This window comes from Cupressus sempervirens, chromosome 5, assembly GCF_028749045.1.
Source record: "Cupressus sempervirens isolate cs-2001-9-10 chromosome 5, ASM2874904v1, whole genome shotgun sequence".
Classification (NCBI taxonomy): domain Eukaryota; kingdom Viridiplantae; phylum Streptophyta; class Pinopsida; order Cupressales; family Cupressaceae; genus Cupressus; species Cupressus sempervirens.
Genome location: NC_143122.1, coordinates 1,003,196,789 through 1,003,268,877, shown reverse-complemented (window position 1 = coordinate 1,003,268,877; position 72,089 = coordinate 1,003,196,789). Strand labels below are relative to the sequence as shown.

At 35.3% G+C, this 72,089-nt stretch overlaps 1 protein-coding gene across 1 annotated transcript; it reads right to left on the bottom strand.

The window, feature by feature from the left end:
* Positions 1–37,214: 37,214 nt before the first annotated feature.
* LOC149559307 (uncharacterized) lies at positions 37,215–45,742 on the bottom strand. Its single transcript, XM_089833216.1, has 14 exons — positions 45,523–45,742; positions 44,534–45,161; positions 40,928–41,009; positions 40,743–40,799; positions 40,147–40,202; positions 39,609–39,840; positions 39,390–39,476; positions 39,232–39,306; positions 39,068–39,148; positions 38,885–38,949; positions 38,264–38,513; positions 38,017–38,105; positions 37,716–37,830; positions 37,215–37,618 (listed from the first exon to the last, which is right to left on the bottom strand). The coding sequence occupies exons 2-14, from the start codon at positions 45,112–45,114 to the stop codon at positions 37,577–37,579; spliced, it is 1,812 nt and encodes a 603-aa protein (XP_089689342.1). The 5' UTR covers positions 45,115–45,161; positions 45,523–45,742; the 3' UTR covers positions 37,215–37,576.
* Positions 45,743–72,089: the final 26,347 nt, after the last annotated feature.

The window sequence follows — 72,089 nt, the reverse complement described above, 5'->3', positions numbered from 1 at the left end:
TGGTAGAATAGAAGATGAAAATAAGGCAAAGGCTGATAACATCTTAAAATAGATGAGACAATAATGGGTTCCAAAGTCTACCATGAATACAAGTCCAAGCAATGGTGATCAAGTCACTCAAGAATTGGGTGACTCTACCATTTCTACTTAAGTTCTCAAGGGAGAACTAGAACTAGGCTATCAAAGAAGTCATCCAAATTAGTTCTAATTTAAAAAGTCAAAATGATCCATGTCTATATTCAAGATACAAAGGGATCACTGAGTAAAAAGGGGTACCAACTACTACTGAGTTACTTTCCTTATCGAGTGAGGTCAGGTTATAGATTTTACAATGCGAGGTTGAGAGTAATGAAGATGCATATGGTTACCGAGTCACAAAGACTTCGTCGAGTGTTCAATACAAAGAAGTGGATGATAGTCTATCAACATGATGTCAATCAATCTACCTTTTGTACTAAGCATTTATGGAAAAATCTGATAAAGGTAATAGAATCAAAGTCATTTTTTTTACCATAAAATTTTTGAGAGCTATTGCAAAGTGCGATCTTCAGAGCATCCAAGCGATTTGAGCAAATTGATAGAAAAAGTTTTAAAATTATCTCAAACCCCAATGAGTGAAGATGGCATCCAGTAGCAGCAAGGCAAAGTGAGGTTTAGAAATGCTAGTTAGTAGTGAATGGAAGGCACTGGACTTCAAGCTCACCCCTAAAATCACAAAAATCCTAGATCCAAGTGGAGCGTAGTCTCAAATCCCTCCAAAGGTACTATCAATCAATGATATCTAGAACTCACTTTAAATGTCTTATTCAAGAGATTGGCACTTTAGAAATGGATGATGCCCTAGACAAACTATGCATAAATGAAATTTTGAAACCCAAGCACCAATACTTGGAAACTAAAGTGTTAACTCACATCCCTCACATGCCCCATGAATTTCAAGTAAAATAGATTAAGTTTATCCTTAGTTGGATGCATAATGGGAAGTTGTGGTTGGAGAAACTAGTATTGATCACAAAGAAGATGATTCATCGAATTACTGGTCTCCCAATGTTGGCCAAAGCTAAGATGACCAAAATCGTAGGTCAAGCTGAATTTGAAAAGAAAACCCCAGCAGAATGGGATAGTAGAGGCATGAAAATAAGTAATATCACTGATTTGGAATTGAAGTTTGGCATCCATATCATTGCACACAAGATTTAGAGCTCGAGAAGGTTAAATAGCATGTCGTGTGAAGCAGTTGACCTTGCATACATGGTAGTGAAGAACAATCTATCTTTTGACCTTGCCAAGCTAATGTTGAAATAGTTCAACAAGAACATGGAAAGCATTAGGACATCAAAGAATAACCCATGTAAGTTTGGCTCCCTATTAACATGCTTATTCTTTTATGTTCATAAAATTTTTCCCTTCAAAAGGCTCTATTGTGTGGAGAAAAGATGTGCCACTGCTATATCGGATCAATGAGTTTATTGCTAAGATGGGTGAGAACTATAATAGTGTTATGGACAACTATTTTGATACATTTAAGGAGAAAATGAATAACAGATACCAAATTCCCAAGAACTTGATGAAGATTATAAGGATGTGTATTTCATGGTAGATAGTGATAGAGTATACATTTAGGCAGTCAGGCCTAGAATAGCATGAGTGAAACCTCTTGGATATGAGGTTAATATTGATGAAACTAAAGATAGCATTGAGGTACTTGTTAATGAACCAATTGATCCTAAGGCTTCATATTTTGGCACCTATGATGAAGCTAAAGCTAGGATAGAACTAGAGGTCAAGCTCCCTCAGGCAGTTAACAAAGGAAAGAAAAGAATTGCTAAACTGAAAGCAAGTTCTACTCTCTTGTTGATTGAGGAAAAAGGTGAAGATGAAGAGGTAGAGGATGAAGAAGAATTAGAAAAAGAGGAACCACTGAAGAAAAAGGGCAAAGTGATTATTACCAAGCCAGCCAAGCCATCCACTATTGTGTTTACTAGGAGATCAAGGAAGAAAGTTGATAAGGAAGGAGGAGATATAATATTTAGGAAACCTCCACCCTCCTTCCAATATAGACTGAAAGAACTGCAGGAAGGAGCAGTTATAACAAATTTTAAGGCATTAAAGTATGAAACTAGGACTGAGGAAGAAAAGTAGATTGAAGACCTGGTGATGGAAAAAATGGGTAAGTGGAAATACTCACCAGACCAGCTTACTTCTCAGCTCCCTAACATTTTATTGGATAAGATCAAGCCAAGATGGGAATTTTCCATATAAACTATGAAAAACATCTATGGGAAAACCCTAAGGTAGCTTTTATCGAGCTTAACAAACAAAGAGATTGTGGAATCTCTAAAGAAAAATGAGGAAAATTTAACTCTCAAATTCAACACTTGTCTAATTCTAATGAAAAACATTCAGCATGTTGTAAGGAATGCAACAAACACCTAGAAAATTGTATATCTTTTACATAAACCGAGTGATTTTTCTATTGATGTAAAAGATGATGATGATGATAAAGAAGAGAAAGATGAAGAAGAAAATGTTGAAGAAGCAACTCATTTTGATAACATTTATGATGAAGAGGAACAAGAGCAAGAGGCTACCGAGGAAGAAAAGCAAGAAGATGAGGAAACTAATCCAGTCAAGATTGCTACAGTAGTTATTGTCTCACTTTCTCACTCTCCAAGTAAGTTATTGACAACATAAAGCATGGAGAAAGCCTCAAAAAGATTGATTGTGACTACCAGTATGAATAAAAATGTCCAATCACTCCTTGCTCCAATTTAGCTCAGCACATCATTGACTGAAGTGACCTCCACTTCATCTACCAAGCTACAGACTCTTCCCTCTTCTACCGAGTTGGCTACATCAATTTTGAATACATCAATTTTGAGCACAACAATTTTGGACAAATTTTTGTTTTCCACATCAATTTTCAATTCTTCAAGTATTTCTATTATTATTCCTTCAATAAGTGTGGTATCATTTTTTACAGCTAGTCCTAGTATGTCTACAATTATTTCTATTCTGTGAACACAAGCAATAAGTGCAATGATAGTTGAGACCAAGCCTCAACTAAGCACAAATTTTTTTAGCAAAGGAAAAGAGATGAAGGAAGAAATAGACCTAGATGAGGAAATTGTAATCTATAATTGGGACATCTCCGAGCTTAATCCAAACCAAATGCAGACATTTGGTGAACTCCTCCAGAAGAAAATCAAACAATAGAGATTAAGAGAGGAAAGGGATAAAGAATTTAAAATAATTGAGGATGCAAAGAATATTTTGGTAGATGTTATAGGTGTAGACATTGATTCTTCATAGCCAATTTTGTATCAATTAGCATAGGCAGTTCTAAAGTTCAATGAAGATACTAATGGGTAGGATAGGTTATTATAGAAGGTAGAAAAGAAATTTGAAAATAAAGTGTTGGAGCACATTTCTCAACAAATAGCTATCTATCAAGTAGAAATTTCAACAATTTTGGGATCTCTGGAAACATCTTGTACAAATGTATCATCACTTTTTGGTAAGCTATGTGATGTTTCTAATTTTACCAAGAAAATAAAGGACAAATTGTCCAAGATAGATGAAGACCTTAAGACAAGCGCTCAGTAGTTGTAGCTTGACCCTAGTTCAAGTTCTACACTTCAAGAAGATAAGGTTTTTGACAAATATGCAAGAATAAATGCTTAGAGAAGAAGCAAGGATCAAATCTACATTATTAGATATACATAATATGATTCTTCCCAACATGGATGCACTGCAAAAATACATTGCACATTCTAAAAATCGCATCCATGACAACAACTTCTCCATAGCAAACCATATGATAGAGTTGTCTGCAAAAGTGCAAATTGCACTACACAAAAGTAAGGTCTTTCAAGAGGATTGGACAAGACCTTGGCAATCATACTCAAGGTACATTCAGAATTTTTATCTCATTTTGGCATTAACATGTAAATAAATAGAGTAAATCTTTGGCATTAATTTCAAAAAGGGGGAGAAAAGATATATGTAAAGGGGGGGGTATATACTATGAATAAGAAGATATGAGAAAGATGTATAGGAGGAGATAGATGGACAAAGATGTAAAAAGTTATGGGGAAGAAAATGTAATAAGTTGTAAAAAAAATGAGGGAGAAAGATATGTACAGTAAGTATATGTTGTATATAGCAAGAATATTTATAGTATACTATATGAAAGAACCTTAACATGTACAGATATATATCCTACAAAATTAGTTTTAAAAAAATCTTTAAAATGGTATACTCTATTGAGCTAGTATCACAAGGTGACAGTATTCAGGAAACTTTTTGGCTAGTAAGTGTTTTTGTCACTAATGCCAAAGGGGGAGATTGTTGACATATAAGTCAAAATTTTTATTAGTGACATACACTTATTCATATTGTAAATAGCTACTGAGCTTATTGTACAAATAACAGTGTTTGCCAAGTATTTTAGTTGTTGCCGAGTTCTACAGTTGCTACCAAGTCCTTTGGACAAATTCCAATGTTTATCGAGTAGTTATAGTCACTGTGAAGATCAGCAGTGTAAACCATGCATCTCAGTGTATGTTGAGTTTACCAGTGCAAACTAAGCTGTGCAGTGCTTACCGAGTTCACAGTTTATGTGATGCAAGTCTAGTGTTAACCAAGCTACTCAGTGTTAACCAAGTGACTCAATTTATACCAAGCTCGAGGTGATAGTGTTTACTAACTCATATAATGTAACCCAAGAGACTCAGTTTATATGACAAGTTTTGTAGTATTCATCAAGTCACCAATGCAAACCGAGTTCAAGACTACTTGGAAGTGATCAATATAGACCAAGCTTCTATGTCTACCAAGTGCATGATGATCTGAGCATTGATAGTGGATGTTGAGTATCAAAACCTCACCGAGTTAGTCTTTAAAACCTGAGTGTCTTCATTTGGGCCAACTTTTTAATATCTATGTAAACTTGTATAGTGGTCAATTTTGTAATTTGTATAATTGGATTGGTATATATACTGTATTGTATCACATCCAATGTGTGAGTAATGATAGATATGTAATCTTAAGAGAAGAGTAGAAAATGTGAATTACAAAGGCTATAGTAGTATAAGGAGCAGCAAAGATTCATCTATCATAGCAAGGTGATTTTTACACTTAAACGAATTTCATTTAGCAAACCAAGTTGCAGATTAGAGATTAGTTACTATTTCATCCTAATAGGTGGATCGGTCAAATCTTTTAACAAGGTAGACCTAACAGTCTTTTGTAAAACTCTTTACCAAGTGCATACTTCATTGTATGTTTGTAAATCCTTTCACAAGGTGGACCTATCAGTCCTTATTGCTCCTAATAGGGTAGATCATCAAAAGTGATCAATGTAAGCCTTAACAAGCCAACTTTATACTATAGTACTAAAGCTTGTGGGTATCATCCCCACCCCAGATTTACTTTCTATTTGGAAGATTTTTGGGTCACCAAATCTTTGTGTCAAAGTGTTATGAATGCTTTCATGTTTTCAGTTTCTTATGCATGTTATTAGATCATATTATATGTGAAGGATTAAATATTGGACTATTGGATTAAGAGTTAAAATTGTAGAAGTTTTAGAAGTTACTAATTCACCCCTCCCCTCTTAGTAACTTAGCCTAGTTAAGAATATTTCCAATAATACCCATCATAGTCAACCAAATCTTCATCATCATTGGTATAGGATGGAGTGGGAGAAAAGGTGGGATGACCAAACTCATAATAATAGGATTATGACATGTTGTTTTGGGGATGAAGGATGAATACAAAAAATGTAGATTAGGATTTAGATGTGGATTAAGCTCGTGATAGAAGGAAAGACTATCTCTAGAGGATATGGAAATGGGGTGGGGAATGACTAAGAAGATAGAGCTAGCTTAGGATAAGGAAGACTTGATGGAAGACTAGAATGATGTAAGAAAGGATGTGATTAGGATGACAATATTTTTGGAAGTTTGGATGAATCTCTGATGAGGCAGTGACTACGGTAAGTATGCCTTTCATTTGGGTTGAAAGCATAAAATAGTTGAGGAGTAACTAGCTTTTAAGAGAATAGTGTGTTTGTGTAAAAGGGGCAAAGTGGTTTGGGTATTTTCTTTAGGATTTAAAAAGCAAAGTGGGGCAAACTAGGCTTACAATTCTTGTGAATAAACTTGGGTATTTTCTTTAGGATGTAAATAGAAAAGAGTAGTAAAGTAGGCTTACAATTGTTGTGAATAAACTTGCTAACAATCCTTTTAAACAAAGGTAAGGAGGACCTTTTGGTGAAAATGAATGTTTTGTTTATAAGGAATTTTTTTGGTCAAATAAGATATGTAACAAGGGTATTTTGAAAAAGAGAACTTTGGACCAAGAAGAAAAAAAAAATTTATTTGCAACTGGACTTTGTTAATGACTGTTCTTGAGGTAACGAGGATAGTTTTGAAAAAGGTAAAGTTGAACCAACGAAGCTAAAGTTGTTGTGAATGAACTTGTTAACAATTATTTTTGGGATAACAAGGATAGGACTTTTTCTGATGCGATGGATTATGAGCAAATAGTTTCTCAAAGGATAAAGAAACTTTGAGAAAGGAAAAAAAATGATCTCTTTAGCAAAAAGATTTGATAGTAACCATAGAAATTGTGTGAGTCTTTTGCAAATGCTTTTCATAGATCTTTTGCATAATTAAGACAATTCAAACATACTCTTTATCTCTAAGGTCAAATTTTAGTTGCAATATGCCATTCAACATCCCACAACTTGATGTCTTCTGATTCTAGGGAAATATGTCCCTCTAATTGAAGAGGTGAGTTGATACAAGAGTCAATCAACAAATTATACACATCAAAGAATCTTCAAGGCATGGCAAATAGAAGTTCCCCTTCTATGAGAACAAGGACCCTTGAAGATGAAACCCAAGTAGCCTTATGCCTCTACCAAGGGAGCACAATGGTTAATAATCTTGGAGGATGTTGTTTCCCTTGCACCACAAATAACATACCAAGGATAAAAGGGTAGCTACTAAGTTGGCTCATAATTAGGTCTATAAAGTCTCGCCAAATGGTTGTTACGTATGTGATCCACTTAAGGATCTATTTTGGACATGTTGAAATCATGGAAAAAATTTCCCATCTCAAGCTACCCCCAAAAAAACACTACCCAAACTTGGGTGATAGAGCGAGAAAGTTTACCTTTCCCCTCATTTATATACCAACTAGATTATTTACTAGTTTGTGCTTCTCACCAAAGGGGACATGCTTCACAGAGGTGGATAAACTGGCTAGAAGCACTCCTAGGTTGTTGCAAATGATCTTGCTAACAAATTTCAATACATGTGTCATGTATTTAAATGGTTCTACTTTGCAAGAAACAGACAAGTCAAAGATGTGCTAAGAGGTACAATCTCAATACATGCAAGGCACTTGATTCATTTCTATTTTGGATGCTTTAGTGTATCCTAACAAACTACTTTTTGAAATGTCCACACATGATTTTTAGCATTCAATTGTTCATTTCCAACTTCACAATGATGGTCAACAAAATAAATCGCGTCAACAAAAGGAAATTGATCAAGAAAGATTTTAAAAGGAGAGAATAAGAATGAGTTTATCCTTAGAAATTCAAGATTTGATGGATTTATTTTAAGCCCTAAAATGGAAGTGTTTTCACATAATGTTTGTTTGCATTTTAAATGAAGTGTTCATCGCATTGGTTTAGTTTTTAATACTTGACATTCAAGAGTGGATTTTTATTTTATTTTATTTTAATTAAACTATCCAAACATTCTAATGAAAAACATTTTAAGATTTAGACATGAATTCCATGAAAGAGCAAAAATTGTTTATTTTTAAGCATTTAACATGGGTTTTCTAGCAATCACTGTAAGAAAACTTACAAAAACCTGTTAGCATACTGCTCCCACAAATACTTGCAACAGAAGAGTATTAAAATTTGGCACGGGTTGGCCAAACTAGCAAACTCGCAGGTTTTAACCCACAATCCCACAGCGCAGGATCGTAGTTAAAAAGCCACAAGATTGAGGTGCAGAGAACTGGTGAAACCACAGAAAAATGGGTCATGGGAATAAAGTAACAAAGCAATCCCACAAAATAGTGATCTCGCGAGTTTATGGGGATGTATTTTTAGCAACAGATGTATCTATGGGTTTAACAGAGGAGGGAAAAAGTGGGGTATAATGGTTCACTAATTAACTCAAGCATTTTCATCGATCTTTTACAACAATCCCGCTGGTAAAAACTAGCATTCTCATGGGAATAAGGTCAGCAAGAATGATGGGGGTGTTTTTAATGGCATATGCTGGTGGGGTTTGTAATAGATAGTGATCCCACCCTCACAGTTTTACATTCCCGCTTGTTTATGATCATGATCTCATGGCTGTGAGCTCACGATTTCATGGTTGCGAGATCATGAACAAATGTTGTTGCTTAGATTGGTATTTGATTTTATGGTTAGGAGTGTGATTCCTAATAAGAGACCTTGGTTCCTGCAAAAAATGTCAGAAGATGACCTACGTACACAAACGAACACAAAATATTAGTTTGGTTAGTCAAACAAAAACAAGAAAAAAATGTGATTATAGTGATCTGAATGTGGGATCCCACTGGGCATGCCAAAATGTATCACCTAATTTAGTAGTGCAATAAAGGAATGCTAATTATTAACAAAATATTCACAATACTAAAATGATTAACACTTATGATAGAACCAAGGTTATCACCAAGAAGGAAGGAAAACCAAGAATGGTAAGCTCCTTGGGTGTAGCCTATGATGACGTAGATATGTCCCTGATAGATACGGGATGTAGGCTCATGGTGTGCTCAAGCTTCCAATGGATGGGGTATCTTATCAAGCATGAAAATGGGTGAGGGTTTCAACAATGGAGGTATGGGTGAATTTTAACATGGTAATGATGTAAAAATGGTTTAGATGTAGTGGTCAATGGGGCATTATAATTTTGCATGAAAGTGGATGATGGATTGTGAGAGGGAGAGGCTTTATTTATAGGCCAACGGGTAGAGAGATGGAGGGTTGGGATTCAAGGATTGAAGAATGATGAGGGAGGGCTAGGATGCTTTGAAAGAGGAGCACATGGATTGTGCTTGTTTGGAGCCAATAGGGGAGCGACACTTGTCACAAGGAGGATGAGTTTGAGGGGATGGGATAATGGTTGTCAAAGGGAGTAATGAGGTAGGAAGAGTATGGAAGAGGATGTAAGAGGTATTTAATGGCATGTAAGAGGCATTAATGGCATGTAAGATCCAGAAATGCTCTTAGATAGGGTTGGAAGAGGATAAGAGAGACTTTTCTACTTTGGCTTGGGTTAGCAAGTCTTGACCCTTGCTTAAAGTTGTGCACATGTTTAGTAGGGGGATTAGACTTGGTTTAGGAAGGGGGTTGGGGGGAAAGTGGCTTAGCTTTGATGGGATGGGTTAGTTAGGTGGCTAAGTGAGGTTAGTATGGGTGAATGGGTTGGATTAGGGGTAAATATAGGGTTTAGGGATGTTTTAGGGGTTAGGAAATATTTATTAAATGATTTATTTAATAAATGGGATTGTGGGATTAAATTAAATAGATTTGGATATTTATTTAATTTAATAAAGGAATAGGGTTTTAATTGATAAATTAATTTTGGTTTATTATTTAATTCTATCAATTGGACTACATTTTAATTAAATAAGTTAATTAACTAGGGGATGAAAATTAATTAATTATTAATTAATATTTAATTAATAATGTCCTAGGAGATGACTAAATAAGATTACCTAGTGGTGTAATCAGATTTAGGTGTCTACAGTTGTTACACATGACTCCTAAGTCCTTGTGTATATCCTCATCTCCAGTACTTTCAATTTTACAATGGATATAACTCTGAACATCTTTTAACATGAAACACATTCTACGAGATTTGAGAAAATGCGCCTAATGGATCATCCACTAAAGAAACAAATAGGTGTTTCTTGAACTTATACCTCATCTTTCACTAACATCATATATCATCTGACTAGCCATAATTCTTTCAACTGTATGCACTAAAAACTTAATTTAAGCTACATAAAATACCTTAAGATGATGCATTTAGGGCTTTTGCATCTTTGTGCTTCAAAGTCTTCTTTACACACTTCAATTCATTGTCAAGTTGCTCTTTAATTGCTCTAAACTCTTTGCATGATCAAATCCTACACACAATCTTCTTCAAAATCTTTAAATCACTTCAAATCAAACTCCACATTGAATACGTATCTACCAAAAATTCAAAAATTGTCACTTATTACCAGTAAACTTGTTTTCCATCTTACATTTTAATATAATCATATCTAAGCTTGTGCATTTGACCATAGCTTTCTCTCTATATCCTCTACCTTTTGTTAACTACACAACTTCTAATTTTCTCTCTAACATCGATTTTGATTAACTGATGCTCTACCTCTTCTAAAATTGCTTAATTTAGATAGGATGAGTCACAAACAACTTCTGACTTCAATCTCTCATCAAGTGTATCAAATTACTTCTCTTCCAAAATTATATAAGAGCATTCTGGATCTTTAGCTTTCACAAATGCTTCTTTGAATTCATCAACATGTTCCTTGATTGCTTCCTTTTGACTATTATCATTGTTGTTATCATTCCTTCTGTCATTTTTGTTGTTATTTCTTCTGTGATTAGGATTTATGTTAAAGTTTCTTCTGTCCATTATGCAATATCTCGCTATGTGTCCAAAGTTATTGTATAACTGACATACAGGTGCATTCCTCCTTTGATTGGTTTCATTTTGACTATCAGGTTCTTAACAATTCCTTGCAATGTGTCCAAGATTGTTACACTTGTAACATACAAATTGTTTCTTTTCTCCATCAAATCTGCCTCCATCATTAGATATGCTTTGTGATCTTGCTCTTTCATTACATGTAAGGTTAGTGTTTGTAAACATTCTACTATTTGCATTATTACTATCAAACTTAGTTTTCTTGCAATCTACTACTTTATATCCATAACCATGACAATTATAACAATAGAAATTAGTAATAGGTTTAAAAGACTTACCTATGCATGTTAGAAGTAATAGTCCACCGAGATAATTGAGCAGGGGGTGGGGGGGTGAATCAGTTATCCGATTAAAACATTTTTCAACCTTAATTAATCTTAACCATTCAATCAAAGTAAACAACCACCATAACAAGATGCACATACATAATTACACTAGATTTGTTAACTACAGAAACCCTTGATCAGAGGGAAAACCCCAATGCGAATGGTGCCCACAAAGATATATATATTCCTTGTTAGAGGATGGACCTTGTTAGGAGTCTATAAACACATTCAATACATAAGAGTCCCTATTAGGAGATTCCAACCCTATTAGAAGTTGTAGAAGGCAAAAGGACCCACTGTCCAAACAGCTTTTGGGGTAAGACCACTGAACTTCGTTGTCCAACTAATCTCTCAACTATTCCTTGTAGAATAATTGTTTGTATTGTGCTTTATCCTCTTTCCTATCTCTTGTCAACTAGACCAATCACTATCAGACCTTGTAGACCAAGTCACAAACCTTGAATCCAAATACCAAACCTTGGATCTTGAAATAAAACCTTGGCAACGAAGTTTTCTCCAACTTCGCTCTACTATGCTTATCTTTCCATATCAAACTGATTACTCAGAGTTCATATCTTTTCTTCTCTTTTCCACTCTTTGTACTTCATTCAATTTTTCATGTATAACAAAGGAGAATGTCCTTCCTTTATACTGAATCCATAAAAAAATTCCCTTGAGTCAACTATTACACCTTCTCAATTAATTATTATAGGACCTCATTAAGAACACATTTTACTTAGCAATAACATCAATTTATCACCTTTTAACTTGAATAACTTTCTGCATGTGTAAGCAAAGATTACTTTAATGGTGAATCTTCGCCTTTGGTAATCTCATCTAATGGATCAATCATCATTTAGCGAATAGCACATGCAATGCAGGTTAACCACGTCGTCGGATATTTATCAAATTTGGGTCCAACACCTGGGGTAGTCGCCCATTAGTTATCACATGATTGGTCAAAAATATCGGTGCAATCACCAATGCAATATATAGTTTGGATACATTTATTTTAAACATATCGCCAGCCTTTGCATGTTGTTTCTTATTGGCCCACATTCTTTTGTCATTACTACAACCAAATAATTTTCCCTTGGCTTGGGTGTCACCAACCATTTTCTCGATGTGTTTCGACCACCAGCCCCGTTTAGCCAATTGTTTCCTACTATGGGCTTGCATAGGAAGGTGCATTTCATCTGCATTTGGCATTCTCGCTTGTTAATCCTACATAATTTTCCAACCTAGATTAGACTATAAGATATTATTATTCTACACAATTCACTATTTTTTGGTTTGGAGATTGGCATTTCTTATTGTTGCTTAACTTTCAGAGTGCTGAGTGCATTGGCTATTGACTCATGGACCCTGGTTTTTGTAAAAGGCAAGTGATTTTTAATTTATTTTTTATGTCAATAGTGGTACTAGACCACTGGTATAGTGGTACTGGTTTTTTTTTAGTTTTGATATCCAGTGTCCACTAGTGACTAGACATCTCACATGCTAAGATAGCCTATAGGTTTGTGAATTATATTGGGTAGTACTGTAGACTGTAGTACCATAGCAGTAGTACCTATTTTTTGAAAATGAATCATATTATTGTTATTATATGTAGTCTAAGTAGTTGAATCTTTTTTTCAACAACTAAATTAATATTTTTTTGCAGCCTTTATCGGTTTGCCATAACAAACAAGAGGGGTAATAGGGGTTGTGGTAGGATCCCTGAAAGCCAAGAGAGGCCACCATTACCAAAACCCAGAACTATAGTGGCATATTTTGGTGGTAGAAATGTTGGCAACCTACAAGATTCACAAGTTAGATCTCCAGTGCTTATTGAAAAAGGAGATTCATCACAAGTTGGACCCTCAAACCGTATTGAAGTTCAAGTTGGTGAACCTGATATCTCAATTGAGGATAAACTTGAACACAATTTGGAGGCACTTCCCTTAAATAGGGAATCACAAACTAAGATTATAGAGTTGGAGTCAATCCCAGACCATTCAGGTGAGAAAACCAAAATTGATTCCATAAATCATGTTCATGCACAAAAGGGGAAAGGAAAATTGGAATCGACGAAAGATTGATCTCGCTAGGATTTGTCCAAAAGGAATTTTTAGTTAGAATGGGTAGAAAAGTACTGGTTCATTGAACCATTGCCCAATCCAATTGATGGTGAGCCTCTTGTAGAATGTAGATGTAAGATTTACACAGAGATAACAAAGAAGGAGAAGAGGTTGTATCTTAAAATTGATACCATAGAAAAGCATGTGGGTAAAGTTTAAAAGAAGGAAACTAAAGATGGAGTTGAAAAATCTATGCTAACTTCGAAAATGAAGGACAATTGTCTACATATCATAAATGCTGAAATATATGAGTTACACCAGCAATAACGGGAGAAGCATTCTGTAATAAAAGGTTCCATTGAAGATTTCATTGGGAAAGCAACGGAAGTGCAAAATATGGGAAAAGTAGTTCAATTAAGTGCGGTATTTTATATATCGAGTAGAGGAAATCCTATGATGGACTACCCTTCAATTCCTACCTTATTGCACTTTTTGAAAACTCAAAACTATTCAAACAATCACTGGTCAATAAATAGCAGATGGGAATGGGCTAGATGTCTTACACAGGTTGAAAAAGAAGATATGAAGAAAAAATAAAAGACTCAAATTTCATTGCATTGTCTCTAGATGAAGTTATAGCAATTGATAATACTTCCTGGGTGTGCATGCATGTTTATACTATAAAAAATCTTTGTCATCAACCATTTCTACTATCTGTTGCTAAATTGAATCATAGTGCGACATCTAAAAATTTATATTAATTATTAAAGACTATTCTAATTGAATCTGGAGGTTTGGATAGCATGGAGATTTCCAAAATGTTGGTGTGTGTTGGAGCGGATGGAGCTTTGGATATGCAAGGTCATAAAGGCAGTCTTTGCAAAAAGATCAAGAATGATTTGGCACCCTATGCTATTTCCATTCATTGCATGGCCCATAAAATGAATCTAGCTTTTGGAATTGTCAGCAATTTTGGTTGTGTAAGTAAAGTGGAATCTCTAATCAAAGAGATTTACCAAGACTTCTGTTGAAGTCCAAAATGAATCTGAGAATTTCAACACTTTTTTGAAGGACTTACTGATGGGAGGAAGCTTCTTAAAGACAATGATACTAGATGGATCTCTTTTGATGGATCGACGCATCAAGTAATGTTTGAATACACATCATTGCTTGGACTAATCCACTATATGCAAGACAGATTCATTCAGCTATATTCAAGCCTAACTAATGTTAAGGTACTCTTAACTTTAGCAACTATTCTCCCCATGCTATAGGACATGAGAAATATTATAAAAAAGGTTCAACAAAGAGCTATGTACATTGCAGAATATAATAAGCTGCATAAAATGACATGTAGTAGCTTAGATACTCTATACTGATTAATAACATTAGATGAAACAAAGTTTGCAAAGTGGTTAGAAATATCATATTTGAACAATCCTGGGAACTTTTTACATATTGGTGCAAACTATGAGGTATATGCCAGGGTATGTGGAATTGACATACCAATGCAATACTATGCCCACATCAACCCCGACTCCAACCCCAACAAATCAAGAAGCGAAGTTAAATTAGAACTAGAGAAGGTACTTTCACGTGTTACAAGTGAAGACTTCAAGAAGACCAAAGACTATGTGCTTGACTCTGTCAAGCGAGTTTGCTACAATCTTTCGTCATAAATCATATTCAAATTCCCTCCAGAGGAACTATTCGAAGCAATGTCAATTATTTTTCCACAATATTGGTCTCTAAACTATCTGACTAATTTTTGAAGGATGACAACTTTGATTCAGGATTTTTGCAAACCTAAAGTAATCAATGGAGTCACTATAAATGAAATTTTATATGGATCTTGACTAAGAGATCAATCATATTCTTTTGCAAACATAATGAGGGAACAATATGCACTTATGGAGAACCCAAATGAAGAGGGAGCAGTAACAAAGATTTGGAAAAACCTTGGTGAGAGAAATCAGTTAAGAGAGGAAATTTATGTTTGACAATGATATTGGGTTTAGTGAAGGATGAGAGATTTTTTAGTACTTTGGGCTTCCTAAACTCAAAGGTTAGAAACAAATTAGATAAAAATTTGGATAATTGTCTGAGGCTCTATAATTCTAGGTATGAGGTAGAAAATTTCCCCTATGAAAGGGTTGTCAGCATTTGGAGAAACCAATTTCAAAGAAGAGGGATTGCCAACATTTCAAACCCAAGTGGCAATGGCAGTGGCAGTGGTAGTGGTTCATATCTTGATATTGGAAGCAATGAAGATGATGTTGACTTTGGCATGCATAGTGAGTCTAACGCTAATAGTGAATCTAAAGAAAACACAACAAAAAATGAAATGTTGTATGCAATAAATGAGGAGGATTCTAATGATAGTGATGTTGAGCTGGTCCAAACAGAATGGCAACTATAGCAACTTCTCAACTTCAAGTTCTAACTTCTATGTGAGTCAAGTAGTAGGCTAGCTCTGATCTAAGACTCTACCTACTAATTAATTATGTAACATGTTTATAGAAGTTAATTTATAGCCTTTCACTATCCCTTTATAGATGCTTAAATTTATTTATTTTGAACATGTTGATGTTACAAACTTACATGTTGAGATTTTCATTGATTATATTTTTTTAACATATTGAGATTTTCATTGATTCTAGTTTCTTTAAGAAATTGTAACATAATGCATTTAACAGAATAAGCTCTATTTTAAAAAAATTGTATTATAATTTATAATTACAAATTAGCCTATAATATAATACATTTAACCATTGTCAATTGCAAACAATTACAACCCTCTGCAAATGACTCAATGTCAAATTGAAATGACCCTAAATTCCCTTTTGCAGATATAAGGGAGCAACAATAGTTGTCAGTCAGTTTGTAATTGTATATATAATCAGATTATTACTATATAATACACTATGTGTGTACAATCACATTGTCAATTTGCCACATTGCCAATTATACAATTTTTTCAAGTAGTGGGAAAAAAATTTCCATCTACTCTATGTATTAATAGTATGCCAATGCCTGGCTGCCCAACTATCCTGATATGTTGGCTCTTGATTCCTATAACAATTAACATTAAACAAAGTTGAAATTAAATCCAAATTTTGAAATTAAAGAGCAACAAGTAACAAAATGATTATAGTACTATCACTTACTAAGTTTTTACTTCTTAGTGCTATCATCTATGACTACCACTGACAGCAACAGTAATATATTTAGTTTGAGAAGATGACCTAGCTTCAATGAATTTCTTTAGGGCGCTCCATTCTGCATCATTTGGAAGCTCCATTTGTTTGAGGTTGTAACTAAATAATTGTAACCTCGTCAACAATAAATACTTCTGAGAGATAGTTTTACATGAATCGAGGAATTTATCTAAAAATTTAGTCATTGTTGATAGTGGTTTGATGCAACTTGCAATTCTTTCTAGAGTGGTTTCCTCAGGCAAGTTGCCTAAATCAGAATTCATGTTGTCCTACAACTTTTTCATGTAATTTTCTTTTCCAATGAATCTGTCTTTTGAGTTAGCTAGGTTTGGTAAGTCAATAGTCAACAAGTTCAGTATGATGTTATTCATCTTCATCAAGTCTTTGGAAGCAAATTTGACAGCTTCAACTATTTTCATTACTTGTTCACAATTGTGATAGATTTCAATGGTCATTACAGAGGCATCCAAGTGGTTGTTTATTCCATAGTTTTCCAAATCCCTGTTATTGAAAGTCTTTACTTTATTCAAAATTTGGTCAAAAAAAATTTTTAAGGAATTGGTGAAGATTTGTCTTTTACCCACAATATCATTTTTTACATTTTCAAAGACAAGTTTGAGATTGCTATTTAAATCAAGCCATTCAAACAAACTATTATTGTTCTTCATTATTTTCTCCCAATTTTCTTATTTGATAAGCGTAACTGTGTTTATTATAGTATCCTTCACATGATGGTCTTTGGAAGAGGTTGTTCTATTTTCTGTCATTACATTCTCCATCTTTTTCTTCATTTCAAACATCTCGTTTTCACTCTTTTTCTATATTTCCTCTAGTTGCCCTTGCCAATTAGTTGCTCTCTTCCTCTCATCCTTGAATTTCTTCTTCAAATCTTGGATTGTATTTGTAGTAGTGGCCTCTTTTTTCTTCTCATCATTGAGTTCCCTTTTCAAATCATGGATTGTCTTTGCAGTGGACTCCTCCTTTTTCTTCACATTGTCCAATTCCTTCTTCAAATCATGGAGTCTTTGATTAGACTCCTCTTTATTTGCATTCTCTAATTCCTTTCTCAAATTGAGGATTTTCTTTGCAACTGACTCCTCTTTTTTCTTTGCATTCTCCAATTCCTTCTTCAAATTACTAATAGTTTTTGCAATTGACTCCTTTTTTTTGTTTCATATTCTCCAATTGGTTATTCAAATTGTGGATTGTGTTTGCACTAGACTCCTCTCTTTTTCTTCTCATTCCCCAATTCTTTTTGCAAATTAAAAATCATCCTTGCCCTATACTCCAAATTTTTCTTTTTATTCTACAATTCAATCTTCAAATTATTATTTTTCTTGATAGCAGAGTCCAAGTTAGTTTTCAATTTATTGTTGATCTATGCACTACTCTCTACAAACTTGAACAACTGTGCAATAGAGGCTTGTTCATGCTGAAGTATTTTTTAGCACTCATCCAATTCTTTAGTCAATTTTTGCACTTGTTCATTCATCTTTTCTTGTTGGGCAATTGCCTTTGTAGGAGAAGATTTCTTTATCCTGTTTTGCAATTATTTGTACATATTGTCTGTTGCTTTCTCCTTTGCCTTCACATTATTAAGGTCTACTGGTAACTTTTCTATTTGCTTTGTAAGCCTTTTGTTTTCCCTCTCCGCTTTCAGAAGTGTAGAGTAGACCATTTTGTTGCTCTCTTTTGATATATTTATTTTGTCAATATTTTTCACTTTTGACAAATCCATTTGAAGATTGGTAACTAGTATATCATTATGATTTATTACATTTTGTGGTAGATTATTATCTCTACCCAGGAGCATAACAACCATGAAGTTCATCATTTCATTGTTTGGATCATATGTTGGAAATATTCTATTAGTAGATCCCTAACATTTAGCAACTGCATCACTTTTCAAAGTCTTCATAATTTGCCTATTTCTTTCGCTTGTCTATTCAAACTTTGATGCAAACTTGTTTAAACTAAAATCTGAATTTGTTGACACAATTGAGTGTTTGAAAGGTGAATTATCAGTTGTATCATTGTATGCTCCTCCAACTCCAGTTAAACTTACTCCACCTACAATTGTATTTTGAGGATTGCCAATAGACTGAAGATGGCCTATTCCAAATCCTGGTGTTTTAGGACTATTTTTTGGGTTTTGCATAGAAGCTACTAGTGCATACATTGGCGAAATAACCACTGACATTTCTAGTGGTGTAATTTTCATAACTTTTTACTTTTTTGCACAAGGTTCATCCATGATAGTGCCAATGCCAGTGCCAGTGGGATCAACTACAAATGGATTTGAAGATTTAACAAATAATGTTTTGGGATGACCTTCAGAAGCAGAAGTATAATATTTTTTTTCCTTTTTAGATGAATCATCTTCAATCTCAGAGAATCCAATGATTGGATTACATCCTATTTTTGGTGGGTTTGGTACTGGAACTGGATTCCAAATCCCTTCACCACTTGCACCAATGGGCCCTATACTTGCATAACCCATTTTTTGTATCATAGTTTCCCCTTTACTATAAATTTTTTTAATAGAATCACTCATTTGAAGTTTAACAATATCTTTTCCCCTGGTTGACCCAGAATCCTGAATACCTTGAATGTTGGCATCAAACTTGAGGTCCTTCTGTCTTTCATTATCATTGTCACTACCAAAATCATATAGTATAGTTGGATGCTCTTTATTCTAATAATTGATGAAAAGTTCATCCTCCTCAATTTCATCAAAACTAGCTGATATCATTGGTTCACCCAAATTTTGCCTCATTTTCCAAAAATCAATCATCTTGGTTTGACACCACAATTCAGCTGTGCATGCCTTTTTAATTTCTTTCGGCATAGACCTCTTAGAAGATTCAGATGCTTTCTTGTAGAAATTTAAGTATGTCAAAGGCTCTAATTTTTGCAATGTCATAATTTGGGATGACAATCCTTGCATTGAAATATTATTCTCTGTTGCATGTTTCTCCATCTCTTTCTTAACCACGAACCCTTGTTTTTTAACTTTTCTATCAATGGCATCTTCTGATGTTGATATTTGCTCGCAGAGTTCCCATTGGCAATAAGTCTCATTTTTATTATGTTCAATGGATCATAATTCCAGTGACTAACAAAATCAAAGCCAAAAAAAGTTACCAATTCATTTGCCACTTTGAAAGTCTTTCTCTCAAATGTGAGGCCTCCAATTGTGAAAGGTAAGGAAGGAAATATCATTTTCTTTTATTGTCAACTAAAAATTTCATCTACGCTCTCCGTCTATTGCACATATTCCAGTGCAAAAACCCTTTTTGTAACATGCATTGAAAGTTTGCAGGGTTCAACCACTGAACCGTAAAACCTTAAGATAGTGTACTCTTCCATGAAGAAACAGTCAACCAATTGAATCTGACTACCTAGTTGAATGCAATCTTTACAAGATAGAGGCAATCTAGGCATCGAAGTGCCTATGATTTTTTGTTAAATAGGGGCCAAAAAGAAGTCTACAAAATAGTTGTAGTTTTTATTTGCAGTAGTCATCCTCATCTTATGTGTCCACTCATATAGTGGACTTGGAGTCTCTGATTTCTTCTAGGTTTTCTCATCAAACTTATAGACCTCAATATCAAGCTTGTTGTTCTTTGTCTCAAATATTGGGCTTGTTGATGTTTTGCTAAAAGAAGGTAGCACAAGTAACTTGTGAACCTAAATGTCTTCATCTTTCTTGTAGTTGTACTTTGTTTAATCATTAGTAATTATTGTTGCATAGATTCAACAATGTGATAAACAAAATTATATCTTACATCTACCTTCTCAACTGACTGACCTCGATAATGGATATTATAAATCATTTCAAGAACATTGGCCCCCAATTCCTTGTTACTGCCCAATCCCAAACAAAATGATAACAAAGAAATAGTATTCTGAACCCATGGCACAAAAATATCATATTGATAAGAAGGCTTATGGTCTATGTCCAATGTAACACTAGTAGAGGACTCTGAGTTTATTAAACCCTTAATAAATGAATCTTGAAAAACTTCTTCCAATTTTTCATAAGCCTGTGCTAGTTTATCCAAGTCAATGTGCTCGTTAAAGCTTTATGTTTTAAACCCTAGCCCTAGGTCTAACAAAGTAAAAAATTCACTCTCAGTTATGGATAAAATTTCCTCCTGAATGTTTTGGTTTACAATTTCCTTTCTATTTTCATCATAATTCTGAGCGCGTAGCATTACAATTTCAAGGCAAGGGAATACTTCGGGTATAGCGAGGTTTGCTAATCCAATAACCAAAGCAGCTAATTTATTTGTATGTGAACAAATACTATTGTTATATTTGTAATAAATTCTCCCCTTCTACGGATCTTTCCGCTTATTAAACAAGGAATGTCTAATTTCCATGATTCCTAAATCTCCATGGATAACAAGATCAAAAATATCATGATATTCATCGATGAAACTTGGGGTTTGTAGCACTTACCTAAGTTCTATAATGTGTTTCTTTTCCTTTATGCTTGCACTTGTATGAGAGGTTTTTTACTTTGTTTTGCCTGTGCCTGCTACTAGTTATGACACAAAATTCTTCTTCAGACCCTATTTAAAATAATTGTAAAGTGTAAACCTAAGACAATTAAAATCAAGATTTCTATTGCTGCAAATTGTAATGAAAAAAGTTTTAAAGAAATTAAATACCCATAATCGAGATTGAATAATTGGTGTTGTCATCTGATACTCAAGTTTCAAACTTTTAGTCTTCAGAACACAAAATGGAATTCTGTCAGTTTGAGAAAATTTGAAATTTGAAAACCCTATCGTATCGGACTCAACTTGAAGAACTTTCAACTTCTTACTCTAAAAATATACAGGGTTAAAAAGAAAGTATTAAGTAATTAATGTTTTTAGGTACTTTATTAATAGTATGTACAATGTACATGTAAACGACATAAAGAGTCAAGACTATATAATTTAGTAATGTACATAACAATAATAATAATAATAAAAGTAAAAATTTATTACATTGATATACATTTGAATAAATTTTTTTATTTTAAATTAATTAATTAATAAAAATAGAACTTAATAATCTATGATTTGATATGATTTTCGGGTGAATTTGTGGAGTGATATCGCTATTGTCAAGAGTCATCAGGAATCATGTCACGTGTCAATTGTGACACTTGTCAAGGACACGTGTCAATTGTGACACTTGTCAAGTACACATGTCACAATTCTAGATAAATCTAGGCACTTGGGAAAGCATTCCCAAAATTCATCTTGGGTCGTCAATCTTTCTTTTAGTCAACAGTCAGGATTTCAATTTTCGGATAGAATCTTGTAGTACACGTGTCCCGATTTCGGGTTAATTTAATTATTGATATTGAATGAAGATATATTAAATTTTATAAAATAAAATTGGTGCAAGATATGAAACAAGAGGCACTAGTACTTGCCTTTAGTTTTTATATAAATCTAATTTAAATTTAATAAATTTATTATAATATATAAAATATTTTAATTAATAAAAATGTAATATGATTATTTTTTTTGTAATGATGTTAATTTAAATTTAAATTTTATTCGTAAATATATTATATAATCATTGATATATATGTTCTATTACATATATATCATATGGTTATAATTGTATTATATTAATAACATACATAATAGCTTCCAAACAAGAATGGCGACCACCAAGAAGGTACACTAGTTTCAATGGCTTTTTTGTACCATGGTTGCGCGAAAATGGGAGCAGAACAGGTAGATCCTTTCAGCAAAAACTAGGGTTGGAATGTGGTGGCAACAATGGTGGTGGTTTTAGAAGATGGAATTTGGGAGCTCAGAGACAACACTTCAACATCCCTAGGGCATCACAGAATAATGCGTCAATGTTTACACGAGGGAATGATTGGCACAAAGGGCACGATGTTGCATTTTCACAGAGGCCTAGGTGGATAGGGAATCAAGCATCTAAATGGAGCAATGGCCACTTCACGAATCCTCAACCATTCGACTTCAAGTGGATTGAGAGCAAATTCTGGTGACCAAAACAAGCGATTCAGAGGAGTACGACAGATGTTGGTATGTCTTCTAAGACCCAAACCAAAAATATTTCTAGGGTTTCCACTCTCCCAATTCAAAATCACTCGTGGAGTGAATCGTTAAAAGTTTACAATGTAGGGCTTTATTCTTAAAATGGTCAGGGTCGTGGCCATCAGTTAAGAAAATTTAGGACTGGTTGAAAACTCATTGGGGAGAGAATATAGTATTGAAACCCCTAGCAAATAAATTTTACCTAGTTATTTGCCCTACATCGGAGGAGAAGAGGAGTATGTTAAATTTTGGTCCACAGATTTTTTATGGGAAAGGATTTCATATATGTGATCAAAGGCCAAACTTTAACCCAATGAATGAGAAGGTTAAAGATGTCCTCATATGGGTTAATCTAAAGAATCTGCCTTGGGAATACAAGGATGAGGAAACTCTGAAATTGATAGGGGATGGTCTAGGAGCTTATGTCAAATCGAAAGAAGTTTTAGATAAGAATCACTTGTTTTGGTATACTAGGATACTGGTGATGATGTTTTTGCAATCTGCACCTCAAAAGGGGAATTCTCTGTCAATGTAGATGTGGATTATGCGAATCATTTTTCACCCCAAGAGGATTTCAGTAAGGGGAAAGGCTAGGCAGATAACCTATGCATTGATATGGTGAAATATATAGAGATACAGCAAGAGATCATTCCTCCTTGGTATATTTCCTTTGAGAAAGAAATGGTTTTTAGAGAGCATATGAGGTTGAGATTGGGGTGGATTCAGTAAATAACACAATTGAAGGCACTAGCAACTTGCAAGAAGGAGAATGTGGAGACTATGATGATTAGTCAACAAAAATAGTTGTTGAAACCCCCTTTTCACAGATTCTTAAAAATCAAGATGTTGAACAGGCCCCTATTCCAGACCAGGACCTCTCAGCTCTGACCAGGTGGGGAAATGTCTTGGGAGAAAGTAATAAGGAAAGAGTGGTGGAGAGAAACTTGAAGCATCAGGAAGAGTTGTGTGCTCTTCAAGATGTGGAAAATATTGATAACCTTGAAGCTAGGCATATTTTGGAAGATGATAACTTTAAATATATACAAATTTCTCCTATTCGAACCTTAGACTCCTTTTTGGATAGTGAGAAAGCAAGAAGCAGAGATACTTTGGCTTCAAATTATGATTATTCTGGTGATGAGGTTTCAGAGGGTGATGATTGTGGGATTTTAGATTCTTTAGTAATGGAGGCAGAGAGATCTATTAGTATGACCTCTTTGGATATTAGTAAACCAAAGATTGCTGAAAAGAAAAAAAAGGGGTCCCAAGTTGGCAAGAGTCATGCTTGCCATGGCTAGAAATGCAGTTGATCAAGCCAAATTGTTGAGCTCGGGAAGAGGATATACCTCTTCCTGAAAGCAATGAAACTCCTTTTGTGGAATGTCAGGGGTTGCAATGCCCCTGACAAATTATGCTTGATCAAGTGAGTGGTTGATCAAGCTAAGGCAGATGTAGTTTTCCTACAAGAAACAAAGTTAAGTGGATATAGCAAAATCTTTCTTTCCAAGAAGCTTAATACATGGAAATGTTTGATGGTAGATGCCGATGGTGCTTCTGGTGGTTTGGGAGTTTTTTGGAAAGAAGCTTCAATAAATGTGTCCTTGGTTGATTCTAGTGTTGGTTGGCAACTGGTGTTGGTTTCATTTTTTCAGCTTCAGTTGAGTTTTATGGCCTTTAATATTTATGGACCTTGTCAACAAAATTTGAAATTGAAATTTTTTTCTTCTTTATCTAAGAAATTGGTACAATGGAAGGATAGGTTGGTTGTTTTAGGGAGAGATTTCAATGCAATCTTATGTCCAAATGAGAAACTAGGTGGCTTGGTTAAACTGCATAAGAGTCGTCAAGGGTTTGCTGATTTTGTTTTAAGTAATAATTTATAGGATTTACCTTTCTTAAATGGAGATTTTACATGGACAAACCAAAAGAAAGGTTTCACCAATATTACAGAGAAAATCGGTCAATTCTTATTGGTTATGTCAAGCAGATATTCTGCCCCTCACTGGTTCAGACCACTTTCCAATTTGCTTAAGTATCAGGAATGAGTCAACTCCAGAGTGAGCTCCGTTTAGATTTAAAAGGATGTGGTTGAGGTGAGATGGTTTCTTGGATTTAGTTAAAGGTTGGTGGTTAACAGCTCCTAGTCGTAAAGGTTCATGTGCTTTTATATTTTTCAAGAAATTGCAACACATAAAAGAACAGTTGAAAGTGTGGAATAGAGAAGTTTTTAAGAACATATTTGCAGAAAAACTAAGGTTGGAAGACCAATTAGAGGAACTGAATAAGGCAGTGATGCAAGGAGGAATGGATGAGGCTTTATTCTCGAAGGAACAATAGCTTAAGAAGGATTATGAAGAAGTGTTATACAAGGAAGAAATATATTGGAGGCAAAAGTCTCGGGAAATTAGGTTGAAAGAAGGTTATCGGAACACTAAATACTTCCATAACTCAATAAAAGAACAAAGATCATCTAATAAAGTGTATTCTATCAAAAATGAGGAGGGGGAGACTCTTACGGATCAAAACCGAATTAATGAGGAAGCAGTCATATTTTTTCAAAATCTTATAGGATCCTCTCACAATATGGTTGATGAGGAAGATTGTTTGAAATTGTTGGATGGGGTGCCAAAGCTAATTTCAAATGATCAAAATAAGAGGCTCTGCCAGCCGGTCTCTTTGGAGGAAGTTAAAGCTGCTTTATCTGGTCTAGGAAAGGATAAGTCATCGGATTCGGATGGGTTTCCAGCCCTTTTTTTCCAAGCAACTTGGGACTTTGTTGGATAGGAGCTTTAGGAGGTGGTTGAAGAATCCAGGAAGAAGAAATTTGTGTTCAAAGATTTGAATAACACTTTCTTGGTTCTTATTCCAAAAAAAGGGGAGAGGGAAATCTTTAATGATTTTCGACCTATTGCTTTATGCAACACAATTTACAAAGTGATTTCAAAGGTGATAGCAAATAGACTAAAGATGGTGCTCTCAATTATTATCTCTTCAGAACATAGTGGATTCACTCCAGGAAAATCAATTTTTGAAGGGATTATTATTTCCCATGAAGCAATACACACTTTGAGATTGAATAAGGTGTCAGGTATGTTGTTGAAACTAGATATTAGCAAAGCTTATGATAATGTGAATAGGAAGTTTTTAATGAGAATCTTGGAACAATTTGGTTTTAGTGATTCTTGGTGTGGATGGATCTTTGCTTGCATCAACTCCCCTCGCATTTATGTTTTAGTTAATGGCAGTCCTCAAGATTTTTTTGACATGGAAAGAGGTATACACCAAGGTGACCCTTTCTCCCCCTTTCTTTTTATAATTCTTGCAAAAGTTTTAGGGAGAGCAATATCCAAAGCAAGAAGGGATGGAAGATGGAAGGGGTTAAAAGTTGCAAGAGGTGTTGATTCTGTTACTCACTTACAATTTTTTGACAATAACTTTTTAATGGGGGAAGCTTGTGTTAAGGAGGCTGAAAGTATTAAATTGGTGCTAGAGGATTACAGTAAAGTGACAGGGCAATGTGTGAATTGGCGTAAATCAGAAGATTTCTTTTTTAATACAGCAAGCAAAGTTCAAAGCAAGATATGTAGAGTGTTGGGAGTTAAACAAGGGGTGCTACCAAATAAGTACCTAGGCATACCTCTGTTTCAGGGTAGAAATTGTGCAAATTTATGGAAAGAATTGATAGATAGTTGCATTAAAAGGTTGGATGGGTGGAAAGGGAGATGGCTGACCTTTGCAGGGAGAATTTTTCTCCTCCAAAGTGTCATTTCAGCAATCCCAACTTACTCTATGAGTTGTCTAAAGATTCCTATGGAGGTTTTGAAGTACATCGAGTAGAGAATGCGAAAGTTTTTGTGGAATGGATCTCGGAATAAAGAGAAAATCCAGTTGATTGCATGGGAATCTTTGTGCAAGCCAAAGAAAATGGGGGGTGTGGGCATTAGAAGGTGGAGAGATGTTAGTAAGGCATTAGGAGAAAAACTGATATGGGAGATGTATGTAAAACCCAGACCAATTGTGGGTTAAAATTTTACAAGTTAAATATCTAGATTCTACGGACCTCTGCGCATTCTAACAATGAGAAACCCCCCTAAAGGTTTGGCTATTTGGAACTTTATGTTAGAATGTAGACCTATTATTACTAATCATTTATCTTGGCATGTTGGGAATGGGGAAAGAGCATCCTTCTGGCATGATTCCTAGAATGTATTAGGCAAATTGGCAGATATGGAAGGTCTAGATAACTTGATCCCAGCAATGGAGGATATGTGGGGTACAACTGTAGATTGCTATGTAGAGGAAGTACATTCAGAGTTGGGCTCAATCTGGGTATGGAAGTATGCCTCGAATTTAGAGATATTAGATGAGTTGAAATTAAAGTTGAACAATATTTTTAGTGAGAGGCAGATTATTTTAAGTAATAAGGAGGATAAAGTGATATGGTGTGCTTCTAAAAGTGGCTTATATTCGGCAAAATTGGGGTACCAATTAAGTGAAGGAGCGCAAAATTATGAAGGATGGTCATATCAGCTCTGTTGGAACAAATTATGTATGCCAAAAGCTGGGGCTTTTTCTTGGATGGCATTGCAAGGAAGAATTTTAACTGATGACAGAAGATATAAATATGGATTTGTTGGACCTTCAAGATGTACACTATGCATGAAAGCACCAAAAAATGCAAATCACTTATTAGCTCAATGTGATTTTGCACAATATTGTTGGGTGAAGTTGAAACAGCATCTATGCTAGCTGGCCCCTCTCCTTGATTCGGTGATAGGTATTTTTCAGTACTGGCCCAATTACTTTCATAAATCCCTATATTCTAACACTTGGAAAGTAAGCCTAGCTTTGGTTGTTTGGGAGATTTGGAAAGAGCAGAATAGATGCATATTTCAAGAGAAGATGGAGAATGTGGATAGTGTGTGGAACAGAATTCACAGCGCCATTGAGGAGTGTATTAATGCTAATGGTGTTCCTCAACACCCAAGAAAGTGTTTCAATCATTGGGATAGTCGAATCCAAAAAATTTGGACGGGTATTAAAATAAAATGGGCTAATGATGGTGATTTGAATAGAATCAAGAAGGTGGATAGAAAGGAGATCAGATGGTGAAGACCTAAAAAGGACTCGATCAAAATCAATTTCGATGGTGCATCAAAAGGCAATAAAGGGATCTCAAGTGTTAGAGCGATAGCTAGGAATGATAAAGGTGAAATATTGGGTTTGTAGCGAAGAGGTTGGCGGATGGTTCTAACAATGTAGCTGAGGTTGAAGCAGTAATGATTGCAGTATCCTTAGGTAAAAAATTAGATGTTATGAACCTACATTTAGAAGGAGACTCGAAATTGGTTGTCGATGCAATTGTGAAAGGGGCAACAAAAGCATGGTTTTTTCAAAATCAGATTCAAAAAATAAAAGAGACGTTGAGCACATTCTCGAATTTCAAGGTGATTCATGTATACCGAGAAGGAAATGTAAAGGCAGATAAATTGGCTAACTGGGCAACCACTTTTAGTTGCATTAATGTAGCTAAGGTGGATGATTTACGTATGATGTGAAAGAAGGTTTAGGTTGGCGGTGAATTTTCACTTATAGGATATGTCAGTCATAATGACTGCTAACTGGATCAAAATTAAAAGGTGGCGAGTGGCATGTGATACATTTTGCACAGAGGTTTTGGGTGGAATTTATGGATCCAGATAGCAATCGTATAGAGATATTGGCGGCAGGTTATTAATAAGAATCCAAGATGTAATTTTTCGCATGTGTGAAACTTCATTAATAGGGAGTTGTGAAGGCGGTTTCAAAACAAAGTGGTTTCTTGCAGCCGAATTGAGTTTGTTGCAGAGTGGAGAAACGCAGCAAAATGGAAGCAACCTTTGTGATTGACTCCAACAAGGAAATGAAGGCCTTCAAAGGGCCGATGAATAAGGAACGAATGAAGGGGCTCCTTAAGATAAAAATGGAGGCTATGGTGGAAGCGGTATTGCAAGTGGTTGGATCATAGTTCCAAGAAAGGGAAGTGAAGTTGCGCTCCAACCTAGATATCATAGCAATGGTGATTGCCTGGGGTCTGGAGTTGAACAAGCCGGTTGAAGAAGTAAGATACGTGGCAAAAATGTTGTTTGTAGATGATATGCTTCGCGGTTTAGACTACATACTTGACTAGTCAATACTTAGAATAGGAGCAGATATTACAGAGTGTTTTGAGTAGGAAGATGAAGGCCGAAGGTATGGGTACATCCCTTTTATCAGGTGGAAAGAAAAGGCCGACAAACCTTCCTTATAGAAAGCGGACAAAGATGCTTGGGAGCTGATGTGGGAAGAAATCATCAAGGTTGAAAGTGGGGCATCTCAGCCAGGGGATGAGTGGACAACCTTCCCCCGCCGCAAATGAAGCCCACAGGGTCGCTGAGCGTCATTGGAGATAGGCAGGTGATTTCAATGCTAGGAGGAGGGTTTGATCGTGAAATGGGCAAGGAATGGAGGCGAATGAAGACATAGCAAATAGTGCTTTTTTGTAGTAGGATACTCTGTAAATTGATGATAATCGATTAATGTCAAGATAGGTTGTTTTTTGATGTACGAAAGATTAGTAGGTTGGAAGGGTTGTATTAGGAAGATATGGAAAAGGTGTTTTTTGTATGAATTAAGAAGAACCGAACTGATGTATTTCGAATATGTAAGTATTACTCTTATAAATAAAAATCATATCATTACTAACCAAAATATATATATATATATATATATATATATATATATATATAATTATATTATATGTTCTATTATATAATAAATAATTATAAATAAAAATAAAAATATTTTTACAATAATAATAAATCTTAAATGATTATATTATATAAGTAATATTATTTTTAATTGAATGACAAAAAACATATTATAATTTATAAAAAAATACATTATTACAATATAAAATATAAACCAATACACTTACATTAAAAATATATATATATATTAACGTTAATGAATCACATTGAAAATGAAATATCTAGCTCTTAGCCCTAAGCCTAATACCTATCGGCAAGTACTAATAATTATTAATAAATTATAATGACAATAGTTTAATTTAAATAAAATTTAAAAATATAATTAAAAATGTTATATTTTTATTCATATTTATTATTTAGTTTCAAAATATAAATGTGAATCAGTTTAATTATCTATAAATTATTAACATATATTGATAATTGTGATAATTTTTTATAAACATAATTATTAATAATATTAACCGAGTCTTCCAATATGCAATAGTTGGACACGTGTCACGATTCCGGATGAATCTAAGCACTTGGGAAAGCATTTCCCAAATCAGCCCAAAATTCATCTCGGGGCGTCAATCCTTCTTTTATGCAACGGTCGAGATTTCGAGTAGAATATTCGAGTACACGTGTCCCCATTTTGGGTAGAAATAGACTTTATCTTCAATCTTTTAAAATTTGGCCCGAAATTTAGCCACAGTCATTGAAAAGAATTTACATGGCATATTAATTAATATAGAGAAAAATAAAAGAAATTGTTATTAATTATTATTGTTTTACTTTTAAGCTTGAGCAATGAGCATGTCAAAATCATGATGTTAATATAATTATTTATATAAAATATTTTATATATAATTTAATTTATAATAATTATTATAATAGGTTTAATATATATAAATAAAGGATTTTCTTTTCTATTATAGAAATGATTTTCTTTTCTATCTTACTTTTTATTGTAAAGATGATATGAAAAATTCAATAAAGATATATTAAATTTTATAAAATAAAATTGGTGCAAGATATCATGGAATAATAATAATGACAATCGTTTAATGTAAATAAAATAATTACAATTTAAAAATATAATTGTAAATGCTATATTTTTATTCATATTTATTATTTAATCTCAAAATTAAACTATAATATAGTTAAAATATCTATAAATTATTAAAATTTAACATATATTGAAAATTGTGATAATTGTTTATAAACTATTTTTCATCATTTAAAGATTTCATAATGAAAAAAAAAGTTGGGAATAGATGACAAGATAGGTATGAAATAAAAATTTGACACATAAATTATCAAAATTATATTTAACTTTGTTAAGGTTATACTCTATTAATCTTTAATTTTCCTTGAAGCTCCATTTGTTTTAACCAATCAGATTAAAGAAAAATAGTTAATTATTAAGAGTTAACTATTTTTAACAAAGTCGTAGACTAACAATCACATTTCAACAGTGCATTGAGAATCGATATGCCAAAAACAAACTTACAAAGTTGTAGACTAAGAAGAACAACGATTTAAGAAGCCAAAAACTATTGTTTTTATTGATAATATTTTAGACTGTACAATGTATATAGTACTGATTCATAGCATAAATATTCAAAATAGATGATTAAATTAGCATGGTTTTACTATTTCGTAATTTACAAAAAAGGGCAAGGCCCAATCCAAAGAAAAATACAGATATCTTAAAAACATTTTTTTGCCCTAAGGGCAACGGGTAAGGAAACAATATTCAGAAATAGGGAATCGGGAACCAAGGAACATCAGTAGACTAAGGGGCTGAGGGCTTGAAGCCTTTAATCAAAAAGGTCTTTAAGTTCGTCCGCAAAGAATTTGTTGGAGAAGATGATGTCGTTGAACTCGTTCAACCATGTGAAGTCGTTCACACTAACGTCGTCCAACAACAACCATTTACGTAGAAAATCCCTTCCGAGCCAAGCCCACTTCCGATGGTGAGTCAATTGTCGTTTGTTCATGCCGAGCAAGAAAGGATGCTTATGTACTATGCACCTTGTGCCTTCCTCGCAACATGTCTGCTACATCTGCAAAAGAGATGCCAATGCTCAGTCCCAGTACCTACTCGGCCAATACAAGAATTTTGACATCATCTTCTAAAAATGTTTCCTTAAAAACGTTATGTAGAAGCATCAGCATGTCTATTTGACTGCCTCCAAGGTTGAGAATAAACGCGAGAAAGCAGGAGGTAATATTTGTGGACACAAGGTACCTCTTATCGTTTTTCAAGAATTCATGGCCGAGTACCATGAATATGGCATGGTGGATAAAAGAACTTCGGGCATCTACCTTGCAAACCATGGCAAGGACATCGTCATGAATCCTGCCCAAAAAGGGCTTTTGCAGAGCCATTGTAGTGCATTTCAGGCAAATTGGCGTATCCATGACTAAGATTCAAGAAACTCTACAAACTGCAACTGCAAACCGAATTTAGATTGAAGAATATGAGAAATGATAATGAAAGAGGAATTGAAGAGGCTATTTAATGGCAGTTTCATTTAATTCTTTGGCATTCACGATCTTTCATATCTTATTTTTTTGTATTCCTATTAATTTTCAAGTGTGTGAAACGTCGAAATGTACTGGCATTAATGTCAGATAGTCAATAGTGCCTGACATTGAGTAATGATTTCCATGCAAACCTTTCCACATGTCTCCATTTCGGAGAATTACGTGCGACTCTAGGTCTTTTTAAGCGAGTGGCCCCGAGATGCATCTTCTATCGTTGATCTCTAACTAATCAACAGTCAATAAAACTATTGTATTTACTATTAACAATATGAAAGTGACGATACCCGATTTGGTGGTAGTGACACTGACATAACGATGTTACGACATTATTAATAACACACCTAAGACAGTACATAAGTTGAAACTTGAAGTGACTACTCAGTAGTCAATACAGTCACTAGCCAATACATGTGCAAATTTCGCTTTCAAATTAAACAATTTTTCAATTTACCACTAAAAATTAGCCAAGACCATTATTATTCATTTTCCTACAAAACAAGTAATTTGCCTCTGACATTATTAATTCATTTTTGGCAAGGGAAAAAATAGCCATCATTTATTTATCTGTCAGCAAAAAAAAAATATTAATTCGCCACATTTAAAATGATTTTTACTAAGGCAAGAAAAAAATCACCAATATATAATATTTTATTTCCCTATATGGAACAAAAAAATCACCCTCAATATTAAAAAATTTCTGCCCACAAAATGTTGAATTCGCCAACATTTTAAGCTTTTTATTCCGGAGGGGTTTTTTAAAGTTATCCCTATGTGTAATATTATGACAAGCGAGCTTAGCCACGTCATCTCCAACATGTTTTCTACACACCTTTAACCTTGCTTCTCAGAATAACTACTCTGCTAAGAGATATAACGAGTTTACCAAAACTTGCATAACTTCTTCCAGACTTAATATCTTTTACACTTGAGGTTAGCTACATATACTAAACACTTAATAGTGTCTCCCTTTAACCTCACTAGTGAAAATACTCAACAATTTGTCCATACCAACTTGATCTTTATCGTTGTTTCTTCTGTCAAATACCACAGAAAATTGCTATATTGACATTAATGACAAACATAGTCGTGAATGTAACCTATCATAATAATAATAATCTAATCATGTTTTTACAATACTCCCCCATAGGAATGTCATCAACATTCATGCTTCCAACAGTGCAATCTCTTTTCATACGACCAATTTCATTGCATATGAAACATCTACTTCTGAATTCATGTCTAACTTCCTTGGGTGCTTCATCTTGCTCAAGTTTATCAACTTGCTCTATTTTATAGGCTCATCATGTTTTGTAGACATATCAACTAGTTCAATTTCTTTAGATACTTCAGTAGTAATGCTTGATTCAATCTTACTTAGATCAGACTCTTTAGGGGATTCAACAACTGGATCTGGTTCTTTTCTAATTTCAACTTTCTTGGCAGATTTCTCTCCAATAAGGTAATCAAGGCCTATTTATCATAAGAAGGTATCTGGTGAAAATATATGTTCATTAATTTTCTCACCACTGGATTAAAGTTTCTCTAACTGTTGCTTAGCTTGTGTAAATTCTCCTTTCACAATAGTATTGTACTTTTCTAATTCTGCATGCTCAATCTTAATAGAATCTAATTCAGATGTTACTTGACTCAACTGGAATCTAAGGTCTGTATTCTCAGATTTCAAATCAGAGTCACTCTTACTACCATCTTTCTTAAGACTCTTAAACTTCCACAATTTTTAACTCATGTTTTAAAATCTCATTTTCTTTCTTGAGATTTCCTACTTCATCATTGTCACTAGTCTGCACATTTGATTCCTTACCAAATTTCAGATCATCAATCTTGTCTTTTAGTTTGCCAATATAAACTTTTGCATCTTCATACCTATCTTTCAGGTTATTTCTTTCTTTTGTAAGAAGGTCAATTTGTTCAAGAGCTTCTCCTAGATTTCTCTTTAATTGTTTTATATCCATAGGGATCTTACTTAAATTGTTAAGCCTCTTCCGAGTAACTGGGCTCTTATACCAATTATTAAAAATGGATAATACTAAGAGAGTGTGTGAATCACTATTCTACAAACTTTTGCCCACAACTGAATATTGTTAATTACTTTATAACTTGCATATGAAAATAAACCAACAATGTTGAACAGAAAATATAACCATACACAAAGAGAACTCATAACATCATTAGAAAACCCTAGCCAAAGGAAAACCCCAGTGGGGATGATACCCACAAGATGATCCACTAAACAAAAGAACAATGTTAAGGATATTGACCTTGTTAGGAGTCTATGAAGTACATATAGTATCTTGAGTCCTTATTAGAGGATTGGGCCTTGCTAGAAGCCTCAACCCTGTTAGGAGTTGGTAGAGCAAATACAATGTATGCAAGAAGAGCCCACTGCCCTAACATGCAATAATCAATCAAGTTCTTCACCAGTATAGGTATACATACAATACTTTCTCATTGCTGAAACTCGCACTTTATCTCATCATACGTCAAATCTCACATCACATAAGGCTCACATATCTTTCAAGCTATCTTCACAATAGTTCGCATGTCATGCTACTTTCACATCACCTTCTTCATTCTTTGCACAAGATAACATATCTACTTATATCTCGCAAATTAATAATTCTCTGCTCAATTGGCCTTCATGTCTTCACACACTTGACATAATATAAAATCACTTATGGATTAATATCCTCAAAATTGGCTCATCACTTAGTAATTATTTTGTTACCAAAATAATTATTATTACTAGAATAATTCTTTAGGTCTTACAACTCATATTTCTAATATGCTATGTTATGCTATATCAAATACTTACACTGGTATTATATATGTAACTTGTGTATATTGTCTGTACACATATGCACACTAACTTACATCACCATAACATTGTCATAAAGTTATTCTCAATTGTACATGAGCTAACTTGAAGTGTGTCATCTGTACACATCACATATCTTTGTACTGTTGCAAACTATCTAACACTTGGACAATTTTCTATCTGTAAATGCATAAATGAAATGTTGAATACATGTTGCCATAAAAAACAACTCCCTAGACATCTAATTGACCATATTGCCAACACACAATAGGTAGATCAATGCATTGGATAAAAGCTTTGTCACAATGCTTTGAAAATGATATTGGTGTAAAACAAGAATGCTTGGGTATTGGTTAGGACAACTCCCTAGACATGTAATTGACCATATTGCCTACACACAATAGGTAGATCAATGCATTGGGAAAAAATTATCTGTCACAATGCTTTGAAAATGATACTAGTGTAAAACAAGAATGCTTGGTGTAAAACAAGAATAAGTGGGGATTGGTTACGACAACTCTCTAGACATCTAATTGACCATACTACCAACACACAATAGGTAGATCAATACATTGGGAAAAAACTATCTCTATCACAATGCTTTGAAAATGATACTGGTGTAAAACAAGAATGCTTGGGGATTGGTTATGACAACTCTCTAGACATCTAATTAACCATACTACCAACACACAATAGGTAGATCAATGCATTGGGAAAAAACTATCTGTCACAATGCTTTGAAAATGATACCGGTCTAAAACAAGAATGCTTGGGGATTGGTTAAAACAAGGTACTAGAAAGCTTGGGGATTGGTTAAACCAAGGCATTTGAAAGGTGTCCAACTTGGAAGTTATGTGGTAAAGTTTATTTATGCAGACGAAACTCACTCACTCTAATTGCACAAATTGTCCAAAGATTGGGTATAACACTTTGAAGCTCTAGATAGCGCTTATACAGGAGGTTACATTGCAAGTGGAAAATAGGAAAACCAAGGTTACAAGTTTCTCTTTAGAAAGGAAGAAACAGGTAGCTAATTTCATCTTTTGAAGGAACCTCTTCGGAATTAAGCTCACCTAAGAGTCATGGAGAACTGAACAACTATAAAGAGATCAGAGAGATTTTCTGCTGCAAAACTCGTGTAGACAAGCAAAACTGTGATTGATAAACCAAGAAAACTCCTCTTGGCCTGCTAGCAACTCCGATTGTGCTTTATGGTAGTGAAGTTTGACAGAGCAGCCCTTCCAAATCACAAATGAACAAGGATAGAATTCAAAACCCTTTTCACAAGTAACATCGAAATCAAACCAATGGTTTCATTTGAGATTCCCTTGGTGGAAGCATGTTTCTAATGGCGACTTCAGCAATAACCCATTAGCTAAGCTACTAAGTAAAGTTGAAAAAATAAATAATCACTTCTGGCTCAAACTAATTGTTGAGGAGAAGTTAGTACGTAGAAGAAAAACATAATAGATGGAACAGAACAAAAATGGCTATGCTAATGTGGTATTGAAGTGCAAAAATTGTCCCAATCATAATGAAGGAATAGAAATATTTCCGCTAGAAAAATAAAAGGTTACCATGCGTACACAAGCATGACGGGGGCAAAAACAAGCCCATTATGTGAAAGTGTGTGATAAGACTTCGGACAATGACAAAAAAAGATTACATGACTATAGCAAGTAAATGTAACAAGATTACACTAGATTGCTAGTGGCGCAAGTGAAAACCAGGTCTTGTCACCTTAAGGTGTGAAACTAGTAGATGGGCAATTCCCAAATAAGTTTCCTAAGAAAATTGTGTACTTTGTGCAGCAAAAGAGTGGCTGTACTTTTTGCAGCTATTTGCTGCCTTCAGGATATCCAAAAACCATTTTGAAGGAAGTTTGTCTAAACAAAATTTCTGAAGAAGCAAAGATTCACAGAACTACCGATTTCATGATAAAAATCCACAACCACAGAGCTGACATTATTCAAAACGTGATTTAATATTAGATTCTTGGACCCTTGGACTTGTGGATGTCGTCAAAATTCCTTCATGCATTCATTCATTCATTAGACTCTCCTGCAGAGGTAACTCTTCCTCACTATAACAATTGTACTGTTATAAATGCTGTTATTGCCTCAAACACAATTTTAGCATATTTCTCGTAGCAGGACAACTCTCTTACGGCTTTAATTCTTCACATTAAAGAAATTATGTAGTAAATGACAACTTTTTTTTTCAATCGTCCACATTTTCATGATCAGTTTATTGGTACAGGAACCCCCACATTATCTCAGTGACCTATTAAACTTCCAAAAATAAATGGTTTTAATAAAAGAACATTATTCACATCAACATCAACCAAAAGCTTATCCAATCCTCCCACCATAATACCTCAAAATGAACAAAAAACAGAGAAGATGGAACATCTAAGCAAATGCTGAGGCACAACTCCTCCCCCGTCCTAGCAATGCATTTAAAAAGAGTATGTTTGAAAAGAAGGTCCCTATAACATTAAACGGTAATCTTTTACAGCACACTTGTAATATCAAAAATTCTAGAATGCCTAATAGAGTTGCCGCATTAAAAACTTGGTCCGTGTAAGTTACATGAAAAAGAGACATTGAAAATATAAATAACATAAAACCTCTAACTATAAAGTAAAAAGTGAACAAAATTAAAATATACACATGGCAGCCAAAGGTGCCATCATGTTTTCCATACTAGTTCAGCATTTAAAGAATTCGTCTCCCGTGAAAAACAACAGGAGAGAAATTGATAGGATGGATTGTGTACAAACAATGATCCAGCTGGTTCAGAAATGGCCACCCAAAATGCAACAATCCAGCCACAAAACCATCCAAATCAAGTAATATTGTGGTCAATGCATTGTGTAATCGTGAGCAGATGATGTCCATTCACCTTTAACTTCAATGAAAACTAAACTAAAATGCTTGATAATTTTGAATATTTGATCCACCCCAATCATTTGCTATCAGGAAATTTTGCCTCATAGCTATAGGGAGGCTGCATGGGAAACAGCACAAATCAAATAATTAGACCATGGTATAATAACTTGACCTACAACAACAAATTGTATCTTTGTAAAACTCAACTAACATACCATGAATGTTGCCGTAATCATTTTGCCAGCAAACCATCTACCATGGAGAGCACGCTGTGCGCCAACTGCAGATGTTGCACTGTCAAAACGCAAGTATACATGACCAGCACTATACCTGCCACAAAAAAAGTGTGCCCTCAAGACCAGATGTAAGATAATAACTATGACTTCAAAAACAATTATACCAGTTGTGGGAACCTAGCAAAACAAAAAGAATATCATCTGGCAAATGGTTACAAAAAATGGAATAATCACTTCTACTGTAGGCTCATAAGAGTAACCCTTTAGAACAAGATCTTACTTGTCTACAAATATATGCTTCACTGCACCAAATTTTGAGCACTCATCTTGCACATCCTCTTTAATATCCACATCAAAATCAGGCTCGGTCTGCAATGCAATAATATGGTTATTACAAGTACAGCAATGGTTTACTTGAAAATTATTTGAACAATGATTATTACAAGTACAGCAATGGTTTACTTGGAAATTATTTGAACAAAGGCAAGACTAAATAAATAGCTGTCAAAACAGGTTCAGCTTGCAACCTCAAGTTTTGGATCAAACATATTTTTAAGCAACAAACAGTCACTAGGAACTCCAATAGGATCCACAGCTGGGGTAGCAGCAGCCGAGGTCATCATTCCAGAGCCTGGTAGCCCCATAAAACCAGGAATTGGAGTCGTTCCAAGCGTTGGAACAGGAGCCGGCGCTAATGTAGAAATACCAGGCACAGCTGACCCTGGGATGTTCAGAGCTGGATTAGCAAGCGGAGCAGTTGCAACAGATCCAGCAACACTGCAATAAACATGCCATAAAATATTATTGAACAAATCACAATACCTTTCACAAATAGGAGTTTCATCCATATGATCTTTTACAAATTCAAATTTTGGTGCTCAAGGGCAAGGATGCAGCAGTTGGACAAATAAATGATGACAAACAATCATTCATCATCTTGACATTTAAATGGTAATGTAAGCAGCTCATAACCTTTATGAATTCAAATTTTGGTGCTCAAGGGCAACGATGCAGCAAATGAACGCATTAATGATGACAAACAATTATTATCTTAACATCAAAATGGTATTGCAAGCAAATTACTGACACTAAAAAGGTAATGTAACAATTATCATCTTGACATTAAAATGGTAACATAAGCAAATTACCCTGTAGCTGTACCACTCCTATCCAGTTTTTGCATCAAAATTGCTCTAGAGCGAGCATTGAGAGACTGCAAAAAAGAAAGCTTCAGATTAATGATACAGGCATATAGATTCTGTTTCTATCAAATTATCTGGTTTTAAGATGATTCATCAAAAAATACAATTCACACAATTGATCTAACTTACTATGCCTCCCCCATCATCATCGTCAAAGTCACCAGCATTTGTACCAAGATCTTGCATTCCTTGGTCAGACACTGCCGATACCTGTTTTCCAACTCAAACGTCAGATTTACATTCTAGTTAAGATAATAATCCTCCATATAAAATCAAGAAAAAATTGTCCAAACCTTGATGATTCGACCAGCAATCTCCAGCTGACCATTAAGGCTCTGTGCAGCTCGAGCATCTTCAAGTCGTGCAAACTATCAAAAAAGAAAATAATTTAGTCTCTCTTCAAAGCAAACGTTAAATATAGTTTTGTCTATAATAGGAACCAGCAACTGACTTGAACAAATCCAAAACCCTTGCATTGACCAGTCTCTGGATCTGTGGGTAGCTGTACAAGCTCGACAGAACCAAATGGTTCAAAGACCTGTGAAAAGCAATAACAACAGCTGAATCAAACATCAAAAACAACAAATAATTCTGATTCTTAATTTAAAATCATTGATTTTGTCTACTAGTTAGAGAAGAAAAATTAATAAAATTCAAGATCTCTATATACCTGTCGAAGCTGATCTTCTGTTATGTTGAAATGTAGATTTCCAACATATAACCTTCTAGCTCCACCAGAATAAGGCCCAATCATACCACCAGGACCAACAACAGCAGCATTTGATTGAACTAGATTCTTCTCAGCCTCTGATGGTTTAACCATTACAGGCTGCCCAAGGAGCATCTGACCAGATAGTGCTATTGCCATTGGAACTGACATAGCATCATAAAATTCGATGTACCTAAATAATATTAATATAAAACATTAGACCAAAATAGTTAAATACCAAGGACAAGACCTCAATAGCACATCTCAAAGTCAAGTCAATATAAATAAGAAAACAACAATAAATAATTCATACAAATGGTATACCGTATATAAATAATTGAATCTCAAAATAATGGCAATTACGATATCTGAGTTTAAATATAGCCAAATTGAAAATAATTACAGGGAGAACAAAGCTAACTTTCAATGAGAAGCTTTGACATGACATTGTAAAATGCTACAGATATCAAAAAATGGTCAACTGAAGCAAACTACATACCCAACACCTTTTGACCGCCTTGAATTGCGGTCCATTATTAGCCTCACATCACGAACCTGCAAGAATTCCAAGTAATGAGATTTAGCAAAAACATTCTAAATCCCAGCCAGTTTGGGAAACTTACATCAATGAAAGCTCCAGCTCGACAAGGCTAAGTGATAGACAAATGACATGGCCACCTACAAGATGGCTAGTCAATTTAAAGGCCATCCACCCAATTTATAAAGACCATTAGCTCACACTCACCACATGCACAGAATGTTGAATCCATAAAAAAGTCATAATACTACGCCTCAATGAAAGATGGGTGCATTTACTGCAATAAGAAGCAAATGTATCTCAATGGTTGGTGGTAATACAAGTTTGCATTTCATGCATCTAATGTAGAAACTTCTGGAAAAAGGTCAATGTATGATCAAATATTGGTAATAAGGAAGCATGTGATGTCTACTATCAAACTTTGTACCATATCAAAAAATTATACATTCAGTATTACAAACAAAAACAACTTGATTGTTACCCCATCTATCAACAAACATTATACAGTGAAAAAATGAAAAGCAAAAAAATCTTATATGTACTCTATATATACTAACCTTCCCTGCTCTTGAAAAGAATTCATATACATCTCTTTCATCTGCCTTCAAACATATCTGCAACAAGAGAGAACTAATATTACAAACAAAATAAAAGTGATCTCTAAGGTTTGCATCAAAGAGAGAAGCAGTGATGCATCAGAACCACAGCCGAAAATATGTGTAAGAAAGTCATCTAGAAGCACCTGGTAAGCAAAAACAGTCCTCTGATCCCTCTCTGGATCAGCTTCTGGCTCTGGAGCTTCTTCCTTCCTTTCCTTGAAACGCCTACAAGAAAGGCAAGACTTGGGCTATTATACATTACATGCTAGAAAACTAATCATCAAACAAACTTAAGCAGCGTAAGGTAGAAAAACCACCAGTGAACTTATCAACGCAATTAGCCTCTGAATTACATGAATCAATAGAAGTACAATATCTCTGGATGTTTCCTGCCATCCAGAAAATAACTTTAAAAACATTGTTAATACAACATGACAATTACAAATCATTTAGAAGAACTCTTTGGACTGAGCATCTTAGATTCTTATCTCTGGGCACACAGGAGTTCTAACAAAAGCAACCATCAGTTGTCAACAACACCAAAACATTCAGAACAGTAAATAAACCCACTTTCTCCATCGCTGATCTTAATTTTAGATCTGTTTAAGTTTTCAATAGTTTCACAAGGAACTCCTTGAATTAACCCACTATAAAAATGACCCCTTCAAAATCAAATCAATATGTATAACTAAAAGATATGGTATGTCCAGTCTATGTAAATAAAGTATAGAATGCTTCTGCTTACTATCATATGGGCAAATCTAATCCATCTAATGTACCATTATTCAATGCTAATTTAAACCATTTCTAAACATATAGCAGTAACCGTTTTGTGATAATTATAAGGTAATAAGAAATCTTGATCGCATTCATTAGTAGAGTGTGTTTGAACCTCCAAAATTCTTTAATGTAAACTAATCCCTAGATTAAACTTTTGAACATGAAAGCCTTCCACTTCTAGTAGATAGCTCTAGCACAGAGACTAATCGCGGTGGGGGGGTCAACATGCCAAAGAACAGTAAAGTTGGGAATCTGAGTAAACTGTGGAGAAGTGTGAGAAGTATTGACTGGATCATATAAATAGAAAAACATGGAATGAAATAGATAGGTTAACTAGGAAACTACAAAAAGTTGACTAAACTACAACTGATTTAAGACTCGACTATATTAAACAATATGTAACAACAACGACACTAAATCATTGAGATTCAATATGGCAAAGGATGCAGGGTAGTAAGTAGTGCTTTGTATATCGCAAGGTGCCTATTGATCTACAAAAGCCATTTTCAAACATCAATAGTTTTGTTGGTTAAGGACAAAAACCCTGAAATGGCCACAAAAGTACAGGATGACAAGTAACTGGCATTATATAACTTCTTTCTCAAATTTATTAGCAACGATAAACTCCTTTTCAAGGTCATGCCTGTAATTTCAAGTCTATTGAGCAACCACTGTCTTCACAAGCACAAAAAGATGGATGTGATTCTCTGAATCAGAGCCCAAGGAGCACCCCACCAGCATTTCTGCAACAGAATTAAGTTAAATTAAACAATCTTGTACTGTCTTCCACTGTATAATTCAAATCATAACATGCCATCACCACAACATCCCACTACTGCAAGCTGACCCACCCAAATATCATGCTGAAAGGTCCAATAACGGGTTTCAGAAATGTCTGGCAAAGAAAATTTCAAGACCCATGACCTGAGTTTCTGTGCCTGGCTCACTTGCCAGAGACTGCTCACGATTGCTCTAGCATATCTGCGCGTTTCCAGAACCTATAATTCAATATTCCATCCTTTTTTTAAAAAAACAATACAATAACAGACAAATAACACATCAAGTTTGCCTTTGTTTGCAAAGTAACATTGTTATTAAGGATCATATAATGAAATCCAATTCTAATGCAATAAATGGCCTGATGACCACATCTATCACTTGGAATTGGGAAAATAAACAATTAACAATCACACACAACAATGCAATTGTGATGTTAATAATTGAAGTAATGTAACAAATGTCTACATCCAAAAACAGATAACTATTAAAATTTATGAGTATTTCAACAATACATGGCAGGAATAATCTGTACAATCAGAACAACAGACAAAACATTTACTAGCTATCTTATAGTGAATATTATGACAGCAAAAGGTTTTTTGGATCTTTATTTGCTTGGAATACATGTATGGAGGCATTAAGTGTAGGAATAGTAGTAATACTTTGAAGATATATGAAGCATTCACACAAATACATATAAAAGACAAACAAGGATTTGATTTTTAATTTGAAGACAACAATAATCAGACCAAACAGACATAAGCAGCAATCCAAACCAGGATTATACTACTAGTTCACAATTGAAGAACAAGAAAAAGAAACAAATTACATCATTCTTTCCCTCTATTTCAAGGTTGATGCTCCTGTAATTAGCTTAAAGAATCTTTATGTCATCAGAGATCATTAGCTTAACAGCAATGATATCAATGACACGTATAATTGTTGCTAGGAAGACATTCTGATAGTTGTTTAATACTTAAAATCTAATAATATTATAGAAAAGAATTCAGATAGGAAATGAGAGTACAAATAAATTGAAGTTGTTAAGAAATGCATGCGCTTAACCTATAAATTATTGTATTAGATGGAATAATTTATAATTATGAGTTTGCTTTTAAATAAATAGTTACTCCACAAGCAACTAAACAAGAAGTACAATAACCATCCTCTAAGAATCAACTCTTCCCAATTTTCCGATCTTCATCATTTGGCATGTACGTTGGCAGCTCAAAATTATTTGGTACTACTTTATTTCTGTTCTGTCAACTGTGCATGGAATCTCCATATTTTGTGATATTATCACTTTGGAGCCACAAACTATATTTCTGATAAGCAGAGAGCTTATGGGATAAATATCAAAAACAAATTATCAAAATGATTAATTTCCAAGCTCACCAATTGATAAGGAAATCAGTATCGATGCACAAACTAGTATGATTACATGAATACTATATAAGTCCTAGGGCGTGTGATGTACACAAATTTTAGTCTTTAGATGAATTATCATTCATCTAAGACCTTGACTTATAAATGAAAATATAGCTGCTTTAAAATCTGCAAATCTCTCTCTTCCTTTGCTTATATCAATATCCAGTTGAGTATTTTTCAATATAAGAATTTGAACATCAACATATTAAATTGACCTTTTCCTATTTAGGGATAACATTAGATTTTATTTTCTTATTTATTTGGCTTTTAGAGCATAATGCATCAAACAGAAACATGAGCTGCAAGTCTAAAGGGTATTCTCCACTACCTCTGGAAGGTAATTGTCCCCATTAGATCTCTCAGAGAAGTCACCCTAATACAGTCATATGCCACTATAATAAACTATTAAAAATTACAAGGAACCAGAAACTATAAAAACTTCACGTCGAACAACACCAAAACATCCAGCACTCTTAATAGAGGGAGAATGACATGCCTCAAAACTAGATTAACAAATTTAACGTTCAAGCACAACATCAGAGTCCCATCCATAAAAATAAATTTTGATATAATAAATTATAAATCTAGATGAGTAAAGTAAACACCTAATCAAAAATTAAGACTCCGACAACAAAATATAAATTCTGATACGCCAATAAGCTACTTGTAGAACTCCATAAGCAACAAATACATGGAGCTAAAATTTAAGAATTCAAATGAGAATAAAAAATGAAGTATGCGCAGAGGAGGGAAGTGAGTACCTGCTGTCTTTCTCCCTGAGCTCCCTTTCCCTATCTCTCAACTCTCTTTCCTTACTGATTCCCCGCTCACGTTCTCGCTCACTACGGTGCCGTTCAGAGCTGCTGCGGTGTCGTTCAGATCGGCTCCTGCTTCGACGTGAACGTTCCCTCTCCTTCTCAATTTCCCTAATCTTGTCTCTTTCCCTGTCCCTCTCCCTGTCTTTATCCCTTCCATTTCTGTCCGGCCGTTCCCTCTCTCTACTGCTTCTGTACCTACCGTCTTTTTCAACCCGCTCCAAATCTCTCGATCGCCCTTGCTCAGAGGGAGGTGACCGGCGATGAGACGAGCCTCTTATCGATCTCTCACGCTCCCGATCAGAACCCCTCACTCTATCCCTCATCTCATCCTCGGACCTAGCCCTCTTCGAACGATGATGATCGGCACCATGTCCATCTTCATCACTTCTCCTGTGCTTAGAGCTACTTTTGACTCGCTCCTTGCCATCGTCGTCTTCTCGCATCCGACCATTATTATCGTCGTCCTTAATTCCTTCGGGATTTTCCACCGTCTTCTCTAAATAATCGTACTCATCAAAATCCATCCTCAGAACGCAGCCAAAACCAAACTCCCTCCGCCTGCCGCTTCAATCTATCCACAATAATCGCAAATTAGATATAAAAATATCGAGGGTTTTTGAGATACTAAATTTACTAGCCCTATAAGAGATTTTATCCTCCTTTTAAACCAAAAAACAAGCACTAATCAACAATGGCAACAATTTATATACCAAGCACCAAAAACTTGGCATTGGTTCAAAACCCTAATCCACTTTTTTTAAAACCCTCGATATATCCTCCCCAATAAACAATTCTGTGCCGGTTCATTTCGAACCGCCAAGGAAACATTAGGGTCTCATTTATTGGAAAATAAATTTCACCGTCTGAGCCAGATTAAATTACAGAAATCCGACAAAAAAAAAAAGAGGGTTTACAGTTTTCATATGAAATACCTTGATTTGTTTCAAAGGGATGCGCTGCAACCCTTCAGCAAATAGGTAATGGTTTTGCTCCGCATCAAAAACCAATCAGAAAAATTTGTGCCCGATAAAACAAAACCTCCGAGGAAAACCAGAAGATAGCAAATTTAAAACTAAATGATAAAACGCCGAGAGAAAGGGGCAAAAACTCAATGATTATGAAAGCTCCCCTTCCCTAAAATGAACTCGCGGAGTCTTCAGATCTTTTTATTCTGGTATTTATTCTTGTATGATAATATTCTATGTAAGAAAGACGACCGAAGTTAAGTTATAAGGTAAAATTTTGGCAAGGGGAAAAAATTAAAGAAATAATGCAACAATAAGTATATGAATAATTTGCTTATTGGTGCTCAATACATGTCTTAAATAGAGCACATAGATTGATAGCAACTTAACATAAAATTATATTATTATTGTAAGAATTTGCTGAAGGCAATAATTCAACACCAAGATCAAGAAGTTCAATAGATAGCACAAGAGAGACTAATGATGATCAAATGAGAATCTCAATAATGATCAAAAATAATTATGGATATCAGATGAATACATATTAGAAGTGCACGTGTATAAAGGCAAAGAGATAAACATCACAACTAAGCACATGTCCACCAAGAATGGATTATCCTCCATTGAGCACAGGAGTTTGGATTATCCCACATAGGTGTATCTCATAAAAAGATGTTGTAGACACCATGCGCTCAAATAAGTTGCTAACTCCTGAGTTGTCAACAAGACAACTCATATGTCTATGCATATTCTTAGGTGTCTATATGACAACTAATATGCTAAAGCATTAACCTAAGTAAACTTAAGTAAAGTGTAATAATAATGAATTATTTACACTAACACCCCCCCTTAAGTGCAACTTAGGGGAATGCACTTAAGCTCACAAAGCTAAATGCAAAATGCAATGTAGGTCCTAGCTACTAGGCCATGTTAGGTACCCATGTACAAATGCAATGCTCTACAGACAATGATATGCAATGCAATGCAATCTCTCTGAAAATGGAGAAAGAGGGAAAATCTCATCGAAAAAACCTCCTCCAAGAGATAAGTACAATAGAGAAGAGAAGAGTCATGTGACCCCCCTGGTGAAAAATCCCGCACCTCCAAGAGATCTCACAAATTAAGATACTTCACCTCAGTGAAGGGCTTGGTGAAGATAATTGCAATTTGTTGTTCTATGGGACAATATTGCAATGCAATGACCTACTCATGAATCAACTCTCTGATGTAGTACATATGAACATCAATGTGTTTTGTGCGTTGATGTTGCACTGGATGTTTTGAGATTTCAATGACACTCTAATTATCACAATGTATGATTATGGGTCTAGGTATGTCAAAACCAAACTCCTTCAAAATGTGTTGTAACCAAATAGCTTATGTAGCCATAGTGACAGCTCCTCAATACTCAGCCTCAGTAGATGAATGAGCAATAGTGTTCTACTTTTTACTCTACCAACAAATGGGGTCAAAACCAAGATGAAACATGTATCCTAAAGTGCTTTTGCAAGAATCAAGATCCCCTGCATAGTTTGAGTCTATATAACCCACTAACTATAGTCCAATACCAACTGCATAGTATATCCCATATGTATGTGTACCCTGGATATAATGTAAGATGTGTTTGGTTGCCTTTCAGTGAAGTTTGTGTGGCTCTTGCATGAAGCGAGAAACTATGCCAACTGCAAATGACATGTCAAGGCATGTATGTGTCAAGTAGATGAGACTTCCAACCAATTGTCTATACAAAGTAACATCAATAAGTGGAGTGGAACACTTTGCTTCTAACTTATATTAGCGCTTCATTTCACGATTCAATGTAGTCCTTGATAACATACAAGGCTTTTTCATCTAAGCCCGCCACAAGACATTCAACCTAGAATTTCTACAATCCAAATTCTTGGATGTCTTCTAACCACATCACTACCTTTGCCCAGTTATTTCTTCCCTTCTCATATCCTTCATTGCTCATTTCCACCTTTTTAGTAGTGGTTAATATTTCTTTCGAAGCCTTATCCAAGTGACCTATATATTTCACGATGTCATCCAGGACACCTTGCACCCATTCTCCTATGATTTTTGCAACTACTTTACATTTGTGCAGGTTCTCAAGAGATTGCTAGTTAGTTGTAGAGGACACATCGACGATTGTTGACATCTTGCTAATCAATTTTGCTTTAGGATGAAGGATAGCATTAATATATTGCACCATGTTCTTGATAGTTTCCTTCATTTCTTGTTTATCCTATCCATCTTTCCATACTCTATGTGCAATCTTTTTATTAGAGGCTTCAAAGAATTCCATATCCACCTCATGGTTTTCTTTTCCTGGATCAACTTTTGTTATCTAGTAATCTTGAGGAGCTAGGGACTCACGTGAGCTTCCATCTGGTGGTGTAGCTATCTCAGCTGGCCAATGCCAAAAATTCTTATCAAAGTTGATCCTTGCTTCAGTCCTTGCCTTCTTCACGTTAGGTGTTTTTCCCATACACTTACTGACTAAATCATCAATTGGCATGGAAAGAGGAACCATGCTCCTCTTCTTCTCTACAAAATTTTCCAACCATTTAGGTGTGACCTATTCTTTGTTAGTAGTAGGGGAGAATTTGGCTAAGGCAAGATTACTTTCTTGGTCCTTAGTATTAACTGGCAAGTTCTGAAGTTCAAGTACACTATTTGCCATTTGTAGTTCTTCTGCAACCTCAAGATCAACTGTTATGGTACTCTTTGTTTTGGTGGTTGATGCCTTTCTTGTGCTTGAATGGGTGACCTAATTTGTCTTAGAAGTACCCTCTTAAACTTGAAGTTGAAGTGGCTCTGGAACTACTTCAACTTCAACTTCAACTAGACCTACAATAGGATCATGAATATCTTGATTAGTGATCTCTTTTTACTTTTTGGGAGCCTTTTTACTTTTTCTTTTTGAAAGCTTCTCAAAAAGGTCATAAGTGGTAATAGTTTTCAAATTTATCCAATTTGTGGTTCTAGCTAGCACATCCTTAGTGCGAGAGATTACATCATCTTCTTCTCTCCTTCCCCAATTAATTTTAGGAATGGGCATGCACTCAATCTAATCGATGTAGAATGGATCAAGCACCTCTTCAGAATCCTCCTACTTCAGCCCACATGTATCAAGATCCATGTTAAACATAATGATTTTTTTAATAGTTAGGTGTGACCACAACCTTTTCCTTCAAATTTATTAAGGCAATTTTCCCAATAATCTTCCAACTGCAGAGAGTGAACAAGAGAGACTACATTTTTAACATTATTTCTAAAAATACCTATATAATCAAAATCTTTCTAAGAGGAGAAGGGTTTAAAGCACAGATGAGCCAATGATTCCTTTGCTAATATAGCTTGCTTTAGGTTGGAGCATCTATAATTTCCAATTTCAATAGGGAAAAATATAGAAGAAGACCTCTTAGGAATCTCAAAACACTCTGTCATAGAGACGAATTGGCTGCATATCTTAGATAAAACTATAGAGTCTAAACAGTAATGAGGTAACTTCAACAGTTCACCAAAAAAGCCAATCGTCCTAATATATGTGAACCTAGGAAATTGAATATAAAAGTAGCCATAGATTTGTACAACTTGCATGGTTTCTTCATACAGCCTATCATTTTCATGACCTTGAAGTTCAAAGCCCAACCTTCCTAGAAAGACATCATTTACCCTTCTAAACTACTTACATAACACAGCCTCCTAAAGATCACTATAATACTGATAAATGGGGATTTCATCGGTCCAAGCTGCATGTGGGAGATTTTCCCATTCTTTAGATGCTGCTAGGATATAAATCAAATAGGAAGATAATAAAAATGGACCAAAGTTGTTGACAACTATTAAACCTTTGTGCAAATTCTCAGTAATCAGGTTGGCCCAGTCAATGAACTTACTTCCTTCAACAATCTTTTGGATGAAGAAATACATCCAAGACTCTTAATGAAATGCATGTTCATTTCCCTTAATCCTATTCAGCAGGAGTACAATGTCTAAAATTTCCCTTATGAAATGCTCAATAGTCAAAGGTTTTGGTAACCTTGAGCCCCCCTATGTAGGTTTCAGGAGCCAGGACTAGGCTACCTTATTATCATAGCTACTTTTTCCCTCAACATATAGGTGCTCTACTTCTTCGAATGTCCATGGCTCATAGGGCTCTTTGTGGAGAATTCTAAAGGCTAAAAAGACACTTGTTCTATTAATCCTAACTATTACCTCCCCTGAAACTTTCTTGATGCACCTAGTGTCCAAGTCATAATGGTTTGCACACTCGATAACAAGTTCTAGGCATGTGATTGTAGCAGGAAAGGCAACGGCTTCCAATAACCCACTATTAGCTAGCTTTTGATAAATAGGGCCTGATTGGGAATTTCTAGTTCTCTTAGTGACATTGGATAAGTTTTTATTAACCAAAAATGTATCACAAATTTTAGGCAAGGGACTAAGCAAACATGGTTTTCAAATGTGGGCATTTTAGGACGAAATAATGTCAAGACTTGCTACTTGAAATATAGGTTTGAAAAGATACAAATTGAATTACTTCAAAACAAAGCAAGGACAAATGAAATTGTAGAGGGTTATGGCAACACACTTACAGTTTGATAGAGCTACAGCTTGCGATTCATTCTCCCTACTCAACAGCATTGGAATTTCTTTAGAAATGGCGAAATGAGTGGGAAAAAGGTAAAATGAATGCATTTGAGGGATGACTTACAAAGGAAATTGTGAGACAAATATGACAAGTAAATACAATAATTACTTATTCATGTGCCATGCATTGGAAAAGATCCTCTGAGTAATTTGTTTTAAATGCCCATCAAATTTGCACATGTACTGTCACTCCATATCATCATGAAATGACAAATTTTCCCTTTCACCAAATCTTACCATATCTGAACATATACCACCTTAAAGTTCATATTTATTATCCCACCTACCTTGGGAAGTGTTTTTATGTGACCCAACTTGCCTTTTGGCTCAAGGATTTGAAACTTACATGAAAACAAAGCCTCAGTTTACCAAATCGACATCAAAGTTGAAGTTGAAGTTTGGGTGGATCGGACTTCAACTTTGACTTTGACTTCACCAAGACCAACTCGGGGATAAGAAGTGGACTTTGACACATGGAAGACTGATGCGAGCTCAAACTTGAAGTTGAAGTCAAACAAAAATTCAAGTTCAACTTCAAGATGAAGAAAAGACTCAAGATTGAAACATTCTAGGACATGAGAAAAATATACATGGTAACAAGTAGAATGAGAAATATAGTTTTGTTTCTTGCTAGTCCACGTAACCAGCATTTTTCCTAAGAAAAATGCTCCTCTACTAGTTCTCTTTCTATCATCAATATTTCTAGTTCAATCAACATCAATATAGGCTCTCAACTCAAATTTCTCATTTTTCATGTAGTATAGAGCATAGTCTTTTGTTCCTTTCAGATATCTCATTATTCTCTTAACAACCATCAAATGATTCTCCCTAGGATTAGTAGAGAATATTTCAACTATCCCTACAAATAATGTAATATCAGGTCTACTGTGTACTACATATTGTAATTTGCTAGTCATAGACCTATATAATGTTTGATTCACCTCAGCTAAATCATCATTCTTTGACAATTTATGTCTTGTCACCATAGGTGTACTTACTAGCTTGGAATCCTCCAATCCAAAAGTTTTCAATATCTCCTTTATATAATTTAACTAAGTGATGTATATACCATATTTCATCTAATGTACTTGTAGACCCACAAAGAACTTGATCTCTTAAAGCATAGACATCTCAAATTCTTTCTTCATTTCATTTGTAAAAGCATTACATAAAGTATCTTGACCTCCAAATATAACATCATCAGCAATTTTTTTCAATAAAAATACCTTTGCCTTTCTTTGTCTTCAAGTATAGATTGTTATTATCGCCAGTCCTTTCAAATCCAATCTTCAGAAGACAATTATGAAGCCTTTCATACCATGCTCTTCATGCTTGATTCAAATCATATAGAGCTTTGTGTAGTCTATAAAACCTTCTTTTTTTTTGTTAGCATCAACAAATCCTTTTGGTTGTTCTATATAAACCTCTTCCTCTAATATACCATTAAGAAATGTAGACTTAACATCCATTTGATAAACTTTGAAACCTTTGTATGCAGAGTAAGAAAGCAAAGTTCTTACTCCTTCCAGTCTTGCAACAAGGGAAAATATTTCTCCATAGTCAATCCCTTCTTCTGTGCATAACCTTTACAAACTAATCTTTCCTTGTTTCTTGTGATTTCACCATTTTCATCTAACTTGTTTTTGGATACCCACTTGGTGCTAATCACATTTTCATCTTTTGGTTTAGGAACTAGAGTTCATATCTTATTTTTCTCAATTTTTTCAATTTCTTCTTCCATGGGTTTACTCTAGTTCACATCTTCTAAGAAATATTTCACTATTTTGAGTTCTTGCATTCTCAACAAACATGTATCATTTCTCAACTTGTACCTTGTCATTGGTCTAGCATCTTTATCTCCAACAATTTGTGCACCAGAATGATGTCTCTTGCAATACTTAGATAATCTTGGTTTATCTCTATTTTCTTCATTTTCTCTCTCAACTTTTGAATCACTATGCGCATCTTTGTCAGGTAGTTTAGCAACACTTTCATGTACGCTAATCTCAAGATCATAATGTGCCTCAACTTCATTCTATAACTCAACATCTAAATGTAGCTCAATTCCTAAATGCAACTTGGCATTCATAGTATGTGACTCGACAGTTACTGAAACTTACTGTTGGTTTGTAACTTGATTTATAACATCTTCATTAGTAGGCATACCTTAATAAAATTATACAAATGATTTGCATTCTTCTAATTCCTTCATAGGTTCAGCCTTATATACTTTTGTATATTCATCAAATTTCACATTTTCACTTTCCACAACTTTGTCAGTGTTAGTATTTAAACACTCATAAGCTTTAATTCTTGTGGAATAACCAAGGAATATACCCTCTTCACTTTTTGCATCTAGTTTACCATTCCTAAAATCTTTGAGAATATAACACATGATCCCAAATACCTTAAAATATTTCACATTGGTTGAGTATCCATACCATAGTTCAAAAGGTGTTGAATGAGTACCTTTCTTGACTTGCACATGGTTCAAGGTATATACAACTATGATTATAGCTTCTCTCCAATATTTCAAAGAAATATTTTTCTCCATCATGAGTATCCTACCACATTCCATTATAGATTTGTTCTTCCTTTTAGAGATTCCATTTTGTGGAGGGGTTCTAGGAGAAGATGTCTATCTTTTGATTCCTTTGTCATTACAAAAAATCTCAAACTCATTTGATGTAAATTCTCCTCCTCTGTTAGATATCAAACATTTTAGAATTTTACCTGTTTCTTTCTCAACTCTTGCTAAGTACTGCTTAAACATTTGGAAAGCATCCGATTTCTATTTTAGAAACATAATAGTCATTATTCTAGAATAATCATCAACAAGTAGCATAATATACTTATTTCCTTTATAGCTTTTCACTTCAATTGGTCCACATAAGCTAGTATGAACAATCTCTAATATTACTCTAGAGGTATGCGTCTTACTCTTAAAAATTGACTTTGTCATTTTGCATAACTAACATTGTTTGCTAATCATATTGTAAGGCTTCCTCAAATTAGGCAAACCTCTAACTCTTTTCATGTTATTAATACTAACCAACTTATCAAAATTAACACGACATAACCTCTTATTCCATAGTCACACATCATCAAATTCTACAATTAAACAAGTAGCATCCTCTATATCAAGGTAGAATAGATTACCTCTAGTTCGATCACCTTTTCCAATCAGTTAACCATCAGTATCATATATCTTAGCAATCTTTTTTTTGACTCAACCATACATCTTGAGTTATTTAGTTGTGACACACTCAATAGATTATAGTTAATTCCTTCAACATAGTAAGCATTGTCACATAATATCTTTTCTATGCACTTGATGGAACCTTTTCCTTTTATCAAACACGACGCATCATTAACAAACCTTACACTATTTCCATCATAATAATTTAAGGTAATGAACTTACTTTTATCTCCAGTCATGTGATGTGAACACCCACTATCAATGATCAATCTATCGTTCTTGTTCATACAAGACACTAGTGCAGTTGCCTCATCCTCATTAGATTCATCCTTCATTGCAACATACACCACTTCATCATCATGATTGTTAGATCCATCTTTTATTTCCTCTTCAAAAATGTAGCAAGACTTCTTTCCTTTATCTTTTTAATCTTTGCTATCTTCATCTCTTCTAATTTTGTACTTGTCACCACCATTGTAATTCTTCTTCTCTAGACATCTAGTAGCAATATGACCAACCTCATTGCAATTGAAACATGTGATGGGTAACTTACCTTTGAACTTGCCTTTATCTATGTGAGATCTCCTTGCAAGTAGTACTTCAAGTTAATCTACATCTTCCTCATTTATATAACTATCACTGAACACTTTTTTTTTGTCTTCTTCTTCTTCTTCTTCTCATTAGGTTCCTTCAATGAAATCTTAGCTTTGAAAGTAGATTCAACATCTACAGGTTTGTAATTATCAAAATTAGATAGCTCAAAACTAGTGAGCTTACCTACTAGACCTTCAAGAGTTAGACCATTCCCTAGCATACATCTCAGTTCTTGTATTAAAAAAACTCTAATAGCATAGATGGGTAGAAGTGTTCTCAAAAATTTTCTTAGTACAATATAATCATCTATTATACCAGTAGCTCCTCTTATTGCATTAATAATATCTTTTATCCTAGAGCAATATTGAGCAATATTCTCACCTTCTTGCATTCTCATATAATCAAACTTACCTCTGAGACTTTCATCTTTGGCTCTTAGAACATTCTTGTCACCTCCATAGATAGTGTGTAGAGCATCCAAAATTTTCTTTGCACTGTCAAAATCCTTGATATCATCAAACTTGGCATAGCTTAGGGTAGAGAAAATCTCCAACATCAATTAGTTGTGTTCTTTCTTCTTTTTTAGATCTTTAGCAGTTAGGGCTCTAGCAGGATCAATATGCTCAACAACAATGGTAGATTGTGCATGATCTCCAAGACCTCCTAGGTGTAGCTTCATTAGATTTTGCCATGCAAGAAAGTTATCTCTATTAAGCTTGGGTACCTCTAGTTTTGACATCTTGATCTTTTACTTCTAGTACCTTCAAACTAGTCCTCTTAAGAAGATGACTCTAATACTAATTTTTGGAATTCTTTAGAATAACTGGGGGGGGGGCGGTATATTAGTTATCCAAGGTCTACATGTACAATTAATACTTTTCGTAGCTTAGTGAACCCATATCCATAAAATATTTTCATCATGCATCCATCCATTAGATTATGCAATCACTTAAATTTGTAGGTTACTATCAAATCAACTTTGGAGAAATGTAAACATGAAACATAAAAAATTCAATAACACATTTGCCACAATGATTTAACATGGAAACCCAACTTGGGAAAAACCACCAATAACATGCTACTCATTCTCACTCTTCTAGAGTGATGCCCTGTGAAAGACCAACCCTATTAAAGGTTACAATGCACACTGTTAAATGTGACTAGGTTAAAGGATTTCAATCACTTTATTAGGAGTGAGCCCTATTAGAGGACTTTAGATCATTCACTTGGAATGTTACCTAGTTAGAGGATTTACAAATCACTATAAGGTCAACCTTAATCCAAAGGATTTACCCTAGACTGATACAATGATTAAAAAGTAATAATAAGGCTTGATTTGATAACAACTTACAACACACTTGCAGATTACAGATCTCTATTTCAGTCCTCCATTCTTCTTGTCTTTCACACACTTTAGCTTTGATAGCTTGTTCACCCTTCGAGCATCCATACCCTTAAGCCTTCTTTCTTTTCTTGCCAAAGCAGTCTCTTCACTTAGGTCACTAAATGAAGCAATACCCTATACTCCTTGTCTTTCTTAGGTTCTCATACATGACAACCTTCGCTTCTGACCAACCATCTCTATAAATAGAGAATTAAGATCTTTTTCTATTCATCCTCCATCATCCATTTTAGGGTTAGGCTAGATTAGGTAGGATTCAATGAATCTACCCATTATTTAATTTTAGTCCCTTCTAGAAACTTCTCCTTCAATCCCATTTGAATTCACCTCAAAATAGTTAATCATGAATTCTGTGCCACTGGCTCATCAATCTTATCTTCTACATGGTTCACACAATTCAAGAAATCAAACTTGTTGGCTCAAATTCATCAAATTCTCAATCTTTCTCATAATGTTGACACTTGACATTAACTAGCTTCTAATGCTCAGCACATACTGTGCTACTCAACATCCTCTATCAAATCACTTAACATGAAATAAAGTTTACTGGTGCTTGACATCAACTAAACTTTACTTGGATTACACTATTTTACTTAGCTTACATTGAAATCGAATTTCCTCAGCTCCAACTGATTTTCTACTTGGCTTACACTAACTTTTCTTGGTATCTACTATGCATAATGTTAAGCTTGGCAAACAAGCTTTGTTTAACTTTTCTTCCAACCTTTGCAACCTTAAGTTGATTATCAATGAACTATAATATCACTATCTTAATCGATCCTTGTACTCCTTTCCCATATCATAACTCAAACTTTACTATAAGTGTTATTGTTACCTCATTTGATCAAATCCTCTTCATCAATCAAACAAATGATAGTACTTAAATCATATAAGTTATTGTCTTACCAACAAGTAGCAGGCTTGACATCAGTGAAAAAACAATGAACAAAACACATTTATCATACTTGTATCAATTTGTTTTCAATAATAAGATGACCAACCTTGAATGGTGAGGTGCCATGGTGCTGAAAAATACCATTGATTTCTAGAAATCTACTTGTGAATATGCCTAATTTACCCAAGTATTTAGGGCTTTTATAAAAGAAACCATTTGGTGTATACTTTTGTTATGTTGTACTACCTTCCATGGATATGTCTCATCTATTTATACACAATTAAACCATGTATCATATCTCTATTTTTCATGAAAAATTCATTCAAACATTTTCATATAGCTTGAAAAGATTTCAGTTAGATTAATCATTTTCTTCTCTCTTTTGTTCATTTTGATGGTGGATTGTAGAATGTGAATATGGAAATATTGATAGAAAGATTCATAAAATCTAATAAATAAATATTCAAACTAATATTGTGATGATATTCAAAGAAATATTCAAACAATTGAAAGGTCAAAAGAAATATTCAATATTCTCTTTTGACGCTTCTGTCATCCGACCCTGAAAACCTTCTTGTGTCTACTTTTCATTGAGGCATAAAGCATGTTCTTCCAAATATTCATTTTTTTGTCATCTTTCTCAATCTTCTACAAGAGAAATATAACTTAATACCTAACTAGAACCTTAAGAATAAATCCCTTGGTCATCATTCTTTGGTAGCTCCTACTTGTCTTAAATATTTCATAAAAAAATCACAGCAAGTGTAACTATGAGCCACATACATCTTTTCCTATGAAAAAATTACTTTGATGTAATTAATTCACAAATACAAAATAGTATGATGACCCTATAAGATAAGAATTTGAATTTAACTTATTTCCTTTGTACCATAAAAGACAAGAAACATGTCTTAAAGAAACTAATCATTTAATAAAATATCAATTTGTTACAAATTAGTCTAGTGATAGAATAACTAGATGAGATAGAAAATGTTTGTTATCATTGTGGAGAATAATATATATCACAATACAAAAAGGCACAATATAGACATTCTAGTGTATTAGTATGACATCAATTTAGCATTGAATGGCTATAGTCATCAACTGAATCATTAGATAAATCTAAGAGAAAATTATTCATAAAACAAGGTTTGCTCCAACTAGTAAGATTATGAGCCTCACTTATGTCAAACGAGAAACTCAATGTCTCTCTTACAAGTGACCTACAATCAAACTAATTTTCTAAGTTGATGTGTAAATATGAGTAATACAAACTTACATAGAGGCCTCATATTTTAATTCATAAGGATGAATTAGTATTGACCTTGTTGGAAATAATTTTTGTGAGACTATAGATTACTAGAGGCAACTATGATTAGACATATAGAATTCAAATGAAGCTAATAAAGAGTAAAAATTCACTAAAATTTGAACTTCATAGATGAAGTCTAGTGTATCTTGTGACAGCATTCAAAGATAAAAGAGAGAGAGAAAATACACCAACTAATGTGATGAATCAATAAGCTTTGCCTTGTTTTGTGCCCCAAATGTAGGTACACCTTCAAGTGCAAGAGTATGGAAGTGCTCTACATAAAACTATCCTTAGCATCAATGGGCTAAAATTGACAAAGAAAAGAGTGACAACATGAAAATAAACATAGATAAAAATTTGGTCAAGTATTAAATGGATGCATTGACTGTTAGAAATTTGATTGAAAAGATCATATTGTTTGCAAAGAGGGAGATTGTTGGAAATCTGATTAAAAAAGATTACTATCAAAGAGGGAGATTGTTGCAAAGAAGGAAGATGGTTGATAAAGAATGTTTTCAATCATTTTTTATCACTAATGTCAAACCTTCTATTTGCTAGACTAATAACCGCTTATAAGATCCAAGTACTATCACCTAGTTGATTGATGAAGAAGATTTAATCAACAAGATGTAACAAAAGCACCTAAGGGAAAGGTTGAGTTATGATTTTGTAATGAAGTACAAGGATTAGTTAAGACAATGGTAAAATGATGTATTGATAGTATACTTGAAGACACAGAGGGTGGCCAAACTTAGAAACTCTGGAGGAATAAGTTGTAACAAGGCTGTCTACAAACCTTGACTAAGTTCATTAGTGGATGCCAAGCAAGCTAGTTCATCTTGAGCAGATTTTCAATTAGTGCCAAGAAAATGAAAAATATAGTGTGTGCCAAGTGATACAAAAGGAGTTGAGCAAGTTCAAGTGCTAAGCAAAGTAATAGGTGTCAAGCATTAGAAAACTTAGTTGATTATGCTGAGTAACATATTATGTGTCGAGCACCAAAATTTCAATAGTGTGAAGCTGCTACATTATTTGAAAAGTCAAAGATTTTCTAGATCTGAGTTGAAAAGATTGTTATCTTGAATTTTGTGAACCAGATGGAGGATAAGGATTATGAGCTAGAGGCACAAAATTTTAGGTAAACTATTTTTGAGCAAATTTAGGAGAATTCTTCATGATGTTTCTAGAAGGAACAAGATATGGTTAGATTCATTGAATCCTTCCTAATCCATTCAAACTAAAATTAAAGGAGGGAAGAATCAAGTGGGAAAAGCATTTCCAAAATTCTATTTAAGGAGTCATAGGCCAAGAAACAAGTGTTACAGGGTTGAAGTGGTTGAAGGGTGTTAAGAAGAAGACATCAAGAGAAGGAAGAATAGAGCATAGAGACTCTACTTCAATAAGTGGCCATAAAGGAGATTCCTTAGTACATCGAGCATGGAGACTCAAGGAGACAAAGCTTGAAGGGAGGACAAGTTGTTAGAGCTGCAAAGACTGAAAGCCAAAAAGTTTTGAGAGCTGAACTGAGATCCGAGATTTGCAAGTTAAGTTGTGAGTTGTATCATGTCAAAAGCCCTTCTTGTTACTCTCTAACAATTGTGTCAGCTAGGGTAAAATCTTATGGACTTAGGTTGGTTTAACAACTATTTTAAAATCTTTTAATAGGGTGGCATTCCAAGTGAATGTTCTAAAGTCCTCTAACCAAGCCCACTTCTAATAGGGTGGTTAAATCTTTTAACTAGGTCACATTTAACAGTGTGTTGTAGCCTTTAATAGGGTAGGCATTTTACAGGGCATCACTTCAAAAGAGTGAGAATTGAGTAGCATGTTACTGGTGGTTTTTCCCAAATTGGGTTTCCACATAAATCATTGTGTTATGTGTTGATTTTTTATGTGTTATTCTTGCATGTTGATTTTCAGTAACTTGATAAGTGGAAAAGTTTAAGCTTGGATGCATGAACAGTTTAATGGGCCTACTATACTAAGTGAAAAGGTTTTATTAGGACATTTGGACCTTGAATAACTAATTCACCCCCCCTCAGTTATTCTAAAGCATTTCTAACAATTGGTATCAAAGCCATCTGGTGATTTAGTTTAAAGGTACTAGAAGCAAGAAGATCAAGATGTCTAAGAGAGAAGTTCCCAAGCTCAATAGAGATAACTTCACTGCATTGAAAAGGTTGATGAAGCTACACATTGGATCAATAAGTAACCATGCACAAACTCCAATTGAAGTAGAACATATTGATCAAACTATACCCACTGTAGAAGATATGAAGAAAAAGAAGGAGCACAACTAGGAAATGTTGTGGATTGCCTCTACTCTCAACTATACTGAATTTGATGACATCAAGAGATGTGACTCTACATTCAAGATGTGTAAAGAATTGACTAATATTTATAGAGGAGATTAGAATGTTCAAAAAGCAAACAGAGAAAGCCTGAGAGGAAATTTTGATGAGATGAAAATGGAGGAAGGTGAGAATTCTTCTCAATATGCCTCTAGAATGAAAGAAGTAGTAAGTGCAATAAGAAGTTTGGGTGGTCATTTAGAGGATGACACTATTAATAGAAAATACTTAAGAACCTTGCTCCCTATCAATGCTATTAGAGTTTCAGCCATACAAGAATTAAGATTTGTACTAGGAAACACACTAACCTTTGAAGGTATAGTGGGAAGACTCACGGCATTTGAGTTGTCCAACTTTGACAACTATAGACCTAAGAATCTTGAATCTACTTTCAAGGTCAAGCTATCACTGAAAGTAATGAGGAGGTGAAAGCAAAGAAGAAGAAGAAAAAGGTAAAGTATGCATCCAATGACAACAACATAGACGATCGAGATGTGGAACAATTGGAAGCATTGTTGGCTAGAAAAATTTTTAGAGGCAAAGGTAAATTAAAAGTTAAGCTTCCTATCAGTTGTTTTAATTGCAATGAAGTAGGACATATTGTTGCAAGATGCACATAGAAGAAGAACTATAGAGAAGACAACAAGAACAAGAACAAAAGAGAAGATGATAGCAGAGATTACAAAGACAAAGGAAAAAATTGTTACATTGTTGAAGAAGAAGATTCTAATGAAAATGATGATGAGGTAGTCTATGTAGCCATGAAGGATGAGTCAGATGAAGATGAAGCAACAAAACTAGTAACCTGTGTGAACAAAAATGACAAGTGGATCATAGACAATGGATGCTCACATCACATGACAAGAGACAAAAGTAAGTTTATTATCTTTACTCAATATGATGGAAATAGTGTTAGATTTGGAAATGATGTTCCATTTCAAATCAAAGGAAAAGGTTCTATTAAACTTACAGTGAAAATTTCATGTGACAATGCACATTATGTTGAAGGCTTAAACTATAATCTGCTAAGTGTATCACAGTTAGGCAATATAGGTTGCAAAATATAATTTGAAAACAAAACTACCAAAATCTATGACATTGATGGAAATCTTATAGGAAAGGGTGAAAAAACTAGGAGTAATTTGTTTTACCTAGAAATGGAAGATGCAACCTATCTTATTGTAAAACTTGATGATGTGTGGCTATGGCATAAAAGGTTATTGATAATCTGATTAGTATCAGCAAAAAGAAGAAAGTTAGGGGTTTTCTAAACTAAAAAAGCCTAAAAATACAATGTACAAACAATGTCAAATAGGAAAGATGACCAAGTCAAGTTTCAAAAGAAAAGTCTACACTTTCAAAGAAGTATTAGAGCTAGTCCATACTGATTTATGTGGCCCAATAGAAGTGAAAAGCTACCAAGGAGACAGATACATAATATTGTCTGTGGATGACTACTCTAGGATGATGACTGCCATATTCTTAAAAAAAAAATCTGACACATTTCAAATGTTTAAGTGGTATTTGGGCATGTTTGAGAAAGAGACAGGAAAGAGTCTAAAGTGCCTAAGATTAGACAGAGGAGGAGAGTTTACATCAAAAGAATTTGAGATAGTTTGCAATGACAAAGGAATTAAAAGACAAACATCAACATTGAGAACTCCCCCACAAAATGACATTGTAGAAAGGAATAGATTAGTGATAGACTATGCTAGAACATTAATGATGGAGAAAAATGTCATACTGAAGTACTAGAGAGAAGTTGTAAGTACTGCTATCTACACCCTAAATCAAGTATAAGTCAAGAAAGCTACAAGTGTAATGTAGTGCCTGCCCCTAGATCGCATTTCTGTTATCATTGTCAGATTCTTTTAGGTTGATTTTATGCTTTGATTAGCTTTAGAGATACTAGATTTGTAATATTATGATATTATTTCATGACTTTGATTACAAATGTATCAGTTATTGTTGCTTAGTTGATTTCATTCATGCGTCGTTAATGATGTCTTAATGATTCCTAATTAGTAAATGTGGTTTCTTTTGTAACAATGTTAACGTGATATCTTTAATGATGATTATGTTGTATTGATAGAGATGCATTATTACATGTGCGCATTTGATATTAGACTTGTGATTTTTACGATACTTACCCCATACTTGCATGTGTATGGTGCGCATGTTTATTTTATCTTTCTGTCTGACGTGTTTGATGTGGTTAAGGGAGGGAGTTGTAGTCACCTGCTAGTCGGGATCTACACGATGAACCACTCCCCGCCATTGTCTGTTTAGTTTAGATATATTATATACATGTACATGCTCATCTTTTATGTAGGATGCAGGTACCGGGCATCGACTTCCCTGAATTGCCAGGATGAGCGTGCCCTATTACAAATACTCAAATGGTGAGAATGGGAAGATAATGATCAGGTCCAATCCTAGCCATAAGCCTATAATACTTGTCCTGTAAGGAGGACTCGTAATAGACTGTCTATGTGAGGCCTCGCCCCGACCCATCATAGCATAATGATACAGTACTCTTATTTTTGTTATCCGCGACTCGAGATGTCGAGACATTATCTGATGCTTAGAACATATTTTATTATTTCATGTTGTGTGATGTTATTTCCAGATATATTTGATGATTGTCATTTAATGTTCATGTATATGTATGTTGATGAAATCAGTAGATGTAGGATTGAGATTTGATTTAAGATATTTCAAATGGTTAAGAATTATGAAGGGAGAAGAAACTTTATTAATGTATGTTTTAAATTATGAAAATTTCTGATACATATACGTTTATATACATGTGATTTTATGGGACTACTGATGTGTGCAATGAGTGTGCAGATATTTAGCCGAGAAACCCTACGGAGGAACAAAACTGATCTCCATGTGCAAAAATTTGGAAACCCTATTGTTCGTAATTATGTTCTTTCAGTGTCGCTTGACACTCGTAAAATGTTTATGTGCTTATTTTTGCTAGTTAGAGTTGTTAGATGGACCTATTTTATTCCTAGATTTTATTTTGTCTCTAAACCTCTTTCCTAAGGCTTTTAGCATGTTTTTATTCTAACTAAAGGGTATGGGTATGGGTTAGGGGTCTTTTCCAACCCCTAAGCCCCTAGCTTTGACTTTTGAGGGCACTCAAAAAGTCCCTTTTTGCCTTTGTACGAAAATTGCAAGTGGTTGTCATGAGTTGTCTTACCCCACCTCCTCTTAGGGTTTAACCATGGTGTAGGTTGAGTTAGGAGTTTCTAGTGTGGCTAATGGGTGGAAATAGTTATTGCTCCTTTTTGGGTGGTTGAGTTGGAGGCTTATTTAGAGGCCTTCCTTGGTCTAGTGGAGGGGGTTACCAAATCTCTACATTTAGAGAAGATTTCTTGAAGCTTGAAGGAAGGAGGGATACTCTACTCAAATTGGTTCATTGCCATTACCTCCTTGTGAAGGTAGGAAACTCCCATCTCTCTTATTTAGTTTTTTTTTTTTTTTGTTTCATGTTCTTGTTACCTTGTTGTTGTTTTACTGTTGTATGGTTGTGGGTATGTTGGGAAGATTTGTAAACCTTGTTATTTTGGTTGTTTTCCTTTCTTGTTTATGTTTGCAATTTTGAGTTTCCTTGCATGGGTGTTTTGGTATTACTCACCCTAGGAGAGGGCAGAAGTGACCAATTTTGGGAGAGGTCTGTTTAGTTGGACTCCAACCTGTGTAGAGTCTCTTCTCAGGATGAGAAGAGGGATAAAGGGTAGGGTGTTATGGGCCCCTACCCGTCAGCACAAACCTGGTATGAGTATGGCAAGTTCAAATGGAAGAACGGAAGTTCTTGGTTATTGGCCCCGATTGGGCATCTGAATTGGTGTTGTGCTTGACTTCTCCAGTTGGAAGAATCCACCTCCCCCTAGTCTTGATTCATTGTGAATCTTATTGTGGAAACCATGTGTGACTATGCATGCTTGATGTTCTTTTGGTTCTGCTTGGTTGTCACCCGATCAGTTATTGGTATCCTCCATGGTTCTTAAAATGAGACTCAGAAAATATTACAAACTCCTTGATTTGATCATGAAGAGAATTTGATAAAATTGTTGAAAATGGGGATTGAGATCCTATTGTAAATTATATTTTTAAACCTTATTGTATATGGTAACGAAGCCGGGTTTTCTTCCTGATTCTTTCCCGGCTGAGCCTTTGAATCAGGTTAGCCAATAAAATAATGGTTGAGTGTATTTGGTTCTCATAATAGTTGATCATAATGTTCAATTGTAAGAGTGCTCATCAAAATAGAATAGATTAATTTGCATATATATAAATGGGAGAATAGAATCATAGATAATGTCATGGTTTGTGAATGTTCAAGTTTTAAATTATGTTAATGAGAAGCAATTTGATATGCTGAAGTTCCAATTCGATGTTTAAGTAATAAGAAGAGATAAAAATCCTACATTGTGATCACAAGGTTAACTCCCTCATTGTCAGATTTCGTAATTGACTCAATCAAATTTGAGTAAGAAATATGCATCACTTGTATTCTGAATATAAAGGAACCTACACCTTGCATATGATGATTGATTAAACATAAATTATAGGAGGAAGAACAAAAAGATTATGACCGTACACATTCCCTTGTATTAATATGTTTGTTTAGTAAAAATCAATGTTATCACAAGGATAGGGACCATAAATTTCATAATACCAATACATTATAGCTTAATGAGAAATTCTTACTTAGAAAAAAAAAAAGAGCACCTCCAGGAGCAGATTTGCTCTCTGGAATTTGTATGAGAGTTGCAAAATTTTGGCCCAAAGGCAACAGAGCATATTCTTGCTTGATGCCTTTAAAAAAAAAAAATAATAATGAAAGAAAATCATCTATCAAATTCGTTGATACAATTATACATTATTAAATTATAATTTGGTGGCAATAGTATTTATTGTTGAAACTTCCTATAAAACCCCCACCTAATAAACTTTTGACATTACTACTCCCCCCCAACTAAACCTTCACCTAAAACCCCACCACACAGCACGCTATCCATGACTTAGCACAGCAAACTTGTACTAAGCGCTGACATCTTTATTTCCCCTGGGCGCCAAGTTGGAAGGAAGGGACATGCGCATTTTGAGGGGACCATTCCAAACACAAGCAATATCAACATTACCCAACCTTGTTGACTCCCTCTCTCCCCAAGCGTCCATTATGAAGGAGGCTTGTCTGGCACGCAATGTGGAGGAGGAACAGGGTCTACGCAGTACAGTCTTGGAGGATCGCGCAGAGCATCTTGGGATCCGCCCAAGATTTCATTGGAATATGGGGCGGGGGGGAGGCCAAGTGCCAAGTTCTTGGGGTAGTGGTAGGATAGTGTTTAATTATTGTTTTTAATTAAAGTTCCTTTCTTTTCTTAGCGAGGATTAGTTCTCATATATGCTGTTAGACACATATATCTATATTCAATTCGCATGTACTATGGTTAGTGGTTAAAATTGCGTAAGATGTTTTATATATACTAATTGGCATATTTAGTTTTAAACATTGGGTGGTAAATATTGATACTCTTAAGTTGTCAAATTTTGTTTATTAGAGTTGAGTTAGAGAGTTTTATTTAAATTTATTATTAATGTGAGTAAGATCTATATAGTGTCAGTTGTCAATTATTATTACTTTGTTATCATGTTTTCCTTCAAATTAAGATTAGTTTTAAATTGTTAATAGTTTGGTGACTTAGTTATTAGGTTACTTTTTCTTTTTGTTCTAATCCTAAAAGTTTTAACTTGGAAATTAGAATATCTTAATTAGAATAATTTTAATGTTTCATTAATCAACTAAATACTATTGGGAGCTTTATAGATCGATTTTAATATGGACTTAAACTTACGTTAGTTCAAATAAAGTTTGGGTTAAAATATTGATTTATTGAATTTATTCTAGTCATCTATTTTAATGGTAAACAATAAATTAATTTTTAGATGGCCACAAATATGTTGTAGAATTTTTTTAAGTTAGTTTAGATTTTGGATTAAATTTTTTTTAAAATAATAATAATAATAATAATTAAAATGAAGTTGAAAGAAGTTAATTAATGACATTAAGCCTAAAGTAAATGATTGAAATTGTAATGACGTTCAAGTTATCAAAAAAAAGCGGGGGTGGGGGGGGGGGGGGGGGCTAGTTAATTGAGTCATCTTCAAGGTTGTAGTATTTGATCATAATTAGATTGGTGCTAAACAAGCTTTGTAACTAGGAGATAGAAGTCATTTTAGTTGGTAGATCATTGAGACGTAACGGGTAAGTTGTGTTAACCTAGTGTCATCCTTAGGAGGTAATACTTTTTAAGGAATTATTAAATCAGATTGATGGGTTTAGGACTTTGGTTAAACGAATTAGTCATTTAATTTAATTAATTGATTTACTAAGAAACTCTCAGTTTACCCTAATCATCTCTTCAACAAAATGTTCAAACTATGTTGTAACATTTTTAAATCAATGGTGAACTGCATCTAGTCTCATAGTACCCTAGGTATCTGAACTTAAACTCCTCGAGCAATTAGTTCTATTATAGTTAAACTTTTAAGATCTCTTGCAACCATTGTTATCTTATTTAATCATAGTTAAAAGAACAAAATAAAATAAAAAATTTGTGTGTGTGTTTTGCCCTAGATTTTGGGCATGACATTTTTGGTATCAGAGCCCGTGTTTCAACACTAGGAACCTTAAACCATTATGCTTCCTAAACTTAACTCAAACTTTTAATTGTGTAGATGCTGCTTATTACTCGCAACCAGCGAGGCAGAGGTCATAAGACTGGGGGTGGTAGAGCGGGACAGGAGGGTGGACCACCTCCACCACCACCACCACCACCGAACCCAAATCAGGACATTATTGATGCACTCCAGACTTTGATCGGTGTAGTTCAACAGAGAGTGGTACCTATAGTTCAGCCAGTCCAGCAGATTCCAGTAGTGGAAGCAGAAGGACTCGGAGGAGGCGGGCCTAGAGTCAGAGAGAGGACTAGGAGTCCCCCACCGAGACAGATAGAGGGTCAGGGTGATCACGAGGAAGAGTCCATACACCAGAGAGGACCCCCTTTTGACAGACCTCCTAGACATGTAGGGGATGACATCAGGGAATTGATTCGACTCGGACCACCATTGTTCACCAGTACCACTGAGGGTTCAGTAGCAGAGGCATGGTTGCAGAGCTTACAGCGGTGCTTTGGGTTACGCCCTTATGGGAGTAACCTAAAAGCACGACTAGCAGTTCATCAATTGAGAGGGGATGCCTCCAACCGGTGGCATCAGGAGGAGATCATTGGTGGAGTGAGGATGGACACCCTTACATAGGAATCTTTCCTAGAAAGATTTCGAGAGAGATACTTGTCAGAGCATTTTCGGCAGAAACAGATAGAGGAGTTCCATTCTCTTTACCAGAGAGGCCTTACAGTGGCTCAGTACGAGAGTAGGTTTCTCGAGCTCCTTCCCTATGTGGAATACATGAAGGATGAGAAACTACGGGTGCATCGATTTATCATGGGTTTGAATTTCTCTCTTCAGGGCCCAGTTAGGATGGCCTTCCCTACCACCTTCAGACAGGCAGTGGAGATAGCGCTAGTTGCTGAGGATACTCGAGGTAGGCAGGAGTCACGGGATCGACCTTAGAACCGAAACTCCTTCCAGCAGAAACCCCCTTGGAAAGGGAATCAGAACTATACAGCAGGGTCCTCTAGGGGCCAACAGTCTCAGCAGCCAAAACCCCAGCAGCAACACCAGCAGAAACCTTCTCATGGTTATCAGGGCTCTAGGCCCAAGCAGTGGCAGTCACAGGGTCCTAGGCAGGAGCAGAAAGTACAGGCCCCACAGTCTCAGTCAGTGAAGACTCAGCAGTCTTCTAGGGGAGGTTTTAGCGGATCTAGCAGATCAGGAGGCCCACAACAGTCTGGGTCACAGGGTGCACGATCTTATTCTCGCGGACCATGCTACACTTGTGGTGGCATGGGTCATATAGCTAGGGAGTGTCCGCAGGGACAGGCATCCAGTGGTCAGAGCAGGGCTTTTTCAGAGCCGACAGTTGGTGACATGGGTAGATCCCATAGAGTTTTTGCAGCGGTTGACAACCACCAGGCTGAGCATCAGGCCACAGTTATCGAGGCTACAGGTATTATACAGGGCCATATGGTTGCAGTTTTATTTGATTCTGGGGCTACTGACTCTTTTATATCTCCATTTGTGGTGGAGCATTGCGGGCTAGTGGCAGTTAGACAGGATGTTAGTTGGGAGGTAGAGTTAGCCTCAGGAGCTAGAGTGTCAGTTAGTTCCATGGTGCAGAGTTGTCAGATGCAGATTGGAGACATGTCCACTAGGACTGATCTATGCATTACCCCTCTGGGTTCTTATGATGTTGTTCTTGGCATGGATTGGCTTTATGCCCACAGCGCCAAGATGGATTGTCGACAGAAGAGGGTGGAATGTGTGGATGATGATGGTATCTCTAGGGAGATCTTCGGAGTGAAGAGGCCAGTGTCCCTTCGTATGATTTCCGCTATGCAACTTAGACGGTGCATGCGAAAGGGTTGTCAGTTGTTTGCTATCACTATCAGTGACCGAGAGGAAGATTCAGAAAGGGAGCCATCCCTTGATGATCTTCCAATCCTTCAGGAGTTTGCAGATGTGTTTCCTTCAGAGCTTCCTGGTATGCCTCCACCGCGAGCAGTGGATTTTCACATAGACCTAGTACCAGGAGCTGAGCCAGTTTCAAGAGCACCATATAGGATGACTACTCATGAGCTTAGTGAGCTAAAGGCTCAGTTGGAGGAACTCTTGGAGAAGGGGCATATTCAACCTAGTGTGTCACCTTGGGGTGCACCGGTGATTTTCGTCAAGAAGAAGGATGGATCACTTAGGTTGTGTATCGATTATCGACAATTGAACAAGGTGACCATCAAGAACCGATATCCTCTTCCCAGAATCGATGATCTCTTTGACCAGTTGCAGGGTGCCCGAGTATTTTCAAAGATTGACCTAAAGTCGGGTTACCATCAGTTGAGGATTGTGGATAGTGATATCCCCAAGACAGCTTTTCGTACTAGGTATGGCCACTACGAGTTCACCGTGGTACCTTTCGGCCTTACGAATGCTCCAGCTGTATTCATGAGCCTCATGAATGGAGTATTTCGTACCTTTTTGGATAAGTTTGTGGTTGTGTTTCTTGATGACATTCTGATTTATTCTCATGATGAGAGAGAGCATGAAGACCACTTGAGACAGGTATTGCAGAGGCTGAGCTGAGAGAGAATCAGTTGTTTGGCAGCTTGTCGAAGTGTGCATTCTTCAGACCCGAGATACACTATTTGGGTCATGTCATATCGGGTGATGGTGTCTCAGTAGACCCATCAAAGATCAGGGCTATCATGGATTGGCCAGCACCCACCAGTGTTACCGAAGTGAGGAGCTTTATGGGGCTAGCATGTTATTACCGACGCTTCATTTCAGGATTCTCTAGATTGGCACACCCCATCACTTCTCTTTAGAGAAAGGGGAAGAAATACAAGTGGACAGAGAAGTGTGGTAGAGCCTTTGAAGAGCTCAAGAGAGCCCTCACGAGTGCACCAATTCTTGCAGTACCAGATCCTGTTGCAGATTTTGTGGTGTGCACCGATGCATCTTTAGATGGTTTAGGAGCAGTCCTTATGCAAGAAGGACAGCCTATTTCCTTTGAGTCTAGGAAGTTGAAGACTCATGAACTCAATTATCCTACTCATGACCTAGAACTAGCGGCAGTGGTTCATGCCTTAGTGAGATGGCGACATTTCCTTCTGGGTCATAGATTCGAGCTTCATTCCGATCACCAGAGCTTGTAGTACATATTTTCTCAGCCGAACCTTAATGCTAGGCAAAGAAGGTGGATGGAGTTCCTTTGTGAGTATGATTTTGATGTTCATTACATCAAGGGAAAGGAGAACATGGTTGCAGATGCCTTAAGCAGAAGGCGCCATGAACTTTCATCTGTGACTACTTGCACTGACTTGAGAGAGCGGATCTTGCAACACTTACCAGCTGATGAACTTTATGCAGAAGTAAGTCAGTTACTACATTCCCAGAGACCCTTGGAAGGGAAGTTTGTAGAATATTCTTTGGAGTTCGATGGACTTTTGCGTCATAGGGGACGTATGTATGTACCTTCCATTGGAGATTTGCGCGAGCTCATTGTACTTGAGGCTCACAGAGCACCTTATGCAGCGCACCCCGGTGTTAAGAAGTTACATGCAGATTTGAGGCAGTTGTATCATTGGCCAGGCATGAGAGTGCAGATTGCTAGCATAGTTGCGAGATGCCTCAAGTGCCAGAGGGTGAAGGTGGAGCACCGTCATCCTGGCGGGCTTCTCCAACCACATGAGATTGCAGTGTGGAAATGGGACACTATATCTATGGATTTTATTGTTGGTCTTCCTATGTCATCTCGTCGCCATGATGCCATTTTGGTGATAGTCGACACATTGACCAAGGTTGCCCATTTCTCACCCGTGCGTACTACATTTACAGCATGAGACATAGCTCAGGTGTTCTTGCGGGACATTGTTAGACTTCATGGTGTTCCCCGTAAGATCATATCTGACAGAGACTCTTTGTTCACTTCTTCATTTTGGAGAGAGTTGCAGTTGGCTTTGGGCACTAGGCTCAATTTTAGTACAGCATACCATCCTCAGACCGATGGCCAGACCGAGCGAGTGAATCAGGTTTTGGAGGACATGCTGCGTATGTACGTGATGGACCATCAGGTCAAATGGGAGGAATACCTTCATCTTGTCGAGTTTGCCTATAACAATGGGCATCATTCTTCCATAGGTATGCCGCCGTATGAGGCTTTGTACGGGAGATCGTGCAGGACACCCTTGAGTTGGGATAGGATCAAGGATCGAGTATCTATTGGGCCCCAGTTGGTAAAGGAGATGGAGCAGCAGGTGACCCTGATTAGACAACGCCTGAGAGAGGCACAGGATAGGTAGAAGAAGTATGCAGATGCGAAGAGGACAGATCGAGAGTATCAGGTGGGTGATAGAGTGTTCTTGAGGGTACGACCACACAAAAGTTTGATTCTCTTCGGAAAGGGCTCTAAGCTAGCACCCTGGTTTGTTGGACCGTTCGAGATCCTTGAGAGGATAGGACCTGTTGCATACCGTTTAGCTTTGCCACCTAGCCTGTCACGCATCCACGATGTGTTTCATATTTCTGTGCTTAGAGGATACATTTATGATGAGTCTCATATTATAGATTGGGATGCTTTACAGGTGGAGTCAGACGGACAGCTAGCACTGGAGCCTATCCACATTATTGCCCGACGGACCCTAGCACTTCGAGGCCGAGAGCTGGACTAGGTTAGGGTCCAATGGGATTGTTACAATGAGGTCACAGCTTCATGGGATGATGCAGCGCAGATGCGATCTCAGTACCCGTACCTTTTTGATGAACTCCAAGAGGAAGTTCATGCCTAGTGGGGGAGGATGTGAGGCCTCGCCCCGACCCATCGTAGCATAATGATACATTACTCTTATTTTTGTTATCCGCGACTCGAGATGTCAAGACATTATCTGATGCTTAGAACATATTTTATTATTTCATGTTGTGTGATGTTATTTCCAGATATATTTGATGATTGTCATTTAATGTTCATGTATATGTATGTTGACGAAATCAGTAGATGTAGGATTGAGATTTGATTTAAGATATTTCAAATGGTTAAGAATTATGAAGGGAGAAGAAACTTTATTAATGTATGTTTTAAATTATGAAAATTTCTGATACATATACGTTTATATACATGTGATTTTATGGGACTACTGATGTGTGCAATGAGTGTGCAGATATTTAGCCGAGAAACTCTATGGAGGAACAAAACTGATCTCCATGTGTAAAAATTTGGAAACCCTATTGTTCGTAATTATGTTCTTTCAGTGTCGCTTGACACTCGTAAAATGTTTATGTGCTTATTTTTGCTAGTTAGAGTTGTTAGATGGACCTATTTTATTCCTAGATTTTATTTTGTCTCTAAACCTCTTTCCTAAGGCTTTTAGCATGTTTTTATTCTAACTAAAGGGTATGGGTATGGGTTAGGGGTCTTTTCCAACCCCTAAGCCCCT

Bases quoted from the DNA above. Each gene is read 5' to 3' on its own strand.
- LOC149559307 (XM_089833216.1), bottom strand. From the start codon at position 45,114: ATGGATTTTGATGAGTACGATTATTTAGAGAAGACGGTGGAAAATCCC. The intron at 41,010-44,533 runs GTACTCACTTCC...CCTTTCTTGTAG, and splicing joins CTCAGGGAGAAAGACAGCAG to GCGTTTCAAGGAAAGGAAGG. The intron at 39,149-39,231 runs GTTTGGACAATT...GTTGGAAAACAG, and splicing joins TTGCTGGTCGAATCATCAAG to GTATCGGCAGTGTCTGACCA.